Genomic DNA, 72,089 nt, shown 5'->3' with positions numbered 1-72,089 from the left:
TGTTCATAAGACCTTTAAACGCATAGATATATTTTATTTCCCTATAAATTACAATCTGTCTCCAAGAGACATTCAGTAATTAGATTGTTGGTAGTAAAAATGGATGCTTAAAAGGATACCCAGTAGTAAACCTTTTAGTTATGATATGGCATAGATATGCAAAAGTGTTCATTTTAGATTTTCTTGCTAGTAATAGCCAGAAAATCTAAAATGAACGCAATTACGCAATTAGGAGAAGTTAAAAACATGTGACTGATAGTTATTTTATTTCTAAAATTTATTTTTCATTTACACAAATTACAAAAGAGGCAAATACTTTTTATTCACTATGAGTATTCTATCATTTTTACACATTTATTATGCTAAAGTCTACTTATTATAGATATGTGCTTTTTTATATGTATATTGATTGTTTTTTATTAGTTTCTAACTAAACCAGCAATTAATAATGATAAATATAACTGTGAAACATTGTTCAGATAATCATAAATAAATTGAGCATCAAGAAATTTCATATTAAATTTTTTGACCGAATATGGCACATCTCTGTAATGTAAAATAGAACCGTGTATTGGGAAAAATCTGTAATATCTTTACTTTTTAATCATGTTTAAATAAAAATGCTACTAAATTTTTTTTTAAAGCTCATTTTGATTATTTGTCACTAAAAATTTATTAAATTAAATATTTAATTTTAAGCCAATATTCACTGTATTTATTATTTCTAGTTCTTATTTTCAGAATCCTTAATATTCTATATTTTGTTAGACTTGAGCTTTCAAAAAAAAATGTTATAAATGATGACATAAACTAGTTACTAATTATCTGATTGCAATTGGTGTATTATGGGTGTTTTTATTCATATGTGTGGGGGGAAATGTGTTTACGCGTACCAGACTAGGTCTTTTGTCTGCGTATGTAGGACTTAATACCGCCTGAGTATAATACCTCCGCTTTAAGCTTCCAAAAAAATGTAAAAATACAGAATAAATACAGAGTAAGGTCCTGTACTGTAGACATAGCCACTAATAATTATACTAATGCAATAATTTTTTTCATAATTAATGAAAGTACAAAAATTTTATTTTACTAAAATGTAAATATAACACGGTTTTAAACAATCGTTAGAAATCTCTAACAAAATATGTTCCCACGCATTACATAAATTAATAATTTCATTCGTTATCTAACAAGTTCGCTAAGACATTTGAAAGTTATGCCAGTGCATCGCGTGAGTTTTGATGCACGTATACACGCAATAAAACGTACAAACTGCATTTTTCTTATCTCTATTCTCAAATTTTCATGTATCAGGTTTACTCGATTCGGTGTCAAAATTGATAAGAGGCGATAATATTTACATTGCTTGGGAAAATCATTAGACGCCTCGTTGGCCGTGCCCAGCCAATCGGTCGCCACGTGCAATCTTATCTGAGAGATATCACTTTTTTGCGAAATTATATAGCATATTCACATACTTGATATCGTACTTGATTTTTCACATCGCAAAATAAATATAGAGATATCGGAGATAGGCACTTGGATTAGCAATATTCTATTAATGTCATTCTATTTATAAATATGGCCTTATTTAAAGATGTATTTTATATCGTTATTATTGTAATACGTCATATGATATTAATACATACATACATCAACACACACACATACACATATGAGGGACAAGAAGATATAATATAAAGTGCATTTCGTCAGGTAAAACCCAAAACCCAAACTATAATTTTTAACTTCCCGTAGGGCAAGTTATAGTAATCACAAAAAAATCGAAAATGAAAATTTTTATATATCTTTACGTTTCAAAGGTTTCTGAATATTTTGGCATACCTTAGAAAAAATGGATGTATGTGTGTGTGTATGCGTGTGTGTGCGTGTGTGTATGTGTGTGCGGATACAAATTTTCGTCGACGATTTCGGGAACACCGATCAACCGATTTGAATAATTCAAAAAACATTCGATTTGCATTGATAAGGAGACGTGTTGATTGGGTTTTGGCGAAGGCAGGTCTAATTCCGAAGATACGGGAAAAAATGTTTTAAATTTAAGATTTTATTGTTACATTTAGGTGGATTACACTTATCTGCATATTTTGTGTATGTGCATTTATTGGTGGCTAAAAATAAATGTGTATAAGCACGTACATATGTTTATATAAATATCAAAAATCTATTATTAAAATAGCTTTAAAATATTTTATTGACGTTATATAAATAAATGTACACGACCGTATGCATCAAAATGGGCATGTAGCCAACAATCAATTAAACATTTATTATACAAAATTCATAATTTGTAAAAAGTTTTATATTCGCAAGAAGACTTTTCCATGCGCCAAGTAGATATCTATCAATACCATTAATATTATATATAATTATTATAAATAAGATTTTGTATAAACTCTTCCATTTGACTCGCCCTATAGAATTTTTCATCATTTTTATTATTATGTTAATTTGTAACCACGCATTTAGCATATTTCTATTGAATGCCTTTATATCCATACAAAATACAGAATGATCCTGTAAATAAAAAAATGTTTTTCTATGTCATAGTTTCATACAAAAGGATAATTTGAGATATGTTTGATAAACGCATCCAATGTCATGATGATTCTAACATTGTTAAGCATTCAGGGAAGTCATTTCAAAATGTACCTGAGTCGTCTATTCATCCAAGTGTGTAAATATTCAGAGACCGAGACTCAGCGTTAATTTATTTAAGGTGTACCTTTTTCAAAAAGCGTGAATTGGCATTTTTTCTACTTGTTGAATATACATTAGCTTTCTAAATGTATTAGTTGGTTTAAGAATTTTGAGTTTTGTTGAAGGTAGTAATTTTGGGATGAACATAAACCTCTAAAATAATCAATATATTTTCTTTTACATTCAGCAATTGTTGAGAATTTGAGAATTTGATACATCACATACACATTTTTTATTATTATTATTTTTTTATATTCTGTTTGTTTCTAATATTCAATTAGTTTTGATTTGCAACTATAATTTACTAATATTCGAATTGGTCAATTTACATCAAATAGTAATAAATCTTCAACGTCTTTCCTTAAACATTCTTAGTTTACGTTCATCTTCAAGCATTTTATCGGTACTTAAAACCATATTCAAATGATTTACGAAAAATAATAGCGTGTAAAATTAATAGATGCAATAATTGTTTTTTTTTTTGAGAATTTGATACATATCACTGAAACCATTTAATAAATAATTTTTCCACTATTTATTACTTACTAAAACTTATGCTCTACTTACATTTTATTGTTACCTCTAAACACTCTAAAATGTAGAGTCTATGTCACTTTACATTTTAGTGTTACCAACAGCAAACCTCTTAAGACTTTGGGCTGGAAATAGAAATTATTTATTAATATATTATATAGAATATTTATTTTTTAGCTCAATCTTCCTATTATTTATTTTGACGTCACACCTTCATGATATGAGAATTTTTAAGATTTTTTTTTTTTGTAAAAGTAATATATCTTGTGTTCAGCCATGACAACCATTTTCTCCCAAATAATGTAAATAAAGTTTAACATATTGATAATACATAAAATAATAAAAAAAAAGTTTATTATAATGTAATTTAAACAAATTTAATATCTTCTAAAAACTAAGGTCTAAATTTTTTAAATTAAATTAGTAACGTGTTTTATTTTTTTATAACTTCTCTTGATGTACGGGATTGAAGAGAAAAATTCTACAGAAATTAGGAGAAAAATATATCTGAAATTATAAATTATTAAATATAACTTCAGTATTATTATATTCGTTTATACTGATGAAATAGTATATAACTTTAATATATTAGTAGAAACTTTAATATTTGCTGGGAAACATCCATATCTCATGATCAACCATCACCAGAACAGCAAGAGATAAAGTTGCTCAATTTGGTTAAGGCGATTTTCCAAAAACTAAAAACGAAAATTTTGCATTAACAGATAAAATATTCCATTTGTTTTTCAATTTCATGAGTAACTAAAGAGAAAAATTAAACAAAAATCAGAGAAAAACACAAATAGTAATCCAGGTGGCAGTATTATATGTATTTCTCATGACAAACTCCTGAAGAATTTCATTTGTTGTTAGCAATATAAATTTCTTTTCTAAATTGCTGAATTTTCATTGAAATTTACTTCTTGAAATTAATGAAGACTAATTATGATACTGGCGTACTGCCAACACTTCTATCATCTACAATGCCTATTGTCAACCACCTTTATCAACTTGAAAATTAATCATTTTAAATTGTATTGTATCCATTAGAGTGTTTTACCACATGTTAAAATTTATCTAAATTATTTATTTACATTGTTTGTTATATTTAAACTCAAGTTTTAAATTTATTATAATAATTACTGGTGAAAATTTTTATGAAAAGCAGATGAGTATTTCAAAAGTGCACTTTTAAAAAAATCAATTCGATTTAATTTTTTTCTATTCATTGTCGGTTTCTACTATTTTTTAAATTTTAGTTTCCTTTTATGTTTCTCATTTTTTATTTTCTCTGCAACTGTTTTGATGATAAATCAGCCTATTGAAAATTAGTATCTATTTATGTCTTGTAGAACTCTAGCCCTTCACATTTGACATGTGCTGCTTGTAGAACATAGTTTATTTTTAGCTATGATGCTATACCAAGGTTTAAGTAATTTTAAATGTTAATTTGATAGAATGCAACTTGTTAGGATAGGCTTGAGTGCTTTCATATATGTATTCATCGTGAATATTATGAAAAAAATAGAAAAAAATATTCCATCTGTTTGAAAATTATGAGCTTTTAAGCACAACCTAAAGCTGTAACCATTTTTCGAATATTGTGCTCAATTTGTATTATTTGTTCATTTAAGGTTTGGATCAGTAAACGTAAACAACAATTTCTATGACCATAATGAAAACATAATTGCCCCGAGTTTTCTGGTCATTTGTTAAACTTTGAACTTAAAATTTTCAAAATTGATTGACTTTGAAAAACCCTTCTTTGAAATAAAGTGTGTTAGCAAGTTCCATAAAAAGTTTGCGCATTTCATCAGGATTGTAAAAGGAAAGAATTCGAGTAAAAAATAAGCTTAATATTATCAATTAGATTCTAATATCTAATTTTTGTTCAAATTAATTCAATTTATATCATTTATCAAATACCATATTTAATTATATAATGACAGCCATGACTTTTTCATCAGGCGACCAGTTGCTATTAATGGTAATTGGAAAATATACAAGTTATTCGAAGTAAATATAGTAATTTACAGTAAAACCATAATAATACTAGATGTTAATAATGTAAAATAGCAAAATATCCTATACATAAATATTTGTTCATACTTGCTTTATGGTTGTTGATTTAATACTGAATATTGCATGAATTTTGCGTACAGTAATAATAATTTTGAATAATTTTTATTAGATAGTTGGAAATGTTGCAGTAGGTATATAAATCAAATATTAATTTATGTATTTATGAATCCTGCACACAAATTACAAAATCAAATTATAAAAGTTACTTTAAGTAGCTCAGACATTCATGTACATGGTTTGCTCTATTTATATTTTAATTAAATAAAGAAGACAAAGTTCTGGTTCAATTTGATACTAATATTACGTCTTTCTAGGATAGATACCTTTAAATTTAATATTTTGTATTTTATTATATCATAAATATTAAAATTATAAGTTAATTGTGATTATTATATTTATAGAATAATGTATTACGCAATGCAGTTATACTTCTATAAATCAACTATAATAACAGATATTATTTTATTGTCGTATTAAATGAAATAAATGAATCAGCACAAAATAATAAAAAATATTTTAATATATATTTTTTTATTCCATCATATAATTTACAACTGTCTTTAAAGGACATGTAAGTAGCCAGTGTTACTTCTACATCGAAAGCAATTTTAATAAAATAATAATATACTCAGTGTATGTAAGAAAATTAGTGTCAATGGACCAATTCCTCCAATATATGCAATATTATTCCATAAAATAATTTTTCTTATCTAGATATTTGTTCTAAATCGATCCCTTACTAAGCGACACTCATTTCGCTCGATTTTTTACGCAGTCTGCTTAGGAAATATGTATTTAATGATCCTAAAACTGGTTTGAACATTGAAAAATTTTTCAAAGCTGTTTGGTTTCCTACGGTTTTTATGTTAATCAAGTCGTTCAAGTTAAAGAGACAAGATACCATATGCCCTTAGTGTGTTTCTGACCTGAAAAGTAGGGTCTGTTTGGTTTTTAAAAAAGGCTCAGTTCCACGTAAGGGCGCAAGAGATGGATAGAAATAAACACGATTAGAAATTCAGTATTATTTGCATAATACATTTATAAAATTTCTACGAAAGCCAAGGCGTCAACTGATGAATTAAAATGAAAATTAAATTTAGACATTGGCAAAATTAGTCGTCTGCGCACTTATTTTATAATATTGATTTAAATAGAGAGACATGCTTTAAAACTTGATTTGGTCACGTTATCAATGAAAAATGCATTATTTGAATTAAAAATATTATGTAGAGAGGTAATAAAATATTAATCAATAACTGATGATAATTTGTAAACTTAAACTAATATCTATGTAAACTTACAAATATACTAGAAAGACATCGCACTTTATTTTTGAATTTGAAATTTCTATGTATGTGATGAATAGAATAGCTTTTTCCTACATATGTATTTTAACATACTTTAGGCGGAAAGAGTAGTTCTACCCGATATTCGGACTGTTACTTAAAAGCGGGCATCGGTATAAAAAATATTTCCATAACCGTTTATAATACTTGTAATGATGAAAAACTTCATTAAATTCAGTGAAGACTTAATATGTATAATATTATAAGTCAAGTATTACTATACATGTAGTACAAATATAGATCGAGTTTATGGAATATTATTATAGTTTTCATTAAATAATTGTTAATGTAATTAATGATATTTGTTTCGCTTATAGAAAGAAAATAATTAATTTTAGTAAATTAATTTGATTTGATTTGATTCTTGCCCAATTTAGATTCTTGTTTTGGATTTTTTGCTTTAAAAAACAGTGATAGAGTTTTTTTATTCATTTTTTTATTATATATTTGCAGAAAATATTATAAATAATATTTTTGTGCTATTCTAAAAAGATTCTTATTTATTACATCGTATGTAGCACTTTTTCAGCATGTTTTTAGAATCTGCTTTTATTAATTTTATAACTAAAATTATTCAATTTTTTTTTTTATTATTATTATTATACATTTTGTTTGTTTCTAATGTTCAATTAGTTTTGATATTTGACTATAATTTACTAATATTCTTATGGGTCAATTTACATCAAATAGTAATAAATCTTCAAGTTCTTTCCATAAACATTCTCAGATTTACGTTCATCTTCAAACATTTTATCGGTACTTAAAACCAATATTCAAATGATTTTTACGAAAAATAACCTGAAGCGGTTGTAAAATTTATAGAATAGCAATAAATTGTTTTCTTTGATGAAATTTATTTCCTGTTTCTAAAGGAGTTGTGAGATTAAATTTTAGCCCATATAAAGTTAATTTAAACAGAATGCTACTGGATTTTCATTCTTCGTTATTTGAGTCGAAACTGGTTTGAGAAACGACCAGGCATGTTGCACAAACACTAATTCATGGAAATATAATATGGTTGGAGTAGTGTTCAAGAACTTTAACAGCTGGAATAATATATATATATATATATATATATATATATATATATATACCAATACCAATGATAAGAAATTGCACGTGCATTCGCTCTTGAGGATAACACCTTCAACCTGCTGGAGCATCGAATTATCTTAGCAAAGTTTGGAATATTTTTTGAACACATATTTAATGATAATTTTGCATAGTGTGTTTTTACAGATTTTATTCGGATACAGCCTGAAATTTTTATATAAAATTGTTGACTTAAATTTACGCGTTTATTACACTTCATTCATTTTTTACATTAGTGATGGAAACTTATATTTTTAGTTATTTTTCGAGTACTTATTCATCTGGCTTTTAGCTCTATTTTGCAAAATTATGAAATTTGGTATATCTTATCAGTCATCATCTATTTTCTGAAGAATTTATTTAAAAATATTTAGCATATTAACTAAACCAGTGAAAAGCTGAATTATTACAATTAATCCCCCAAAAATAGATCAATGATTTATACTAATTTAATCAGACTTAATACAATTTTGTATGATCATGAATCACTAGATACAGAAAAGCTTGTATATTCTTATAAGTCTTCATATAAATGATTATGATTATAAATGATTAAGCTTGGGTTTTGTACACATTCAATTATACGAATATAAGACTTATATTCGTAAACTTAACTAATTTTTGAATAATTTATCTGCAAATATATTGGGTGTAAACTAGAGCTTTAACTTACATCATAGATAAATTGATTTATTGCCAGTGGTCTCCAAAGGCAGATCAACTTTGTACTAAATTAAATTAATGATGTAAAATTTAACTTCGAATTATAATGTATCAATGGATGCTGAAAAGTTAATATATTATATCAGTTTTCATGTTTATCTATGTTCTGATTAATTTATTTGAACATTTGTTGTACGGAAACTAGAATTTCAAATAACACTATTGATAAATATATTTGTTACCAGTGGTCCTCAAATTTAACCCTTTGCACTCGGAAATTGCGAGATTTATTTTATACTTTATATGTTTACATGTATTTATATTTATTTATGCGGCATTCGAGTGGAAAGGGTTAATGGCCACAAAAGAGTCTAAAGATATATATAATTTAACTTTGAATTATCAAACACTGAATTCACTATGTTCTGATTAATTTATTTTAAAAAGTGTTGTATGAAAACTACACAATTTGATCGTGTTAATTTAAATTTTAATTGATTTGAGGCCATCTTTTTTGAGTTTAGAAACTTTAGAAAATTCTATGTGTTGTGAAGAAAAATTCTGATCGTATAAACTTTTTATAGAGTTGCAATATGACAATAATAAAGATTTTTTTTATATTTTTTTCATAAATTCTTAGATAAATAAATGCGTGTGCATATGTACAAATATGCATGCATTTATATATATTCCAAGATCACGTTGTTGCATTGAAACTAAAATGCATTGAACGCTGAAGTTGCTTCTCCATGGAACAGCTGTTCCCAACAATTTTTTTTAAATTGTGCAGTTTTGCAAACAGATGATCCCATGATAACCTACACTTCTCAGAAATAAAGTTGATTCAACGAACATATACGAGTAACTCGTAAATCTTCCAACAGATAACTCTTCAAGTTCGTTCTTAGTAAATCTGGTGATCAAATTCACGTATTTCAAAATGTTACATCATAATAAAGGAAATAATACACTTGAGTAAAATATATTTATAAATATAATGTATATACACATATATATATATCATGTGTGTGTAAATAAAATAAAAATCAAAAATTGATTTAATTTAATAATTTAGTACAAAATCACTAATTTTCTTATTTAAAATGGCATTAAACTAATTATGCACATATTTGTTAGAGCTATATTTAGATAATTACTGAATTAAATATTATGAATAATTCACCATCGATTTCAATCTATGTATTGGAAAAAATATAATTAAATTCAAGTGTGTGAATTAAAATTCAATATACACCAAGTAATTAAATGAAATTGTTTGTTTTAAATATTGTGCTTTATAATTAAAACATTCGTGGAATTCATATAAATATAATGATTTATTTCTTTATACAACATAGATAATGTATCTGTTTTATTAATGTCAGGAAACCTTATCAACTTATAGCAAAGTAATACCAACTGACCATCAATGGAATGCATTTAAAAGGAAACACTTAATTTATTTATATAATATATACATATATATATATATATGTATATAATTATTTAAGATATTTTTTTTAAATCATATTACTAAAAAATTACTTATTAATTCCCCATTCAAATTAGGACATGTAAATGTATCATGCCATGTCCTAATTTGCTTAGTGCCTATTCAACTGTAAATAATTTATATTTAGTTCATATTATATTTGTTGCTTAATTATGATATTTCAATGTCCTTATACATAGTACTCATATAAAAATAAGAAAATATCGAAATTCAGAGAAGTAGGAAAAAAATATTCTAAAGAATTATATTATAATATAAGAAGCTACAATCAAACAAAGCTAAATTACATATAAATTATGTAAATTGTGAATATTGTGATGCAAAATATATATATTACGCTCCCTTTAAAATATTAGAATATAGATTTAAATGTCTGATAAAAAAGGTTCAATTCTCTATCTAAAAATAAGTTTATATTTTTTAAATTTGAAATAGAAGTAATACTGGCTATTTCTACTATTGTCATTTACTTGTCATATGCAATTTAACTATATTATCTTTAAATTTATTAGATGTCGACTAAAGACAGTTGTAAATTATATGGCAAAATAAAAAAAAATATTTTAATTCGCCGATTTTTTCACTTTTTTTATTCAACAATATATTTCCAACTGTCCTACATAGACATTTGGTAAATCTTTTGGTATTAATTCCCCGATTTTATAATAATGATTTTACTTGACTGATTTGTTCATTAAGCCAATATTTGTTTTTATATTAATTTATTAACATATTTATTTCGATGTTTTGCTTGGAAGTTAATATTCATTAGCAATGCTCGTTGTCGTCTTTAGTCGAACAAAGAACAAGCAAAAGCCTTGTTTGGATAACTAATTGGAGTAGATTAGTTCACACATTAACCATATGTATAAAATGTACACACTGTTTATATATATATATATATATATATAATGTGTTTCTTCTTGACATATCCCACAACAGAAAGCCTTACTTTGTTTAGAAATTCCTGGGCATTTAAAAGAACGCGATCAGAAAAAATTAATGGACGTTTTTGTTATCTGTTTGTCATATTTTGACGAAAGGAAGGGGAATTTTTTGGGAAACCACGATGGTTCCTTTGTTTGTATAACAGTCATTTCCAAACATCCAGAAATAAAAAGATTCAAAATTTCACCATGTGCACTGTGCAACGCCTGTCGAACTCCTGATAAGTAATGATTTACTGTTAATTTATATGTTCATTTGTTAATTTATATGTTCATAAAAATAATTTTGCAAAACAAATTGTTCACCACTGGGTCAAAACAGTATATGAACCTCCAATTATTCCTAATAATTTTGTTCATATGGTAGAGAACCATGGTAGAATGGGGTCAACCCAGATCTATTCCGCCAGGAAAGCTACTAGTTTTATATCGATATTTTTATAGATAATAATAAAATGCAGGTTTTATCCGATGACATCAATTAAAGTTCCCTGCTTTCATGCTGGGGTTCACAAGTTCTTCGAACAATGTAGGGTTCTTTCCAGACCCTCCAGTTACAGAAGCTTAAAAACATCTATTTTAAGGTGTAATGAAATGTAGGGAAAATATGAACAACAACTTTCCCAAATAACTTATACGGTTGTCAAATAATTGCCGGGTATTAATTTCAAAGTTTATTGACATATTCTTTGGAAGTTAACTGCGTGTAACTCATTGTGGGGTAAACTAATGGATGAAACTGCTGAAGGGCAACGATATGGTAGAATAGTAGATACCTCATCTCATATTCTACCTTGTGTGATTGAGAAAAATATAACGGATGTTTTTTTTTAAAAAAAACTCAAAACTTTACCTTAATAGCATAGCAATCACAGCAGCAGTCATTTAAATATTGAATATAGTATGGTTAATGATTGTAAAAGTTGTTCTGTGGTTATCTTGGCTATCACTGCTATAAGATTAAACATGATCGTGAGATATCAAAATACGGAATGTCGCTATTCGATAATAAATCATTCGAAAAAAAATGACACAGCCGGTTCTTAATGATTTTTACGTACTGTTTGCATTGTGTTCAGTTTATTCGTCGACTAAAGATCAGGGAAAAGACCACCGAAATCGAATAAGGCAGAAATATTATTTTGTATGATAAAATATTTTATTTTGTGATTACGGAAATTTAAATAAGGATACTATTTTTTAAGATTTTTATATTCATGAACAAAATTTCCTAAACCTGAAGTGATAAGAAATATTGGACAAAACCAAATTTGAAAGGTCAATAGTGATAACATGGGTAAGCTTAGGCTTTTTTCATCTATTATTTTTTCTATTTATAACTTTCTTATGACCCTTAATTATTATTAATGAAAAATAACTACAAAATCTAAGAGGAAAGCTAATAAGTTTTTGGATTTTTGAAGTCACACATAAAAATACATATTTAGGTGTTTAAAAGCACTTTTTGGAATAATCAAATATAAAGATATGCACTTAACAAAACCATAGTTATGCATAAGGCATTTCAAATATCAAGATATCAAAATAAATTGATTGTTCTTGTTCTATTGTTAGTTTTCCCAATAATATATTATTATCATACTACTGGTTTTTATGTTCTCGTAACATTAGAATTGAAAATGTTACGTCTAACATCCGAATTTGATACTGTTTGCATAAAATTATACCTCACAAAGCAGAAATTATCCTGATGTATACACTAGTTATTATCTTACAAACGATTATATCATTTTGGTGTCCGTTACCTAGCTCTATTTTTTACCACAATCGACCTTCGATCCTTACTTACGATTAGCATTACAATATCGCTCGAAAATTTGTTCAGACTTCTGATTCTCATTCAACTGTGGAATAATTGTTTTAAAAGGTTTTTCACAATAACTGTTTCCTTCTATTTCCATACTTTGTTTGAACTTTGCTCGAGCATAAAATTTTAAATCGCACAAATGGTTATTGTTCTTCACTCACCGGCAGCTTTTGTTGAGTTAGAAGACCGTTAGCCCGTATTTTAGATATATTATAAAAAAATGCGCGGTATTTCACACAATAGAACCAAGGGTAACTTTGAGTGTCGCTAACTCGCCCCTTGCTTGAAATAAAACACCGAATATTTTAATAAACCCTAGTCTGTGACTTTGCCAAAAAAAAAACGCATTTATAAGAAAGGACAAATATTATTTAGGTTCCGTAAAATTTATAAGCAAATCAAAGTTTCGAATGCAAAGATCACTGGATTTTTATAGCAACGATCTCTTAGACATACTGAAAAGCTCTTTCTCTTAAATTTAAATAGCAATCAAAATAGCAATAACAGAGTGATCTTATAAGCTTTTGAATATTAAAGTTGACATGAAACATTATAAAAAATTATTATTCAAAATCTTGGCCCATTTGTATATTACTGGCCTTTCCATTGTTACATATAAAAAATTATAAAAATCATTTTGCAAAATTTTGACCCATGTTTATTCACATTTATATAGTTTTTATTTTAAATTGTGCATATTTGCATAAAGATGTGAATTTGTTTTGTATAAATTAATTTTATTTTAGAAAGAAGCTCATAAATTGGAAGATTTCGTATTGCATTTTTATTCTTATATTCGACTATAATTTTATTAATTAAAAAAATATGTATTTATTGTGCATTTTGTCTTAATATTAGATTCACATTCATATCTAGATATAGGGGGGCATTAAAATTTATTCAAGTACAATTGCCCTTAAAATTGATTAATTTATGAATTTTTATATTATTAATATTAATTACTTTTTATATAATCTATTTAAAACGGATTGAGATAACTTATTCTTCTTATTATTTCTGTGCGTGATAAATAATGATTAATTATTGTTAAATTGAATAATGGCTTATTAATTAATCGATAAATTAAACGAATTAATAATTAATTGAAAAACTGTTAATGTCTCAATTGTGATAAATGTTTTTATCAGTTATATGCATGCTTCAGTTAATTTATTCAACATTTAACTTAATTTATTTGAAAACTCTGTATGCGAGGTAACTTATACAACATTGCATGTATATTTAAAATATCAACTATGAATAAAACTTACAGAAGACCTATAGACCTCTTTTAATTGTAATTTCTTTCTATCTTTTTAGTTTTTTAAAATGCTTTGATAAAATTAATTTAAGAAGTTATGGTATGAACAGTTAAGATATACATAACATTAGTTATTCAGAATTAATTATAAATTTCGTCTACTTAATTATGGAAAGATTTAGATTTTAATTCATCTTGCTTTGTCTATTATTAGTCGAATAATTAAATTCTGAACTGCCAAAGCCTAGAATTAGATTAGATTAATGATGCAGAACCCTAATAGTATTTTCAATTTTATGCAGGTTCTGTGCATTGAAATATTTCGGGACTCAATAATATTATAAGAGTAATTAAACGCCTAATTATTTCAATAATAACACTTATAACTTAATTTTAAAGACTCTTAAAATCTTAGGATTTTCTTTGTTTTTAAGTAATTCTTTGAAGTGTTTTTTAAAATGTGCAAATATATTATGCATTTTTATTTATTTTATAACTACAAATAATTTTTGTAGTTATAAAATAACTTTTTGTATTTTTTCCCTATATTCACTTGTTAGGGCTCACATCCTGAAAATTCTTTTCCGGATTTTATTGTTTCATAATTCCCGCGCTCCACTTCGTAGCCAACCCTTACTTCAGTCCTGACTACAACCCTGTCATCACGATAACGGATTAATATTAAATTTCGAGAATTGATTACTTATTTGGAAAATAAATCTTCTAACAAATTAATTATCTGCCTCTATATGTTAGATCTTCAAATATTTTTTTATGAAAGTCATCAAATATAATTTACTATAATTTTTTAACTTCCCGTAAGGTAAGGGTAAGTTATAGTAATCGCAAAAAAATCGAAAATGAAATTTTTTATATATTTTTACTATTCAAAGGTTTTTGAACATTTTGGCACACCTTGGAAAAAATGGATGTATGTGTGTTGTGTGTCGGATACAAATTTTCTTCGACGATTTCGGGAACACCGATCAACCGATTTGAATAATTCAAGAAACATTCGATTCGTATTGATACGTGGACGTGCTGATTAGTTTTTGGCGGAGGCAGGTCTAGCCGTTTCGAAGATACGGGGCAAAAAGTGCCAAAAACGGTAGCTTAGTTTTTAAGAGAACGGAACGTCCGATTTTAATAATTCAAGAAACATTTTACTTGTATTGACAAGATGAAAAACTGATTAAATTTTTGGGAAAACAAATTCAGCAGTTATGGACTCTCAATAAAAATAAGTTAAAAATGTCATTTGGCGGTCAAAAATGTTTATTGGACATATGCACATCAAATTATCAGATATTTTATAAAGATTTTAATAATGTGTACACGTTTTGTGTAATTTTTTTGGGTTCCGTACCAAGATTTTTGATTACGGTACGGGAAGTTCCAGCAATTTGCCTTAAGGCACGATGCCATGCACCGTATAAGATATAAAAAATTACAATTTTGAATGAACCTTTTCAAATTTTGACAAATCTTCAAATTTCTTTTGATAAATTATGCTCTAACAGCACTGAACACAAAAAACCCTTTTTATATAATATTGAAATTTTAGAATACATTATTATTAATGTTGCTTTATATATCGTTATTCCGAATTAGAATAGAATAATTAAGATAACTCAATTTGAATGTTTTATTTTGAGGCTAATGTTCTGATAAACGAATTTCAATAATTTAGCTTTCAATATTTAATTATCTCAATGTAGGCGTAAGGATTGCATCTAATACAATTAAACATTATTATTAAAATTACTACAGTCCATTTTTTAAATCACAGCGTCACATTCATGAATGCTCTGTCCCAACACTTACTTCCCAAATTTTCCATGTCCATTTTTTACGTTCCATTATGTCTCAATGTAGGCGTAAGGATTGCATCTAATATAATTAAACATTATTAATAAAATTACTACAGTCCATTTTTTAAATCACAGCGTCACTTTCATGAATGTTCTGTCCCAACTCTTACTTCTCAAATTTGAATTTCCCGCGCCCTCATCTCCGTAAGGAGTCGTTAAACTGCACCGTCCCCGCTCTCGGCTGCGCCCCTGTCGTCTATCTCACACCACGTGCGCGGGCCCTCTCGCACCCGTTACGATGTTTGGCCGCCATTATGGCATTATAACCTCACAAACCAAACATTGTACAGGCGGCGTCATTCGATGACAGCTGCCCGTGGATTGCTAGTTTTGAAACGCGTTTTTGTGAATAATCTATGTGAGGCTGTACCAAATAATGATCTAATCAAATGTGAGTAATTAGATAATTGTATAATATTTAATTGTTTGTGTGTTTCTGTGTAAAAATCGGCTATGTCGATCGGCTTGTAATTGTTGCTCGTTTTGACGTGTGCAGAGGATTAGGCATCGACATCCTTTGTCTCGATGGTTTACAGAACGTTTTGCTAAAATTGATATTGCTTTTAATTCATGATTATATTAGTTTTTATTAAATGTTTCATTACGATGGCGTTTGTTAGTTTATGGTTTGTACATGTGCTTTATTGTTCGTTCACCTCTCTTGGATTGAGTTATTAACTTACTCATGAGTTAATGACGTTAGATTAACATCAATTCGCGGCAGATTCTTTTTAAATATTCTACTGATTTAAATATATTTATATGTTCTATGGATTTATGGATTTTATTGCTTTTTCGTTTATCAAATATGTTTTTAAATAAACTCTTGTTACTGAGAACGTTTATCTTTAACACATATGACTAAGGATGTGTAAGTTACAACCTGTATGTTATTCATACAGATATATTTATATATAAAGAAATATATTTATTTTTACAAAGACAAGAGATTTATATATACATACATGTATACATGCATACATTATATAATTTTTTTTAAAAAATCGATTATGCATTATATGCAAAAAATTTTTTTTTTTCTCTTTTTGTATTGAATGTTCTGTGTACATATGTATATGAATGTAATGAGACAAGATTTAGAATTTTCCCGACGTCGTTAAAAATGTTATCATGGATGGATATTTTTAAATATATGATTTGCAAATATGATCAGTTGATTGCATTTCAAACCTTATCGCGATTTCATTATATCGGATTTCTTTAAACAAATGTGATATTGTTCTTTAAATAATCTGTACAATTCATACACAGTCTGTCTGTTTGTTTTTCAAATAAGCTGTTGAAATATTTGTATATTTTCTATTTGTGGTTTCAATCATAATATTATTTAAAGTTGAGACTTAATTACATATTTTGATAATTTGAGCATTCCCAGTTAGTTGTGATATTATTAGTAACATTTTAATTAAAAACCATTTGTAAGTAACTAATCGAGTATTTGGATTCAAGGCGATTATGTTTTATATTCCATACTGACTCAGCTGTTTCTACTTATATTTTACTACCATTATCAATATTTTAATTGATTTCTTTCTATTTTCAGGACTGTGCATTTTTACAAAAGACTGGCTAGTGTTTAAGCAAGAAAGAATTTGTTTTTTAAGTATTGATTTTTATTTTTTTTAAAATAAGTATTATATAAAAGTATTGTGAATTTAAATTTTGAGATATTGTATAAACACTAGTATATTCAATATTCTATACAAAGTGTGCGAGGAGGCTGAAGATTTTTTTTACGAGTTATGCTAAATTGAAGACATACAAATGAGGTAAGATTTCTAATTCATAGTTATATATATATATATATATATATATATATATATATACATGCACTATTGATAAAATAATTTGATATATGATCAAATGAACATATGGTCAAATGTTTCTTTAAATTATTTACTCGAACAGCATATGTAATTCGAATTATTATTGAATAATAATATGATTGATTATTTTTAATGATTATTTTGAAGTGGCATTAAATAATTATCTGGATTGGATAAATAATAATGCAACAAATAAGATTGTTTATGAAAGATATCGGTTAAGTATTTTTGTCTTCGATTTTGTGGAATTGGATGCATAGTTTTTTTTCTGCTGGATTATCTTTATCGAGTCCTTGATTTATTTCATTTATCTTTAAAACAAAAAACCCTTAAAATCTTCAAGTGGTTATAACAGTAAATTACATTCTAATTTTTTTTGTTCATTCTTGTCTTGATTCAATAGTGATTTCTTTTCTTTCCAAATAAATACTTCTGGAAAACAATATGTATGATGAGAAATTTATAGTTTCACTCAGACCTTCAAATCTTTTAGAAGCTACTACAATTTGGAGTAATAATTTACTTTTTATATATTGGATACAATCGTTTTTCATAGTCAATTGGTTATTTGAGCAATTACAATTTGTTTTTTATTATTATTTTTTATTTATTTCTCTCCATTTGTAATTCATTTTTATTTTATTTCTTTTTGTGATTATTATTTTTTTTATTATTATTATTATTATGTGTAATTTAGACATAACTCATAGGATCTGTAAACAACTTTGACTCATATATAATATGTAATGAATAAAAAAAATGTATTGGCTACAATAATTTTAAATTAGGGTTCTAAATAATTACTTCATCCAAATTTTATACATTGAAATCTTACTTGTCTTCTGTAGTTACCTGTTATCACCTGCAGTGATAATTCTTATTTTAATAGTTGATGACTAATGCCTAACTTATACTCGCGTACTACATTTTACTATCTCTGTTCATAAGTATCTTTTTCAATTGATATTTTTTTTATTTATTTATATATAGAAGAATATTACATAGTTCGTTCAGTTTAAATAATGAATGTTTGTGTAATTAGCACATTTCCATTCCGGCATGGAGCAAATAAAATATCTGCTTTCTTATGCTTTTACTTTCATCTCAAGCCGTAATACTGATGTTTGCGATACGTAATTTTATAAACTACTTATGATTCAATAATGTTTATTATGTATTTTTTTGTTTAAGTTGTAATATTCGAATTCGTATTTTTAATACTCCAATATATATCACTAATCGTCATAATACTTATTTTAAAAATTTGTTTAGGACATTTAATTTTTTTTAAATTAAATCTTAAGAGTAAATTTTCGTTTAACAGTGCTTACTATGCAAAGTCAGAAAATACAAATTGATTATTTAAAATCAGTTTTTTCCATAAAATTTTGAGTGTATCTAGCTTTTGAGGCAATTGAATATTGTAACCAACTATTTTGTATTTCCCGTAGGGTAAGTTATAGTAATAACAAAAAAAATTGCATAAAAATGAATGTTTTTATATATCTTCACGTTTCAAAGGTTTCTGAAGATTTTGACATACCTTAGAAAATATGGATGTGTGTGTGTGCGGATACAAATTTTCGTCGACGATTTCGGGAACACCGATCAACCGATTTGAATAATTCAAAAAACATTCGATTCGTTTTGATAAGGAGACGTGCTGATTAGTTTTTGGCAAAGGCAGGTCCAGCGGTTATGGACTCTCAATAAAAATGATTAAAAAAAAATGTCATTTGGCGGTCAAAAATGTTTATTGGACATATGTACATCAAATTATCAGATATTTTAATAATGTGTACACATTTTGTGTAATTTTTTTGGGTTTCGTACCAAGATTTTTAATTACGGTACGGGAAGTTTCAGCAATTTGCCTTAATTCACGATGCCATGCACCCCAGGAGTTAATCTATTATAAAATTTCTTAATATTTCTATAATATTGTAATTTGTTAATATATCTATTATACATTTTCCAATGCCCCACTGGTTCTTATTAGCATATCTACTGTCATAAGTCTTTTCCCATACTGTAAACTAGTATAGTTATTGAGATGTAGTTATCGTCACGAATATTATATATAGCGCGTTGTGCTCAATGTATGTAATGCAAAGAGAGATGTTGCATAATAGGCGATAAAGCTAACTTTCAGAGTCGGTGAAAGCACTCTTACTTTTTTCGTTTTATTTCGTTCCTCGCAACAATCATACGCGAAGACAAATACAGAAATGATCATTAAGTTACATAATTATTTACGTAGAGGAAGTCTTGTTTTATATACACACATTTAACTCGACTAATTACTCATTTTAAGAAAATCTTATTCCTATTCTTATTTCATTCTTAGAAAATCTTAGCTTCTTGAAGTAAGCTGCTAAATCATAATTGATATAAATAATATATTTCCTCTAAAATATATCTATAATAATTGGTAGTTCTTATAAAAAATTCTACTTTTTTATTAAATTGGGCAAGGTGTGTTTTAAAAACAAATTTGTTATTATACAAAACGAATTGTTGCACCAATAGACCTTATAATAACTTTACCTTGTATTACAAAGTCTATGGTTGCTCTACATAATTTAGAGTAAAATTTATAAAAATTACATACTTATATTTATTTATAAATGCTTATATCTAATATGACTTATCATATTAGTTATTGATTTTTTTTTATTTATTCATACCATATTATATAACAATCAGAATTATTTACAGGCCCTATGAGTTATATGGCTAAATAGCGGAAAATAAAAATAATGATTATAATATTCACAGACAAAAATAAAAAAATAAAAAACAATAGAAATGAATTACAAATAAATAAAAATAAATAAATAGATAAAAAGAAATTCTAGTAATTGTTTCAATAGGCAATTGACTATGGAAAACAATTAGTTATTGAACAATTGAATCCAATTTTAATTCTGTAAAGATTAAATTTATGTTGTTGATGTTTAAATTTTAATATATTTTGATTTTTACATACGATTCTTGAAAATTTGCTGTAAATATGTTCAATAGATGATACCAAACGTGAAAAGGCATTGGAGTTTTTTTCCAATGATACAAGTGTTACTAGAAAATTTGAAACAAGTAATTATATTTTATACTTCAAATGCTACGTGATTTTTTTTTCTTTGAATCCGATACTGAAAATTGTGTATTTTACCCTCTGCATAACTTTCAGGTCAATTTCAAATTTTTGGATATTTTCCCAAAAATTATGGCTTTCATGCCAACTGATAACTATGTTTATGGCCTTTACTAGGCCTTCCAATCTGAAATAATATCTTCATACACAGAATTGTGAAACATTATTGGCGATGTGACTCGATAGTTGCATAATTTATTAAAACCGAAAAAAATGGTTTAAACAGAACTTTTTGTTTTCCGTTTGCAAATATAAACTCTTTTTTCTATCAAATTCCTAATTCTATCCAACTTCTATCTTTATTCCATTTTTCTTCTTCATACTTCTTTTTTAATCTCAGCACATTCTGATATTTTTTCTTCTTACTCCTAATACAAATCAGCTTTTCGAATTCTGTAATTTCTATTTTTTTTAATTTTTATTCAATTTCTACTTAACAAATACAATTTTCATTTAATTTCAAATTACACACATTTTTTTATAAATTCTAAGTCAATGAGAGGATTCGATCCAAAGATCCCTGTCGTGTGAATCGAACACGCTACCAAGTGAGCTATGCTCGCCACTATAAGGTTTCAGATACTTTTGTTCCCCTAATTTTTTGGATGTAGCACAAAAATTTGGTCTATCGAGGGTTAAATAGTAAACTATTTAATTATTTTTATATTTTAAAATTTAAATACCTTTTGTTTTGGTTTGTAAAAAGTTATGATTTTATCATTTGTTACATTTCATGTTAACATTCTAGATTAAATATAATAATTTGTGAATGTCTTGTTAAGAATATTTTAAGATTCTTTGAAATGTAATAATAAAAACTGAAATTCGTGGATTTAATCAATGCAAAAGAAAAAATGCTGATCTTGGCTTGCTTATGAATGTGTTAAAATTATACTTATATTTAGTATGTATATGTAATCTTCAGTGAATAAGTTTAATTCTTATTTTTAAATTACCTTTACCATCTTGACGGGGACTGCATTAAAATCTTGAGTAGACATTTAATTTCATCATATCATCTCTTGAGTAAGCTTTTTAATTAATAAATCTCTTCAAAAAAACGTTTAAAATTAAATTAATTAGAAATTAAATTAAAAATTTCAAAAGAGTTAAGTCAAAGTGTAAGTCTTGATTTGAAATTTTAATTTATTCAAATTGTAATCATTTTAAACAAATTGAGAAAAAACTGGTCATACCGTAATTGACGTATTGCGTTTGATATTTTATGATGAGTTCTTTATTCATCTTTCGAAAGTAAAAGCTGTAAGACTACTTCATGATTTTAGTTGATGACGCCTCTCACTTACCCTGGATTGAGGAATCTTTGTACCAATTTGTTACATTTAATAATAACAATAATTGGCTCAAAAATAATTTAGTTTTGAACTTATGTACTTTTTTACCATATTGACGTTTTAGGCAAATTCTGTCATTAACTATCATAATTGCTTAGTTTTATTTAAAAAATAAGCGTCTTATCTATGTAGTTCATAACCGATTATCTTGGTTTTAAAAGGATTTCGTCTTCTGAGCTTGTTTATTGTTATTATATTAATTTAATATCCTCTTAGCCGCTATCTTGTCCCCGTTTATTTTAAGTAAACATTATTCTTTGTTTTATAAACACCGTCTTTCTCGCCGGAAGTTTTTTGGTCTAGATGTCACATCTTTAAGCTTTCGTAATCACTCCGAATAATCCAAACAATAAATATTTGTAAATACATCTTCAGGTTTTGTTTGTCATTTCGCTAATTGCTAATGATTAGCGGTTTGTTGATACCTTAATTTAGACTTTGACTGATAACAGCTGATTGTTAAATTCTATTCTTATCGTTGTTTAATCTTCCACGAATTTAAACCGCGTTCTGGTTTATTTAATTAATACGTTAATTACACAGAATCTATGCTATAGATTAATTTTATAATCGGTTAAACAAATAAGATGGTTAATGTGTTGATCTTTTTTTTTATTTAATCATATTTTATTTGTATTACCATAGTGGAATGGATCGTAGCTTGATCTTAGTTTTAACTAGCAAATATATAAACATATTCAATAAATATGAGATTTATTCCAAAGCCAAATTTCTATCATTCATTACTATTTCAATTTTCTGCAAAAATATTGACTTATAGTATTTTACTGTTAATTCTTCTTATATTATATACATATATGATGTTAATTATTTTTTATTCCTACACTTACTGGATGTATATTTTATATAACAGCATCTTGAACTTTTATTTTTGTATTAATTATATAAAAAACATCATACAAACATCATAAAAAACATACATATATGGTCGACTTTTTTTAAACTTCTATCTTCTTGTTCAAAATACAAGTACAGAATATTATGAAATTTAAAATTACTTTTAGTATTGTTTTCTGTACTGGCTGAATTTACACGTCATTTAAATTTAAAATTCTCATAATCTATACACTAACAAAATGAAAAAAGTGGAAGTTTTCAATCTTTTATCATGTTCATAGTGTCTATTATCATTATTATATTATCTCCAGAACTTTTGTTTTATTCTTAAGAAATGTTACTATGTAATTGCAAATGGAATTTTCTTTGTAGTTCAGTTGACATCAGATTTAGTTATCATCTATTTTAGAATTTCTTATTCAAGTCAAATCTTTAATCGTTTAATCTTTTTAATCTCTTTACAGCATAATCTTTTGCGAAATATACCTTCAATGTTCAAACCCATAATAAACTGCTGTTCTCATTAAAATCTTATATTTAAATCATTAAAAGCTTATATTTAAATCTATAATCTCAACTTATTTATACGACAATTATTGGATGGCATAGATAACACAGGCCAACAAAGAAAATGGTGCAAACGATTTTAATGCTGTTTTTAAGTATATTTGGGGCGGTGATTTAAAAAATGACATTGTTTTTTTCTATGAGCTTTAGTTTTTAACATATGATGTATATGATATATAAGGAATGAAAGTACAAAATAGTAATACAATTCAGAATGTTATTTTAATGAGATATGCCTACTTGTACATACAAACTTGCAAGACTCATTCGTGTTAGTTGGGACATTAGTTGACATTGTGAAAAGTTCTTTTCCGTGACGATCTAAAATGGACCTGGTTTCTTCGGCAACTTTTTTCCAAGTTCCAAACTAGAGCTGATACAAAAAAAAAGTTTTGCAGCTCTAACATTTGATGCACCAAACAAAAAAAAAATTTGAAGGCATGTGTAATTGTAGATGGGCTTGTTAAAGCTATCTTAATTTTAAAAGCGTTTTGTATCTGTTTTTTTTTTAATTGCAATATTGGTCACTACAACTTTTTCAATCTGTTAACTAAGTCATAGATCAAGTAAGTATTCCAAATTTTTGCTGCTTTACCAAGTACTTCTAAGTTTATTCATATTTGGGTCAATTTTCACTTTGGTTCTATTTTTCTAAGTTCTATAAACAAAATTCTTTGTTTCTGTGATATAACAGCAAATAAAAATAAAAGTTGTGCATTGTATAACTACATCGACCTCGTTATGTGACAAGCGAGCTCCTCCGTTGGTGAAATTAATTATTAATTTATGTATTCCACTTTCGTTGCATCACAGACAAGTTATATACGCATTCTTAACCCACTTGGATAAATTTATTGGATGTATTATGTGATTCGATATGATCTAACTTATCACTTTGTATTAAATTTGCAATATTATCTATATTACCTATTTGCAACCAACCGACTAAGACCATAATTGGCTTTTACTTTACTATGTTTGCTATATCTATTACCTGCTGACATTGATTGATGCCTTCGTTTAGTTAAATTATATTAAATGAGAACCAATTATATATTTTACATGAATAAATTACCCAGAGAAAATTATTTATTAGCAAAATTGTCTGCTTGTGGCGCAGTAGGGTGCAACGTGATCTTCACTTTTAATTAATCAATATTTCTTATTTAACGTCTATGAGTTCGATACTTGATTTTTTCAAAATTATTATTTCTGGGATTTCATGACGAAATATTATCTCTGCCCAGAAGCCAATTAATATACCAGGTTGCTTTGAATCATCATTTATAGAAAGATTTATGAATATTAAATCTTTTAATGCAGAGAAAAGATGTAATTCATTAATTTGCATCTCCCAGAGTTCATTTGCGATAAGATCATCAACCTTTCCAGTTAGAGGACAGATTCAGCTTAAAATAAGGATTAAAATATGCAAATAACGAAGACTTTGATCTTTGAAATGTCATGAGTAAGTGTGATAAATTTTCAGTGTTTGTTCACTTATGGCTCACCTCGGCCTAACTTATGCTCGTAAAATTTTCTGTGAAGTATAGATTTATTTTAACATTTAACTACTTCTGAAGCATATAGTAGGTACTTCCAACTGCTCCATAATGATATTTAACTTATGGTGCCTCTGAACTTTAATTAAATTTTGGTATAAAATATGGTTATTGTAGATATATAGATGTGGAGTTGTGTTGACAAGCAGAAGCTGCATAGATAAATCATCAATTTTATAATTTATGTAGATTTTTATACCAGGCATATTATTACATATAAGCCATATTTGTAGCTATATCATTGCATTAGTCCATTGGAAAACTATTTATGCGAATTGAGATTTTATTATTTAAATGTGATAAATGATATCAGAGCAGTGGCTTCCTTGTTGTTACGAGCTAGTAAGTAATTATTAAATTTTATTTTACCCAATTTTCCAAATCCGTTAATGATCAATAATAATAATGAGTAATTGCCATTGTCTCCTTGTATATCATAATTTGTATAGCTAAAGTGTCATGTACAGCTCATTTTATTTCAATATTGGTTATTATAACTCTAAATATAGCAGGAGGATGCATTCAAGTCTGAAGCAAGCCACTTGATTGTTTTGCGAAAATAATTATTGTCTGGTGTAAATATAGAATATTATAATTATTAACCCAATCAGTTTTTGTCTTAAAATATTTGTTGTGCCTTCATGTCAAAGGCTATTTTTTCCCAAAATAGTCATTTTTAAATTCTATGGTTAAATTTATATTTTTAGTCATAATTTGAAGCATTTGGAGCATGCGTTTTAAAATTATTTTTGATACTATAATATGTAAATACCGCCAAGAATATTTTTTTTTTTTTTTTTTTTTTAATTTTTAACTATGTTTTATTTAGCAATCAGAAATACTATATTCAGAATATTTTATGAAATTTAATAATTTTTATTTGCGATCGTAAAATACTTTTTTCTGTTCAGGTCACTGCGATATTTATTGGAACCGATTCAACAAACAAATCGAATACCATGCGGATTACTAAAATATGCATTCTAAAATTAAATATGCGATTCATTGTTTGTGTCTGCTTGCGTTCAGGGAAATATAGAAAATTTGTGGAAATTCTCATGAAAATTTAAAAAATATGCAGATTTTGACTATGGGAATATTTTCTTTATTGATTTGCCTTACATTATATTGCATTAAAAATTATGTGAATGATGTAAGATCATTCACCATAAAATAACATGAGGTTGATTTAAGTCTGGAAAATACAATGGAACTCACAATCAGTCGGTGTAGATTTTATTGTCTAATCGGGCTAATTAATAATAAGATCGCAATAGTCGACTTTATATTGAATTGATTATAAAGTGTGAAATCGTCTTCACAAGTTGTACATGCGTTTTTTATAATTAATGAATGAGCATAAATTAATCAATCATAAGAAATCTTTAGCGAATGAAAAATGTCGAGAATGAGTTCATAATATATAAAAGGCAATTTATAAACGATAAGCACAGATGACTTGTCAGCTGAACTAATACAAGATGTATTTATATGTATTATGTATTTATTATAATAGATAAATGACGACTTAAAATTATCATCAATTGAAAGCTTTATGGTTTTGGATGATGAATAAAACATTCTTAATTTTTTTTTGTACAAAATGCATTTCTAATTTTATTTTTTACAATATTGATTATCAATAGTCCAAATAATATAGGTGCTATTTTACTAATATCTCTTTTTTTAATTAACATTCAAATAAAAGTTTGAGACAATTACCATAGACCCCACACTATCTTCATTTCACCAGCATTTTTGCAATACCCAAAACCAATAAATGGCTTTTACCTGTTATACATATAGGATTGAAGTACATTTATTAAAATTTATTTCATTAGTTTAGGTTCGGAAATTTTACTTTTTAATCCATACAAAACAGAATTCCAAATAACTGAATAAGTACACTTTGTAATAAATCTTTTATAGAAAAACTCATTTTATAGAAATTTCAAATTGTTCAATGACTTTAAATTTGTGCTTCCTTTTAATTCTAGCTCTAATTTTTATGCAGAATTATTTCATTATCGTTCATTGTTTTATGTTTTGAACATTTTCAGAGATTGTCCGATGATTTTTATTTTATTCATTGTGAATTTGTGAACATGGATGGTGACATGTAAAATTCTTTTTCTATTGATTAAATGATGTTACATAAATAAACCATTATAATACCTCCATGGGCAAGCGGTTAAGAGCGACGGGACTTGTTTCAGAGGTCCCGGGTTCGATACCCACTTCGAGCAGCCTGTTGTCAGGCAGCAGTGACAACGATTTTCACTTAAAAATATAGATAGCAATATGTTTCGAAGTGAAAATAGCCCTTGTCCGGCATTGCTGCACCAATAAAATGTCAGCCCTATTAGATTAATTCTAATAACAAAAATCATCAAATATGGATGAATTAACCATTGGGTTACCATCTACAAAAAATATATACGAAGTAAGGAGAAGTTTCAGCTCAACAGCTCATAGGACGTAAGGTTCTGATTGCTGTTCAAAAATAATATAAAAATAATAACAATAATAATACCTCCATATGAAATTTTTCTTCAAATAATTGATATTTTGAGTCTCCAAACTAAGACTAACAATTTTTATTTTTTTGTTTACCGAATCGATCAGTATTAATTATATACACTAATCTTTCGAAAGGTGTACACCGTAAATATTATTGATAAAACGCAATAACTATAAAATCATGAAGAGCTCGTAAACACATGACCTATTTTTGTAATGTGCGCTTGCAACATTCATGCGAATGCTATGATGATGTCAATAGTATATCTATCATTTCTCATTAGAAGAACCGAGCTGGCTGGATCATTTAATTTAAAACACATTTACCGTTCATCCTGAACTCATCAAATCAAACATCAAAAGGTTAAGTCTTATAAATATTTTTTTACTTAAAATTAAATTGGTTTCAGTTGAATGTGCTAACGTTTACACACGTGAATAAATAGTGGTAAGCTCTTAAAGTTTCGAAATGGTAATCCTGAGGCAGATGGGTGATGAACGTGTTTCAATTAATTTTGGGGTTTTATATGATACTTCACTTGAAAATGGCCACATGAAAGTCATTTTTTGTCTCGAAATACAGCTATTAGTAAATATACTAAAAATCGCAAATATTTATTTTTTTTTAAGCCAGATTACATATACATTTTGTTAGCCAATAATTGATCTGCTTGAATAAAGTTTTGATTGACAAAAAAAATAATTATAATAATAATTGATCTGTTATTTTTGAAGAGAATTTGTGAGATTTTTTGGTGGAGTGGTTAGAGCCTAGGTTTGCAATAGGCGAATCGCGGGTTCAATCCCCCGTCTCGAACAACACTGATCTCGAGCAAAAGCGATATCAATTTTAACTTGGGAATATAGATCTTTAATATTTCGAGTGAAAATATATCTTTGCGGGCATTGCTGCACCAAATTCAATACTGGTCACCCCTATTAGATAAATTCTAATAATAATCAAATGTGGATGGATCAACATGACATATAGTTTCTGATTGCTATTAAAATAATTTATTTTTTTATTTTTGAACAGCAATCAGAACCTTACAACCTATGAGCTGTTAGGCTGAAACTTCTCCTTACTTCGTATTTTTTAGATGGTAACCCAATGGTTAATCCATCCATATTTGATGATTTTTTGTTATTAGTATTAATAGGGCTGACATTTTATTGGTGCAGCAATGCCGGGCAGGGGCTATTTTCACTTGAAAACATATTGCTATCTATATTTTCAAGTGAAAATCGTTGTCACTGGTGCCTGACAACAGGCTGCTCGAAGTGGTTATCGAACCCGGGACCTCTGAAACAAGTCCCGTCGCCTTTAACCGCGTACCTACGGGCGAGCCCGCTATTAAAATATGATAAAAAAAACTGGCATGGATTTAAGCTTCAATGATTTTGATTTTTAACATCGGTCGAATTACCCCAAATTTAAATTTCATTGAATGAAACTTCCACAACGTATTTTTAAATTATGAGTTAGTTAAAAACTATGCATCTGATTTTAATCTTTTTGATGTTTTTCTTTGTTTGCTTTTTTAATGCGCTATTGAGCTAAATATTAACTTTTCTGTAACGTTTGTCGAGGCTTCTTCGCCCACAATCGACATCTTTACAATCATTATTACCAGTTGTGTTGTATGGGCGTTTTAATTTCCAAACGACCTTAATTCGCCAATGGAAGTTTTATGCTTTGTTTTATACCGAGAAATAATATTTAAATGAATTTGAACTGCTGCAGTAATATTTTTTTATAATAAATCCAATGTAACTTAATTTTACGAGGATGTTAATTTAGATTTATCTGTGTAAACAGTTAAGATTTTAGGCTACGTTTCGAACTAAACCGAATCAAAACAAATCAGAGCAACAGTTCACGCGCTTAAGCGTGATGTCAAAAGTTTACAAGTTGAAACGGGATTTTTTCTTGCATGAACGTCTGAGAATTATGCTTTATTTATAGAGTTACTTGGCATATGGCCCCATATGGCAGCAGATGTTAGTATTCCTTTTTTTTCGTTCAGAAAACGTTTGCTTTACACAAAGTAATATCCATATTTACCTACTGTTTAAATCATTCTAATATAATCTTATAAAATAACAATAAGTAGGATATGTCATAGATAGCTATGTATACTTAAGAAATAAAATTGAAATGGAATAAAATTTATATTTTATCGTTTATGGATAACATTGAACAAATTTTATTCTCTGATAAAAATCTACCTTGAAATATTTGCGAAAGAAGTTACGATTTACCTTCATAATAATATGAAACGAATACAATAGTTGAAAGAGCATTATTTTAGTATTACTTTATGCAAATGTTTGTGTACTTGAAAATAATTTATGCCTCCACATGAAAATATGAATAAAACTATTTGTGGGGCTTTTTAAAACTAAAACAATATTTTGGACAACAGTTGTAATATTTTTATGAAATCATTAAATTTTATATATATATATATATATATATATATATATATATATATATTTTAACAGCAATCAGAACCTTACGTCCTATGAGCTGTTGGGCTGAAACTTCTCCTTACTTCGTATTTTTAGTTGGTAACCCAATGGTTAATCCATCCATATTTGATGATTTTTGTTAATAGAATTAATCTAATAGGACTGACTTTTTATTGGTGCAGCAATGCCGGACAAGGGCTATTTTCACTTGGAAACATATTGCTATCTATATTTCCACGTGAAAATCGTTGTCACTGCTGCCTGACAACAGGCTGCTCGAAATGGGTATCGAACCCGGGACCTCTGAAACAAGTCCCGTCGCTCTTAACCGCTTACCTACGGGCGAGCCCCATCAAATCATTAAATTTTAATGAAAAAATGAAGCTTGGATTCTAGTTCAATTTGGTTTATGTTTTTGGATCCTTCTTAAGGATCTATGTGAAATGCTATTATTGCCTATATTTTACTGTCAAACTTGTGTAACCTGTTAAAAATAAAATTAAAATTTTGACAAAAAACGAGTGGAACGCAGGTATATTTACGAGGAGAGTGCAAATGAATGAGACAAGCGGCCCAAAACTCTAGCTTTAGATATTTATAAGAAACTATTATGAATTATTATCATGCATAAATATTAAAGTTTTCATTTTCGTTGAGTGTATCGTGAAGGGTTAATGAACAGTTAGAAATAAGCTAATAAAGCATTTAATTCACGAGTCCTTAAACCAGCGAAGACTTCAAGCGAAGTAAACACATGGCAAGAGCTAAAAATAACCGAACATCATTCAAACTCTTCACGCGTTCATCAAAATCTTTCACAGTCAAACGCGTGTGACTCAGTGGATATTTTGATTAATCCCAACGCGAGTCGAATTAAAATTTATTGCAATAATTGATTAATAATTAACTAATTATTAAAATTCTTGGAACAAAAGATATTTGTCTTTGAATGGAGTTGCCGTGCTATTGTTAAGAATTGAGCCTAGGAGTGGTTTGCAATCCTACACAAAGTTTACGTTTGGCTTGTGTAAATGTTACTACTAGTCATCACAAATTGCTGATTGCATGTTCTTCAATCACTTTCAAGATAAACATGCGTCACTTTTATAAGCAAACTATATTTGAAATACTGGGCCATATTTAGGAAAAAATACTGGGTATAACATTTTTCGTAGACTTGTTAAGGTAAATTTATTTTTTGTGATTTTATTTATAATTCTTATAATTTTATGATCTCATTTATTATTCTCAAATATTTTATTTCTTTAAAAACATATTTGTAATAAATATTTAATAAATTAGTATTTGCTCAATGGGTTATTGCAAAATGTATGCTAAAATGATCTCTTTTCCGTTGCACTCATCTTAGTACTTTTTTGATGATGAGCTGTTAAACTAAAATAATTGAAAATTTTAAATATGTATATGGTTCTAGATAAAACAGTTCATTCATCCCTTATCGGATCATAATCAGGAAGAAAAAAAACGATTTGCACCAGGTCGATGCCTTGTACTCGTCATCCATTCATTTACATTACAAATCAAGGGTAATTCAATTAAAATTGTTAATATATGTACGAACATTTGCACAAATTAAGAATGTTTGATCTTTTTACAGTTACTTTTTTGCACCGTAAATATCGACACATTGGTCAAAAACAAAGCAGAAATACTGCATTTTTAGGAATTTTCTCATGATACGACTCAATTTGCCTAAAAGACATTACAGTAAAATATCAAAATTTAATTCTTAAAGAACATATTATTATAGAGATCTTTTACAAAGTAGTTTTCTTTTCATTGCGTAAAAAGCTGACGTTATTTATACTTAAATTCACATTACCTTGACGTGAAATACAGTCTTAATCACTCAGTGAAAATAGTGTGTGAATTTCATGCCTTTTGAATTAGCACATAAAAATACGTTTATCTCGATCTATAAATCTTTTTGATACAATCTCCAATTGCGTAAACTTGTTTTATTCAAATACTTAATCAGGCTTAATTCAAATTAAGTTAAAACAAAATTTGCATTTAGAATAGTTTGCTGACAATTTATAGCTGTATTTTTGCAATACAGTCTTCCAAAACAATTTATTTTTAAATACTGTATACTACTTAAGCGTTATATGATTAAAATCTATGTATAAACAGTTTTATGGGAACGGTATCGAGTTCTGAAGGTTTGAACAGTTTTACGTGAAATACAAATAAATTCTAAAATGGTTTATTTTTCCAATAATTAGGAAATTGTGCGTAATTTTAGGAAAGCTATTTTTCAATACAAGTTGATGGTTTTTTTATATTTTTTAAATAATATAGTTTAACCTTAAATCGTTTATTGTTAGTTCAAGCGTTTGTACGCTCTTCAGTCAACGAGTTTGATTACAAATGTATATATTACTCATTTCGTAAAATTATATTCTCTATCGTTTAATTTCAAATAAATGTTAATTTATTCTCATGGCGATACAAAAGAAATATTTGGGAATATATAATTCTATTGTTTGTTGGTTGAATCAGTTTGTTCATATCCTCTCACTAATTATCCGAATCGTCCACGCCTTATTTTTTATAATTTCTGTTTTTTTTATATATCTCTTGGTTCCATAAGAAAGCTTTAACATTCTGATTGGTTCATCATAGAGGATGTTACCACACACAATGTCGAGTTGGTTTCATTATATTGTTAAATCAGAAAAAACACAACACAATAAAAATTCAGTTTTGGATGTAGAAAGCACATAGAAGTTTGTTAATAACATATCTAGCTTTTACGTAAATTACTGCGATTGTATTTCATAATTTTGTTTTTTTACTTTTTTGTAATGTGATTTTAATTAAATATTCTATTATATAAAACTAACTAAGCATGTGTGAGTCGTCTTCTATTTATTGTACGGTTTACAATGATTCTTTTTATGGTGGTATTGCGCTACTGTGGTTACATTAACATTATCGCGTAGATTTGCCAAATTTATTTCACAACTAATTATTATTTTATATAATTATAGTCAGGTTTATTGTAATTGCTACTATTCAATTAAAATTTTGGTAGCTTATCAATTTAAAAAATGAATTTTATATATCCTAATTTTTATTTATAATTTATTAGATTTTAATATTACGAATATTATACTGGTAGTAATTCAGCCCGAATTTAAATTGGAACTTTATATAAAATAATGTTATATGTGGTGCAATTTTAGTACAAAAATTAGTAAGATGGCAATAGTGAACTGATAGAGCATCAGTTTGTCGAGTGAAAAATTTTATATTTTGGATTTGGTAATTGTAATTGTCATTACTTATTATATTTAGTAATAGCAAATTCCAACAATAAATGCTAAAAAAACTTTTGTAGAAATATAAATAGATAATATTTTGTTTGACCTTTTGGTCAAGTGACCGTTGAACTAGTTTCATATTTAATTCTTTTCTCACGATTAAACCGTATGATGTGATGATCCCGTATTCTTTTAACGATTTCTTTTATTATTTCGATATCTGATGTACAGAGGGGATTTAGTATCATATAGGGTCAGGTTAGAATAGATCAGAACTGAAAATGCATAGTCACCCTTTTCTAAATATTTGGTTTCTAGTTTCTACAGGTATAGATTGATTTTTGAGCTTGGTACATGCGGTGTTGTAAGATTGCATCTTTTCATAGAAATATTTTTATTATATCTAATTCTTCAGCTGAAAGTTATTATTTCATTTTGTTACTTTACATGTCACATAAAAGTCTTATTATTAGCTTCACTGTTGCATAAAATAAGTAATAATTTATTTTCGAATATTTGTACAATATAATATGAATTATACTATTTTTAAGGCATATTTTGCAATAATAATTGCTCTATTTATGTGCACAATTTGTATCAATTGCAAAATTTGTATCTGCAAATTGTTTTATATAAATTAAGAGCAATTTGAACATAATTTTTCTATGAGCTTGTTGTGACGAATTTTTAATTACATGACTTTATAGATGACAACCCAAAGGTTGGCCTTAAGAGCCTACCTTTTTTGATGAATTTATTATTAGAATAATTCTAATACTGATGACTTTTTATTGGATGCAGCAATGCATTAATGATTGTTTTCACTTGGAAATATATTGCTACCTATATATGTGTAAATTTGCTCAAACATATATATGTTTTTTGGGTTTTGGCGTTTTTTTTTTTTATTTTTATATGTATTTTCTATTTTAATTACTTAATTCTTATTAGTCTATAACACAGTTTAGAAAAATTTCAAACTCTACATTTAGATTTTAATATCCATCGATCATTTCATGTTTTTATTGCATATTTTTTGACTGAAGACGAGAAGACTATGTTGTCATAGTTCTAGATAACATTGCATTCTTCTTTCAATAAATTTTGATATTTTATATTTTATAAATTATCAAAATTGAAAAGGCTTATTACTGGGTAATCTTTCAGATCTAATGTTTAATATTTCATATATCATCAAAATTACTGAATGTCTTCCTCTTTGTAAAGACAGATTGTAATTCAATAAAGAAATAAAAAAAAAAATTATAAATTCGAATGATGTTTTTAGTGAAGTTCCTCACTAGCGTAAAAATTAGTTTTTTTTCTATTATTTATTAAAATCTACAGTTTTTTATAATAAACCCCTAGGTGACAATCCCGTGAAAATCTCTTGCAGTTTTTTCAACCAATTTCTTTTGCTGTGCCACCAGCGTGGCATCAGATTTTATCCCTATTCGCTATTGTGTAGCGGTAAATTAGTAACTTAATGTGTCCGTTTATAAAACGTAATAATAGAACTTGTATAACGACTTTTAGATCTTTATTTATACAATTTTATGTCTTCTAACATATGTGTGAAATTCAAGCGGTGGACCTCCCTGTATGACATGTGAACTGCCGTTGGTAATTGTTAGACGTCACTACCCATTGACAATCTGAAGTTTATTTATTGTAACGAGCAATTTAGATTCAGATCTGCTCTTTAGTTGCTTACATGTGTTCGGTAAATATTTAGATTTAATATATAAATAAAACTATTGCGTGTGAAATATTTATATTATATGATCGTAAATAGAATTTCGATTTGGTTTATATACATTGATACGTATATCATGCACGTATCTTGTGCCACACTGAGATGTTAATGCCACGGAATAAAAATACATCTTGTATTTTTTTAAATTTTATTTTTATTTTCAACATGCTGTGTGAACATTACATTGAAATTTTTTCTGGTGTTTTGATTCTGTTATATCTCAAATGTAAGAGACAAATTTGTATCTTTCGACAAAGTTGTCAAAGTAATTTAATAAATAAATGGTTTATGATTGATATTCTTATGACTTGAAAAAAATAGTTCTGAGCGGTTTTTTAGGTAAAATCACTAATAATAAGTCGCGAAAAATCTCCAAAATTCTTTTAGTGAGAACAAATATAATTTATCCAGTTTTTTTTGATCATTCACTTCTAATTATTCATCTTTGTCAAGACATTTCCAACTATTAACTATTTTGGTTACACTTATATTACGCACCTTATAACTAATTTATATTTTTTAAATGAAGCGTTTGTATTTGTGTATACTTAAAATAGTCCAAAATATCTATGGAACAAATTTATTGCTTCTTTTGAGTTATTATATGTGAATAGTAAATTTTTTTTATTCTCTTTATTGAATTACAATCTGTCTTTACAAAAAGGAAGACATTCAGTAATTTTGATGATATATGAAATATTAAACATTAGATCTAAAAGGTTACCCAGTAGTAAGCCTTTTCTATTTTGATATATTGAATTTAAATTTTGTGATTATATGGGGTAAACTTAAAAATAACATGATCTATGAGGTAAATGAGATAAATTGTGAATTATAACAACAAATAAAAAAGACATAACTAATAAACTAAACACAATAAAAATGAATAAAAATATAAATAAACAACTAAATAAGTAGTACTGCTAATTAGAATGAATATAGTGAATAGTAAATAATATACATTTTAGATAATTTTATCGATATTTTGAGGTACATGCGTTTATAATCTATACGAGGTGTGTTCAAAAAGTACCCGGAATTACTAATAATTAAATTTCGCGGGTCTGGAGTGTCTGATTGTCAAAATTTTTTTTTTATTGTGTTGGTATACATGCCCCTAAAGTATGATGAAATTTTCAGCTATATTCACTGTTTACTTTGTCTGTGGTAGTCGCTAAGGTTCGACGTGTTTTTCTGAGCTCGGCGATTTTTACAATGGAAGAATTGAAAAGTCAAAGAATTTGTATTAAATTTTGCGTAAAAAATGAAATAAAGTGTTGCAAAGTGCAAAAATTCACCAGATATGGCTCCGTGTGACTTTTTCCTATTCCCAAAGTTGAAGAGACCCATGAAAGGACGGCGGTTTTCCTCGATTGAAGAAAATCGCTGAGAGTGCTCAAGGACATATCAAAAAGTGAATATCAAGGGTGCTTCGAAAATTGGAAAAAACGCTGGCATAAGTGTATTATATCTGGGGGGGACTACTTTGAAGGGGACCACATTAATGTAGACGAATAAATAAATATTTTTTTGAAAAAACGAAAATTCCGGGTACTTTTTGAACAGACCTCTTATGTATAAAACAGTAAACCAATCATGATTCAATATCAATGAATTTACTTTTTTTTTAATTTTTTCTGCTTATATAATTATTAACTATTGATAAATAATTATTGTTGTACCGTTTATAAAATTATACGAGACTAAAAATATTTTAACAAAATACAATTTTATTATGTTTATTATCATTATATATTGTGAATATATATAATTATCTTAGCAATAAATTGCTTATGAAGAAAGTCTGCAGTGTAAATGATCATTCCATTTATAAGTATTTGTATTCCAAAACCTGTTACATTTTATTACCTTGCTTGTAAATAAATAATTCAAACAAACAAATATTTGTAAAGCACATTCACAAAATTAAAATTCTAAATCCAAAAAGTACGTCAGCAATTTAAAATCGTGGCTGAACGAATATACCAGTATCTTTCTGTTTCAAATTAATAAAAATTCAGGCATTTTAAATCTAATTATGTTCATCTCTCTTATTTTTTTTACCTGGTCGGAATTTAAAAATTGATGTGTTGGTGAGTCATTGATCAAGAGTGTGGCGTATTGTGCGTATCGTACAAAAATTAGTTGTCGGCTACCAAGGTCGTCTGTTCCTCGACTCGGCCAGGTTTTATTCAACTCTCTTCTCTTCATATCACTTCATCCTCTCACGTTGACGCACCGCCAGAGTAGGAAAACCTTTTTCAGCAGAGATAATTCATATATTTAAAAAAAAAAATAAAAATTCATGTTTTATATTAAGTTAAAAGTTTGGGTATACCAGTAAAATCGTTTAGAATATATTTAAGACAAAAAGCTAACAATAAATTATATCATTCTTCTACAACTCATTTATTTATTTTTATTAATTTAGTATGATGGCATCTGGATGGATCTTGGTTGTAATAAGTAGGACATTATCTCCTTGTTCCTTATTTCCTCCTCATTGCATAGTCAGATAGATTTTTTAAATATAGTCCAGCAGTGGCGTCGGAACCGTGTGGGCTGTGTGGGCTTGAGCCCACCCATGAATTCTGATGGGGGGGGCTCAGCCCACCCATGAATTTCAAAAATTTATATGGGCTAATATCTCTTAAAAAAAAACGAGCCCACTGGCTGTCTATCAAAAAAAAAAAAAAAAAACGAGCCCACCCATCAAAAATTTGGTTCCGACGCCACTGTAGTCCAGTCATTATAGTAAGTTCACCTCGGAGTTTGAGATACCCAGCTGAGAGTCTGTAAATGTCTATTGACTGTCTTTGTATATTGACATTCTAAAGTTGTCTCAAAACCTACGTATGGTAGGGTGTCAATACCTATACATAAGATTTTGAGACAACCTTTAGGATGTCAATATACAAGTATTTAAAGCTTACAGCTGGGTATCTCTGAGAAACTGTAAATGTATATTGACTGTCTGTGTATATTGACATTCTAAAGTTGTCTCAAAACCTACATATGGTGGGGTGTCAATACCTATACATAAGATTTTTGGACAACTTTAGGGTGTCAATATACAAGTATTTTAAAGCTTACAGCTGAGTATCTCTGAGAATCTGTAAATGTATATTGACTGTCTGTGTATATTGACATTCTAAAGTTGTCTCAAAACCTACGTATGGTAGGGTGTCAATACCTATACATAAGATTTTGAGACAACCTTTAGGATGTCAATATACAAGTATTTAAAGCTTACAGCTGGGTATCTCTGAGAATCTGTAAATGTATATTGACTGTCTGTGCATATTGCATTCTAAAGTTGTCTCAAAACCTACATATGGTAGGGTGTCAATACCTATACGAAGATTTTGAGACAACTTTAGGGTGTCAATATACAAGTATTTAAAGCTTACAGCTGGGTATCTCGAATTCCAAGATTTTTTTCCACCTAATTTAAGTTTAAATGACTGGACTAATAATAATAAGTAAATTATACAGTACAGATAGTATAAGCAATAATCGTTAGTTGGTATTTATCAGAATATCCTTATAAATAATATCTTTAATTTGTAACAATTCTTAGTATTAATCCTAAAACTGAACTTCAAATACAATTAAACAATATATTCTCTACTGCAATAACCAGCCAAACATTAAAAAAAGTGGGTTTTTCTGATTTCTGCGTAATAATTGCGCTCTGTATAGAATTTAAAATTCTTATTTAGAAACTTGTTTGGAATATCATTTATTTTTAAAATTCTAATTTTTTCAGTGCCAACTGTTAATTTATTCTTAATAGATTAAGATGGTTATTATAATTAATCAAAAATGAATTTACAATTTACAAAATGCAATTTGTTACAAATAGTTCTATATTGATATATAATTATACTATATTCTATATAGTATATGCTATTATATCATAGCATAGTATCGAACATTATAATATATCCTTAAAATACTCCATTGTCTGATAAGAGAAAGTAAGTCACATTGTGGTCAATTCACTTTTTTTTTTTGTTAACATGTGGTTAAAACGACGATCAATTGCTCTTTGCTTCCTTGCATTTATTGCATTACTGTTGCAGAATAAATAAAAATAATTCCATATAATTTATTTAATAATCCGTGTTCTTAAAGCACATATTTAAACTTTGCATAGGGTAGGCTTTATAAATCGAAATTGGTGAAGTTTTACTTATTTTACTATTTTTATTACTATATTTCAATATCTTGTATGCAGTTTCTGAGTATGCTTATAAATCAATCAGAACAAAATGTTGCACCATGGTGTATCTTGACGTATCAAAATGATTAATATTCAGAAATTCTTATTTTTTTTTAAACTGGTAATCAATGATTACCAGTGCAATGATTGATTGTATTGATTCCATTTTAGTTTTCTTTATTCGTTTTATACGATAGTCATATATAACAACATTTTATTGTCCCAATTAAGGAATTGTTTTTATTGCAAATGAGTGTTGTATGGAATCATCTAATATTGACATTTTTTTGACAAAATTTTTATTTCACAGATTGACATTTGATTCATGGTATAATGAACTCACATGTTAATAGCTGGGCGTGGTTTGAACCTAAAAAATAAAAAAAACTCACTCTTGCACATGAAACTTGGAAAAAGTTGTTATTCTTTCCACCTACAGGCATGAAATATTTCGTTTTTTTCGGGTCGCGCACTTTTGGCTTCGACCGACACCTCACGTTTTAAAACTCACACACACGTGCTCTGCCACAAAAGGAATACATACATTCCATTTTAAAATAACTTTACTAGGCTTTGCCATCATAAAAGTAAAAAAAAAACATCGGACTCGAGTTTGGACTTGTATACTTGGAGGTTTCATATATGAATTATTATGAATTGGTTCGTTTAAATGTATATTTATTCAGAAATTAGTGACAGAAAAGTTCTATTATTGAATAAATTATACCATTTACTAATAATATACGTTTTTGTTACATTTTAATGTTAAAAACAAAATTTATGTCCTTATCATCAAGACAATCACACCATGCATTTTCGCATGGTTTGTTTGCTTTCTCAATTGATTGACAAATTTGATTCCGTCACCGTTGATGATAAAGAACGCAAATATAATTGCTTTTGTTTCGTTAGATTATTTTTTTAAATTATCTGTAAATGAGTAGATATTGATAAATGATGTCTGTGTAAATTTAGTCATAACAAAATACAAACCACTCATATGACTAATTACCAGTAGATAAGCAATGAGATAAGCTATATATTTACCTGAAATATGAACCATACGTTTGGTAGAATTTTCCATTTATTATTGAACTTGATAAAGTATACTGATATAATAATTTTTGCTTTATTGCTTACTCCTCCTCGTTAATTAATTTAATGCGACTCATTTTTCTGATTTATTTACTTTCAAACTTAACATTTTTAAACTAAATTTAAAAGTAATCATGAAAGTGCAGGATTTTTCTATATTTATATATAAAAAATTATTAAATATGTGGGTAATCAAAGAGGCTAGATATTTAGGAATAACAAAATCACTTGTCATATTTTTATATCATTAATTTTTATAATCAATAAATTTTTTATATTTTTATACAAGTGGAGTTTATACTTTCATATTCATAACTACTCCCACAAATATTTGCTAGCACTATAGCTATAGATTTTTTTTAATATGTACATGATTAAATTTACACTTACAATCGCTTAATTTCCTAAAATTGATGTCAATGACTGATAGTATTCATTGTTACGATTTTTAATCGTTTTTGCTGGTCAGATTTATATTAAAATATAAATTATAACACGACATTGAAATACAAAAGGTGGCATCAAAAATAATAAAATTATTTTACATTAGGTAAATTATGGTACCTTACGAAACAAAAAAAAATGTTATTGGACATATTTAAGTTCAATTGCAACCTTGCTCTAAATACGATCGTAACAATTTTTATTGCAAAAACACATCTTTTGCAAATTGAATAGAAAATAAGTACATAAGTGCATTTTTTATGCAACTGCATATTCGCATTTTTCACAACCGTGCATTCTGAAAATTAAGCCTAATGGTAGTATAAGATAGTAGCAATTCTTGAAACATGTTTTTGTCAGGTATTTTTCCTGATTTTGCGTTTTATGATGGACCCCTATAAACTATTGATATTAGATTTATCAATTTTTAATTGTACAGAAAATTAGTATTAAAATTTATTATGTAAAAACTCATGTTAAGATAGATAATTTTAAGGCATTGGCTAATCACTGGTATTAGTTACATGTTTTTGTATATTTTACCAAAACTATTTATTTATTTATACCAAACCTCTGAAAGGCTGGCCAATCTTTAGAACGTATTTCGGCCTGAACGCGAATACCTTTACATCATAGTACTTACCAATTCGAAATTACCTATAATTGGTATTTATAGGTAATGTTTTTTTTTTTATTATTTTAGGTTATTTTATAAATATTGCATTTTATAAGATCTATATTTTATAAAATTTGTTTAAAGCAAGTAAAAAGATATTAATATGGTATGTTATATGATCTATACAGTAGAGGATCACAACACACCACGTTAATATCTTTTTACTTACTTTAAAACGAAAACTAGAAAGATCTAACGCTAATACGTTTGCATGACGACTTAGACGAGCTTTGTATCTGGTGCAGTAAAGACTAATTTCTTCTTCTATAGTTCGAATTCTGAGATCTTAAGTTGTCAAATATCTCCCTTCCGCCTTTTTGTATTATAAACCAAGAGCAATAATATCAAAAAATTGGGAACGTATTTTGAAGCGTTCACGATTTCTTTGAAAAATTTATTTTGGAACCTTCGTAGAATAGTTATGTTCGATTTACTGGCCGCACCCCATAGTTGTAGGCCGTAGGACCATATTGGTTTAATAATTGTCTTGTATATTAGGAGTTTATTTTCTATTGTGACTTGTGATTTCCAGCCCATTAACCAATTAAGTTGCCAATTAGAATATGTTCTTACCAGGTTAATCTTCTACATTAGATATATTATGTAAATGATGGTTAGCAAATCATCCAGATTCAATTTTCAGAGTAGATTATTAAAAAATTTCAAGATTTTTTCATACGTATATTTTTCCTTATCGAGGTGTTGAATTTATTTATACATATTTATAAACATTTTATTACCTTGATATACCTATTTTGCGATAATTTAAATAACTATAATACAAGTATAGCATAGAGTTCATTTATTATTACGCCAGAGAAACTCGCAATGTGTCGTAGACCGCAGTCATAGTACGCAGCCGGGTTCAAGGCTTCGCACGGGCGGCGCTTGACTCTTTCCGTCCAACGGAAACACTTGTGATTTGAAACAATGCCCTCTTCAACAATGCCTATATGAAATTTGTTCACTTCTGTTCCGTTCGGTGCGTGCAAGCATCTATATATATGCATATTTAATGATGTTATCAACAGATACTATGATCTGAGAGCTGAGTTGGAAATTTAATAGAGTTTTTAACTACAAAATTTGTTATAAGTGTAACAGGTGTAAGTATCGAGTATATTTGAGTGCGCTTGAACACTTAAGTCCGTATTGTAGTTCAAGAAGTATTGCACAGCAAGTTGAAACTCTTCGCTGAGCTTTGGTAAATGCCAATCACGAAAAGATAAGAGTGCTCCTAGGCATGTCTTTGAAAAGGTTATCATGTCAGTTTAGTTATAGTTTCTACTACTTTGCGAAATCGATCAATCTGCGCTTATTCCATCATAGAACATCAACAAATTTTTAGATTGTCTGAATCGAGACCAATCGAGACCAGTGATGTCCGGGTATGTAGGGTTTCATTCGTCATATTTCATAATTTTGTTTATTAAGCTTTGGCACAAGTCGTTAATTTTTTAATTGACATAAAAAATTCAAAGTGAAAAATTTAATGATATGGTGAAATATTGAAATTATGAACATAATCCCAAAATTTCAGAAAATCATGGCCCAAGATCCCCAAAAAAAACATTGCGACAACTTTGTATGTTTTCGATATTGGACAGTTGATTTATTAGTGATTTTTAACTTCCCGTAGGGTAAGTTATTGTAATGGGCCGAAAATCGAAATTGAAATTTTTTACATTTCTCGACGTTTTGAAGGTTTCTGAACATTTTGGCATACCTCAGAAAAAATGGATGTGTGTGTGTGTATGTATGTATGGATACAAATTTCCAGTCACGTTTTCGGGTGCAAGGATCAGCCGATTTGAATGATTTAAAAAACATTTGATTCCTATTGATAGGGTGATGAGCTGATTAGTTTTTGGCAGAGGCAGATCCAGCAGTTACGGAGATAAAGAGCAAAGAGTGCAGAAAATAAAAATCGAGTTTTTGGGAGAACGGAGCATCCGATTTGAATGATCTAAAAAAAACATTCAATTAGTAATGATTGGGAGAAGTGTTTATTAGTTTTTAGCAAAGGCAGCCGTTTCGAAGATACGGAGCTAAATGTGTGAAAAATGGCAGTTTTTGAGAGAACTAAGCGTCCGATTTAAATGATTCAAAGAACTTTCTGCTCGTCTTAACAAAATAATTGATTTTGGAAAAAAAAATTGTTCCACCTTTTTTTTTCAAAAAAAATTTTTTTGTATATCGAAAATAATTCGGATTTTATTTTTAATTCTGATTATAGTTCTAATATACTTTAAACAAATAATTTCAGCTTTGCAATTCAGTTTATATAGTTCTTATAAATGTTACAATATTAATAATAATCTATTTGAAAACATTCAGTATTCCTCTTACATTTCGTTACGGTACGGGAAGTTCCAGCAATTTGCCTTAAGGCACGATGCCATACACCCCAATAGTAGTAATTTGTTTTTATTGCTGATAATTATAATTTTTGCATTCTATGTATGTTTTGGTTTTAATTCTAACAAATGAAATGTTTTTCATTGAGTTCCTCAATTTAATTTTCTTTAGAATCATAGATTGAATTGCAATCTGGTGTTCTGAAAACTTCGATTGATATTTTATTTATTCTTCTTTTTTATTACATTGAATGCCGTTTTTATCCCGCGTTTAGTAATTTGAAAAGTTTTACATAATCCAAAACTGTTTCTTTTAACGCATGTTATTATTAACCTTTCGGTAAGAAATTCAAAGCCGTGAATAATCGTTAAATTCTCAGGTTCATTTATGATTGAATTAGTTTCTTAAATCATAATTATGTTATAGCAGAATTGTATTTTTTCCTTTACAAACGTGGGAAGTACGCTTATACTTTGTCTTCATATATGGTATCTTGATATCATTATATCACCTTTCTTGAGTGCCGCTTCGTATATAAAATGATATTAAAAAAATATTTTTCTAAATTGAGTTTGAACGATGTTTTTATACCGGGAAATGTTGTTCGTATCTGTAATGGACAGCCAAAGTTGTTTGAACTGGAAGGTGGCGCGTCATACAACATAATACACAAAAGATTTTTTAATACTGGTATTTTTCCATCAATCGTGCCGTGCTCGTTTTGATGTAATCATGTTTTTTACGACAATTGGTTGTTGTTTAACTACCTCAATAACCACAAGTTGCTACTGTTTACGCTATTTTTTTATTATTAATCTTTTCCTAATCGAAGTACCGTGCACCAAACTAGTGAAATAATCGGCGTAACTAATTAACATAATATTGATGTAGATAATTTGTATATATTCGTATGTGAATCAAATTTATACGTGTGCCACACATGCTTCCATACTGACAATGAATATTTTTATCGCCGTAATAGTCATGTCAGTCATATGTGTCTGACGCTAAGAAGTTCTACATGAGTTATGTATGGCATATATTTCGAGAAAAAAGTTTTAATATAATAAAATAATTTATGAAGGGCCTTATCAGTTATATATGTGTGACATAAGAAAATATTCTTTTTCCATAATTTTGAAAAAAAATCTTTGACACAAAGTTTTCTTGACTTTTTAACTAAATTATCTAATGAAGTAAGTCACCACCATGGCCCAGGTTAAAATTCTTCTGATATTATCATTTTAGTGGCGATTAACGTGTTAATAGTTATTTTTTTAATATGATTCAGTTACAACATCAAAAAATTATTGAACTTATATATATTATAAATTAAATTTGCTCATATCATTCAAATCATAATCTATAACATAACTACTCTTTTAACCCTTTCACTATTTATGACGTCGCTGGACGACATCCACATGATATGCGGTGCGTACGGATGTCGTCCTTGGACATGACACTTTGCTTCAAGATTTACTATGAGTTAAAATTAAAAATTCTAGTATTTTTCTAGTTAAACTTAAAAATTTCAATTATTTTAGACAGATTTAATAATGCACGGTCTTTTTTCATGCAGTTGCATATATTTTATTAAATTATAGCTCGATGCTTTGTGGAAGTTTGGCAGAACATCCATGTCAAAGACTGTTGCATTTTCACGAAGCTCACTTGGTGTTCCAATAAATTGAGAATTTTTGTACTAAGATTTCTGTATACGTCAAGAATCCTATTTTTTCTAGAATTTTGCCAAGCTGGGCAATTATTGTAGAATATTAATAAAATTAAATAGAAAATTATCAACTAATCAGAACCATAGATCATAGATCACACTCAATACATATTCTGCATTTTATATCAAAAGCATTTGTAGAGTGCAAGTTATTTTTTTTTTAAATAATAGTGTAGCCGAGATTTGTTGCTTGTTATTATATACAGTACATGTTTATTATTCATATTAGCATGCATTGTGGCAGACAGCGCGGCACTTATAGATAACATATCAACCATACTACATCAAACATATTTTTCTAAACAAATATTTTTGTATTTAGATTTCATTTATTAGTTCACAGTTAAATGACCCAATAGTCAAGAACGGAACAATTAGTGGCTGCATTAAAATATCATTCTCACTGAATGATTAACTGGTTTTTATATGTAATACAAATATTACTATATAGTATATTGATATTTGTAGATATAAAGTAATACGTCTCTAAAACTGTTCTATTGCGATATTGAATATCTTTATCAGTTGTCTTAATTTTACCTAAGCCGTGTTAACGAATGTACCGCATGTACAGCAGGATTTCCTATGTATTACAATGCTGAAATCGGGAACAAATGTTTGGTTTTCTTTACAGAGATGAAAAGCGGCCGCTCTTACGAAGTAGAACGAGTATGTTTTATATTACAGCAAGACCGCTGATAAGAGATGTACACAAGCCTTAACTTATATTTGTTATCAGAAAACATACATTTCTGCTTTTGTTTATATATGTGCCGACATAATAATTTCGGAATATTTAAGAAGTTAATCAATAAGCAGGGAACTTTTAAAGTTGTAATGTTTTAAAATAAGACATAATCAAATCTTTTATTATTTACTATCACAAAAAAAGGAATTCACGAGTTCTACTTATACTTGAATAGAATTCTATTGGCATTTTACTATAATTAAATTAATTGCTATTTTTGTGTCATTATGATTGGCAGTCATTCTGGTGACCACACAAATAAAATCAATTCTATACTGCCAAATAAAACAAACAATATAAATACCATTGACTATAATAAATAGAGATTTATGCAATACATATTGTTAGTAATTGATGACTAATAGTTTAGATTTATCTTCAAGATGTATTTACATGTTTTGCTTTTCTAATATAAAGAAATACATGTAGAACAAAAATTTCTATTTAAATTAGTTTCCTTTTTTGTTGATTTGATCTTTTTGACATTCCAATTATATCGTGCGTTTCTTATATGTCATAATAAGAATGTTGTAATATCATAATTTATGATAAAATTCCGTAATTACACATTTCATTGTTGGATTTCTTACACAAACACGAATATTTTCGTGTTAGAACAAATGAAGTCGAGTCTCGTAGAGTTCATCCTTTGAGGTAATCGACTTTTTGTTTCCCGTAGACGCAGAGGTCATTATACCTGATTCATAATTCTATTCAGAGATATGTAACCTTTAGGAATCACAGAATGGTTAAGAATCAAAGAATAGAAATATTAATAACGATAGTAATTTTAGATTTTGCCCGAGTAATGAGCATCACCATAGCGATGAGTAAAGATTTATGTTCATTTAGATTTATATAAAAAATAATTTTTATATTGAAATATTCATTATTAACCTTTGGATATACATATGTGATCAATGTCCTTTATTTTTAGGGATGCCGCTCAAATGAAGACCGGCTCGCGGTCCGGATCGTTAGAATCGCTGGGCGAGCAACTAGATTCGGCACAGTCTGCCGAATCTCTTGAAACATCCGACAACCATTTAAATCACCTAAATCATCACCATCTTTCCAACCTTGGAATGCTCTTAGGGAATATACCGAATGTTGTAAGTGGAAACAATGGTAACAGTGCTGGAAATAGTGGATCAAGTTCGTCTTCCTGCGCTAATTCCACGGATGAAGACGCACACAGCCAAACGTCCATTTCACCCGTGTTAGATAATCTATTAAATGTCAACAGTCAAGCCGATCAACTTTTCGCAACGAGTCAAACACAGCAAAATGATGCTAAAGGTATTTATTGTAAAGAACTTATTGTGCAATTATTTAAAGGTGATTATTGAAATTTATGGTATTTATAATGTTTGCAGGATACAGATGTACTGGATGCAAAAGTCGTGAATCCGATGCAGTAGCTAGATGTTTAGATTGTGCCAATTTTTTATGTCCAAACTGCGTGATGGCTCATCAATTTATGCACTGTTTTGAAGGCCACCGCGTACTCAACGTTGCAAATCTAAAGGATCAGGACAATTCTATTACCGGTATGTGTTTTGTATGCCATATTAGAATATGGCAATATCCTCCGTCGGTCGGAAATTTTTTCACCTTCGAACGGTCGGAAAGGTCTGGCTGGACCACCGTTCATTTTACATGCATTTATATGGGATAAATGAGTTTTTGGTGTCTTATATATTAACGATTATAGTAATAAATATTTATAGTTTTGATTTTTTCTTTTTCTTACCGTCTTTTGCATGTGTTGAGCTTGCTTATAATAAAAATATTACATATTATATTATATAAAAAAATCAAGAAATATAAAAAAATCGTTGCTCTTTTTGTTAATTTTTCTGCCTTTGAAATGAATGTAAAATTCAAATGAAAACGAAATGAGGTGCGTCGTCTTTGAAATGAGCTTTGAAAAGTGAAAATAAAATTTCACTACAGGTTTGCCAAAAAAAAATTTCGTACGCAGTACGGGTAGAAAAATTGTTGATAATGTGTGCATTACTCATCCGATTTTCAGTGTTTGCGATTACCAATAAGTTTGGTAGGTTTTCAAGCAACTCTCGTCATGAAAATACTAACATTCATGTTACAACACATAGCAAAGAATATATACGACCATAGATAAACAAGTATACAACGCAGTTTGAATAGAAAATACCATGAAAAAAGACAAAATACTGGTTCACATATATCAAAAACGTATATTTCATACAAAATGTATGGGTGGTCTAGGCAGACCTTTCCGACCGTTCGGAGTATAAAAAAGTTAATATCCTTATAATTATCCTTCTGTACATTTTTTGGTCCTGAATTTTTCATTGATCGACAGCTAATGAAATTTTAGGAAAAGTCAAGAAATTTCAAGTCGATAGGATTACTAGCAGTATTTTTTTTTAAATTGAAGTCGAAAAAAGTCTGGCCAGACCACGCCGACCGACGGAGGGTTAAATGTAACGTATTAATTATATTATTTTCATTCCAGGTCCATTATCAGAAAGCTTGAGCGCATTAGGATCTCGTTTATTAGGCGCAGCAACGAATGGGTCCACAGTTACATGTCCACGACACAAGCAGCAATTTACATTGTTCTGTCAGCCTTGTTTGGTGCCAACTTGTGTGGAATGCGCAAATATCGGCGAACATCTTTCGCACGAGATGACACCGCTCCAAGAAGCAGGTCCCAGACAACTTGCCGAACTATTGCGCAGCGCGCAGCAGGCTCGAGACCGAGCTCAAGATATGCGCACACAGGCTGCACGTGCGGAACACGCTCAGTTGTCGTGTCGGACACAGCAGCGAAAAGCAACCGACGAGATCAATGATACTTTCCAATTCTACAGGTTAGTAAACTGAAAATAGTTTAAATTAAGGGGGTCTTCCTATGTGACAGCTTGTTTTTTAGGGATATTTTAGGATTTTTTTTCTACGACCAGTAAATATTTAGAGCTTCAAGTTTTTTATCATTTATTACCACATATTTGGACAGTATAAATATAAAATTTCAGCTAAAAATATTCAGTCAAACTAGAGTTACAGCGCTCTGAACACCCCCGCCTCGAAAAAAAGAGCTCCCACTTCCTTCACGATTCCGTCTGATCGGCTTATCTGAAAAAAAAATAAACGGCGTTTTAATTTGTAGGCTTAAAAGCACGGAATTGACCTATAATCAAATGAATATAAAAAAATGGATTTTTGATAGACATTTGAAATAAAAGTTGCAAATTAGGCGTTTTTCATGTTTGATTGGTAATAGTATATTCCATGCTTTTAAATATATTGTGCCCTGTAAATTTCAAGTAATTCGGTCTAGCCGTTTCTGAGATACAATGGAGGAAAGTTTGAAAAACACAGTTTTGATAAAAACGCGTTTAAAGCTTCAAGTCCGTTAAAAACTATTAAAATATCAACTTACTCTTAATCGGCGATGCCTGGTCCATAGATAATTCCTTCCTCTTCTTCGTGAAACTCTTTTGAAGCAGATTGTTCAGCTCTTGAGTCAATCAGAACGTAAGATTCGCTTTTCATCCCGTTTCTCTACATACGCTTGGGCTTCACGACCAACAGGCATCCCATAATCGACATAACTTTTAAAATACCTTGAAAACCTTCATTAAAGATAATAACTGCTAAGTAGCTAGCAATTTCAACAATTCTGGGACCAGAATGAAGATGTTTAGGAGCGAAAGTCCAAATCAAAGAATTCAAAGATTCGTTATTGTTTTGTGTCTCTGCTCCTAAACAACGAATTAATAATTCGTCTTTCGATAAATCTTCGAAAACCGGTTTGATAGCTTCTTGGACTTGCGGAATTAGAGGTGGTTTATCGTGATGAAATTGGTCCAGTTCATTATTAGCTTCAGCCTTACGCCATTTACACCTACTGTCTTCGCCTTCTCGACAAAATTGATGCTGAGGGTTTTGATCAGAAGAACATTTGTGATAGTACGTCGCCCAAACTTCCTTTCTCATATCTTCAAGCGAATCTGGATGGCGTCGAATTGCTAATCCATAGAATTTTGTAATTTCTGGATAACTTTATCAGTAAGTTTACCTGCTCCTTTTCCTCCTATTCCTTTATTGGTTTAAGTCTATAGAAACGTGTCTAAACTTGTATAAACGGATATATGAATAAAAGGGAGGCCGGGTATAAAGCCGACGGTACACAATAGGCCTGGGCTCTAACTGCCAACTCAGCGCTCCGAACCGCTCTTTCTTTTACCTGCTGTATCTTTAAAACGACGTCGAATTTTCTAAAATCGCTTTACTACCGTATTCTAGACATGTTAAGGGAGCAATTTACGAAAAAAAATCGATTTTTACAACCCATCACATAGGAAGACCCCTTTAAGTGAATGTGTAATTGGTAATATTGTTCATTGAATTCTGTATTTCTTTCTACAGATCTATGCTGGAGGAGCGCAAGCAAGAGTTGCTGCGCGAACTTGAATCAGTCTCAGCTTCTAGGCAGACAGCGTTAGCGTCGCTTGCTCGCACAGGAACTGAAGCAGCAGATCGTATCCAACAAGTTTGCGATTTCGTAGATAAGCTCACCAGGCGCGCCACTGTTTCAGAAGTTCTTGTATTCCGTAAGCTGCTCGATCAGAAATTAAACTCATTATGTACAGCTGGAGAACTAGCTGTGAATTCTGCACTTGCCCATCAGCAGGAAATCGAATTCGTATCAAACTATCAAGCCATTCAGGTAATATTATTTCTCATATATATATATATATATATATATATATATATATATACAGTGGCGTCGGAAGCAAATTTTTGATGGGTGGGCTCGCGGGCCTGTGTCGTCTTGTTTTTTTTTTTTTTTAGACATTTGAGACAGTATCATATTTAGGGATTGAGATTGATGGGTGGGCTCAGCCCGCCCATCAAAATTCATGGGTGGGCTCAAGCCCACCCAGCCCACACGGTTCCGACGCCACTGTATATATATATATATATATATATATATATATATATATGAAATGTTAAATTTCCGATTTAATTAATTTCGTTTAAACAATAACTTATACTCTTTTCCTTTTAGGTCGGCGTGAGAAATACGTTTGGTTATATACGTTCCAACTCAGAACCGTCATCGAACCAATCACAGAAAAAGGCACCAATAGCTCGACCAGTTCCTTCTAATTTAAGTACAAATAATACTTCTCCATCAGACACATCTAGTGGAACTACTTCATTGAATGGCAGTTCTGGAAGCTTAAATGGCATTTCCCATCTCAATGCTCTCAACTCTCTTAATTCAATTAATTCTTTGCATTCCTCCAATACTCTTACTTCTAGCACTGGTAATAGTATAATTGAGAGAAGTTTTGCAACAACTATAGCACCCCCAACATCGGTGTCAAATAATCCATTCGAGTGCAATAATATAATCTCAAAACGATTTAATTCAGCTAATAGTTTGGGACCATTCTCAACAACATTATCTGAGGTGAATCCCTACGAAAAATGGTCAAATGGCGGCTGTGACAGTATATTCTCTGATCAATATACAATTGGTATGTATTGATAGAATATGTTTGTAATGTCTAATTACGTTTTATTTTTGTACAAGTTTTATTTCTATTTGGTTAGTTAAAGAAAATAATTTAAATTTTCTATTTTTTTTTTTAGGACCACCAGTTCCATCAACCAATAATATAATGAACGGAATAGAATCAAACAGCGTCTTAGAACTTACATCAAAACTAATGTCAGCTTCAGTATTTCCACCAAAATCTCAAATCAAAAGGCAAAAAATGATTTACCATTGCAAATTTGGAGAATTTGGTGTAATGGAAGGTAAAATAATCTTAAAAATACATTATGTTCAAGTTTATTACTGTTTAATAATTTTTTCATGCATCACTATTTGGCATAAATATAATATTCATAAAATGCCTATGGACTGATATGAATTATAATAATTGGGAGATATATAATATTTTGATGTGTGCAATTTTTGGGCACATATAATTATTCTTATTATTACAATGAAGACTCATGATCTTTACTTTCATAGAATTTGAAGTCGGGAATGAATTTTCATTATGAAGTTAATTTTCAATGTTATTATTGCTTATATAAATTTTTTTCTCATACAAAGTATTTCAAATCCGAATTATTTACTTTCAGGCCAATTTACTGAACCCAGTGGTGTAGCTGTAAATGCACAAAATGACATTATTGTAGCAGATACAAATAACCATAGAATTCAGATATTTGATAGAGAAGGTAGATTCAAATTCCAATTTGGTGAATGCGGTAAACGCGACGGCCAACTTTTATACCCGAATCGAGTAGCTGCTGTCAGAACATCTGGAGATGTAGTAGTCACTGAAAGATCGCCCACGCACCAAATACAGATTTATAACCAGTATGGTCAATTTGTCCGAAAGTTTGGCGCTAATATTCTACAACATCCCAGGGGTGTTACTGTTGACAATAAGGGAAGGATAATAGTTGTTGAGTGCAAGGTAAATTATCAAGAACTTCTATATTTCAACATCTATTTTCTGATATATAAAAAGTAAGCACCTGGAATTCCCGAATGGTGTTGTCGTCAACGATAAGCAAGAAATTTTCATATCCGACAATCGTGCGCATTGCGTAAAAGTGTTTAACTATGAGGGGGTGTACTTGAGACAAATAGGTGGCGAAGGCATCACCAATTACCCCATTGGCGTAGGAATAAATGCTGCTGGAGAGATTCTGATTGCGGACAATCACAACAACTTCAACTTGACTGTATTCACTCAGGATGGTCAATTGGTTTCGGCGCTTGAGAGCAAAGTCAAGCACGCCCAATGTTTCGATGTTGCGCTAATGGACGATGGCAGCGTCGTCCTGGCTAGCAAGGACTACCGACTCTATATCTATAGGTACGACATTTCAACCTTTGAAATTATATTATAAAAATGTATAGTACTTTTTTACTTCAATTGAACAAAACAAATCATAAGCTTTTTCTATTAAATTTTATTATTAAATAGATAATATTTCAGAAGTAGTTTTATAACAATCTATTTATTTTAAATTTTAAGGTAACAAACACTGGGGTCTACTTGTCCATTAGTTCTAAACAAAACCTTACAATTATTGTTGTTACCTTAAGCTAAATCTTTAACTTGTGCAGATCTAATATATTGTTTTGATATAATATTTAATTTTAATATACATATTATCATTTTAACTGTAATAAAACACATATATGTTTTTTTGTAGGTATGTCCAGGTGCCTGTTCTGGGCTTGTAACTCACCAACCTACAAGAATTCAGTGGCATCAGATTTGTAACTTGGTTCATCGCTTTACGAAACTTCAAAACTATCAATGCAATGTACTGAAATATGTTTCATAGAGAAGTCAGGTATTTAAAAAATCTTCTCATACATCTGTTTCAACAAAACCATTAATTTTCGGGTGATAACATCGGAGTTATGTGTTCTAAGTGAGATTATTGTTATTGCATTTCCTTGCCAATTTAATTTTTTTTTAGAAAATTATAAAAGCTAGGTTTTTCATCCGATTTGTTATGATAGTTTAGAAAAATCTCATACACATAAATTAGAAATAATTTCTGGACCAAGATCAATGATTCCTTTAAATGCGCATGGTAAGATATTTTTTTAAATTTTTATACCAGGAATTTGCAAATCACAAATACTGGATTTGTTTAAAATTGGATCTGATATTAAAAGTTAGTTTGTTTTAACATATTAGTATCGTAGTCCTGAATTTCAATTATGCAACTTCAACACATATAGTAGAATTTTGCATTATTCAAATTCATTAATTTCATAAACTCTGACTTGTATTGTTTTTCTTCTAAGAAAGAATTCATATTATTTTTAATTGAAAATTCAAAGGATTTTGGTTTTGATAATTTGACTTGGTCATAATTAAGAAATATTTGGAATTTGTTGATTTAATTAACATGCTAACCTTTTGCTATTTCAATTTCTTGACATGTTAAAAAAAACTTTGGCAAACCCATATTTTTTAAAAAATTGACCGTATTGTTTGTATGAATATTAGTTATGTTTAAAAATTTTAATGGGTTTTAATTTTTTTTAATTGATTTTACAACTTTGTTGTTTACCCTTTGAATTTTTTGACTGAAGCTTGATTTAAACAATACAAGTGATCGTTTTTGTTTTTTCTCACAGTTCATTTGTAAGTAGCTTAAATAATGGTTTGATTTTCAATCCAGATAGAAAACTTATTGTTGTATATATTATATATGATATATGTTGTGTTTTTTCATTTTTATATATATTTGTAAATTTTGAAACCAGTATTATATACGAGCAGGTCTTTTTGGCCTTGGTTGAATAGCGTAGAATTTTGTTAGTTTTTGGTCATATGATATTTTGTGGAATTAGAAAACGGAAGAATAATGGAATGAGTGACTTTCAAACTGAATCTGATAACCTACTTTTGAGTAAAACAATTAATTTTAATTGTACTTATTGCATAAAATTGCTGGTCATATAATGTTAATTTGTTATGAAATGGCAAAAAAAATTATTCTAAATATTTCTTTGTTTAAACAAAAAAGTATTGATTCAGATTCTACATAAATTTAAATACAGTGATCGAAAAAGAAATCAAGAAATACTACTTAATAAACTTACGCATATTATTGGAGAATTTCGATTATTGTAAATTAAATTTTTTATATGGTAAATTGAAATTCATAAATAATTCAACAAAAAATAGCCATCACAAAATTCTCAGTCACCTGCATATAGACTTTGATCCATATTTGTTATAATATACATATTGTTTATGAAATTCACTATACCATTTGAAGATATCATAAGTACATGTGTGAGGTGAATATGGTCAATTTTGTTATATTTCTTATTCTGTTGAAATAATTTATTTTTTATATAAATTTATTATAAACTTAGGATTAATACAAAATGAAAAGATTAGATGCGACTTGTTAATGAATATGTTCTTGGGGGCTATATTTTAATCCCGCAAATTGAAGTTGCATTTTTCTTTTCACTTTCAGACAACTTATATATTTGGTGCGACTATTCGCACTTATGTCTGTCCGTTCTTAAATGTGAATAATATTTTTTTTTGTTATGATGGTTTATTTAAAAAACTTGTTTCACAAATTTTGCGCTATAATTATTTGCTTTAAGTACTTTTCATTTTTTTTATTATTACTATCGTACTTGATCATTATTAATAATATTACTATTATTGCATATTATTAATCTATTATTATTATTATTATTATATATGAACTCGAATGTTGAAGAGTTATTGTTGTGTTTTCTTTATTTGTATTTACTAGATATAGAATATATGATCGATGTTTCAGTTTAAATAGTTTTTTTTTTTATTTCATCTTATATCATTTGTGTTTTGTAGTATGGTTGTCGCTCTACTTTCAATAACATACATTCAAATCACAAAATTCAGAAACAATACTGAAAATATATTTATAATATTTATAATTTTCTTTTTCATTGATTTTCTTACATCAAATGTAATTCTTCTCATTTAAAAGCACTTTAGATAATGAGGTACTACATTTTATATGCTTACATTCAATTTATTTAATATAACTACGATAATTTTAATTATTGTTTATTTTTTAAAATATGAAATTGACAGCAGATTCCTATGTACCACAACGTTAATTTATTATTTACATATATTTGTTGATAATTTGTGTATGTAAAATTGATTTTAATTTCAATACCCCATAGTAAGAAGGCCCACAGTTATTGATTCCATTTTATCTACAAACAACTATTATAAAAGGAAAATCTACAAACATTATATATTCCTTTGATAATAACGACGTTAGTTGCTAAGCTATGACATTCATATTAAACACAAATTTGCCATTCATTTAGGATAAAATAGCATTTAATTAATAAAAACTGTTTTGAATTTATCATATGTTATGTGTTAATTTTGTCTAGTTTTTATGTTGTTTTATACTCTTTTACATTGCTTAGTATAAAACAGCTACTACATAGTATTACTTTAATTAAATTATTTTTTACCAATTTTACGATATAGTTGGTTTATTTTTATTATTATATACTCTGTTGTACATTTTATTCATTATACATTATTATTATTATTAAATCTGTTTGCAATATTAATTTGTATTTTTACTTTATGTACCTACATTTTTTATTATTCACGTTTATTATATTTTACATGCTAGTTTTTTTGCCTCTATATTCTTTATTGAATTTATCTTTTGTTTTAATAATAGTTGCATTTTTAAGACAATGCCTTGGATTTGGTGGAATAAAATATTTTATGCTTTGAGTTCACAATAATAGTTGATCACCTATAATAAATTAATGCTCGAATCAATCATTTTGTTGCAGTTCAAACAGCTGTAAAACATTTCATTTGCTCTTAAGTTTATGTGAAATATTAATTATACAATAGATTGCTTAAAGAAATCTTTAGGCAATAGTTAAAACTTAATTTATAAATTCAAAGCATGATATTTAACTTGGTTGTTTTGTTTTGAATTCATAAATGTTAATGTTAATTAGTGTAATAAGCATTACTTAACTGGATATTATTAATGATGTTAGCATTAAGATTTACATCGATCATGTTTACTCAAACAATGCAAGTTAAATAAGCATTTAGCAATGTATACAGATGGTTAATAAAAATTATAAATTTATTCAATAAATAAGACGCACAATGAATGAAATAACTTAAATAAAATTGATCAAAATTTAAAAAAAACAATTTATCAAATATTCAGTAAAGGAAATAATTTAGAAAACAAATTTTTAGTAGGTAAATTATTTTATTGAATTAAGGTACAATAGATTTATAGAAAACTATAGTTTTTATTACTCAAGTAGGCGATTTGCTATAAAAGACTTGACTGCAACACTTAACAATTAAATAACTGTCCAATTAATAATTTTTTTCATGACGTTTATTGTTTCTTTACATCAAATAGTTAATAATTATTATTAAATGTTCTGATAGATTAACGATCATCTTCTGAATAGTTCTCTTTTTAACAAAGTACCAGTTGTGAGTAAACATATCGATGAGTTTGTTTAGGACATAAGTATTAAATATTAATCGTTGTCTATCTTGAAAGTTAATCTCCAGTAAATATTTTTTCTACAGTTTTTGATCGCTTTTGAAAATTTTATAATCAGGTTTTCTAATATTCAAATTTTTTCAGAAATGAGAAAAAAAAAATTATATGTAAGAAATCGAGGAGATGAGACCTTTGCGATCGAATATAGAAAAATGATAATTATTATTTATACTAATTATTAGCAAACACTATTTAAAATATTATATTCTTATTTTGAACTTATTTAATGCAGCCTTATGTTAACGCACAACATCGCACCTTTTTTTTTTAAATTTTGAAAATTTTCTTTATTTGACTTGACTAAATACATTGATTTTTACATAAAGATTTAAATTGGTGTATACAATTTGAGTCAAATAAAGCAAATTTTCAAATTAAAAAAAAAATTGTTGATACATTTTGATGCAAAAGAGCCCCATTTTGATATATTCAAAAAATACTTTTTACTTCGAACGGAAAATAGAACACTTTATCAGAAAAGGCACCATTTCTATTTCATGTGTTTTTTTTTTTTTTTAATTTTTTATGATTTAATTATTATGAAAAATGTATTTTCATATATCATAATGTTATTTTTGTCGAATTTGGTCTTTATGGGTGAAGTCCATTTGATAAAACAATAATTATTACATCAATATTAACTACTATACTGTTGTATGACAAAATGTAAGGTTTTGATACTAGTCCAGTCATTTTACGTGTGAACATAAAATAAATATTTCTAACTTTGTTTATATATTTTTTTATTCGATCACCAACGTCGTGTGTCCTCACGAAAAGAATGAGTGAATTTTACAGACTGACTTTTTCAAATTGAAAATATAGTAACTCACGGGAACCAAAAATAATGTTTACGGTAAGTTTGTTTAATGGAAAAATATCAAAATTAAATTAAATTTTAAATAAAAAAAATTGTAATGTGTCAAAAAAAGTAATATTGTGTTATCTGTTATCCGTGCAATTCAGGATTTTTATATAAGCAAAAATGAAATTGAATACTACTATTCACTGATATATATTTTTTACTCGCTTTTGAATTAATATGTAAGCCTTGACTTATTAGAATTAGTGATTAAAATGATTGACAAAGTTTTTCCACATATAACCGAATAATAACAAATGAATAAAGTAAATTATATAAAGGCGATCGATTTTGAAAAAATACTTGCTGATCAAGAACTGTTTTTTTATGTCGGTTATATAGAGGAATTACTTTAACATCACAAAAAATTGTTTGTAAAATTCGTAAACTGTTGAATTTTCGTATGTTGAAACTGTTGCTGTGTTATGTTGTGAAGTTAATATTATAATTATGAATAGTTAAGTAGCTTGTCTGTAGCTTTATTATAAAAATAATGAAATCTTCAATGCGGGAGCGAGAAGATAAAATTTGGTTATAATGATCCTTTCTATAGCTAGGATTTTTAAAAAAATATTTTATTATATTATATTATATTATATAATTAAAAATTAATTGTTAATACATTTTGAACAGTGAGAACTTAACGAGTTCTACGAGCTTTTGATGATGGCAACCCAAACGGTTATTCTGTCTCTACGAATTAATTTATTACAATTTTTATAATACTCATGAATTTTTCATTATCCAGCTGTTTACTCTCCCCACTAAGCCACTAATTATTTATATTAACTCAAAAATTATACATTTTTTGTTTTTATTCAAAATTGTTGGTTTTTGCCGGTGTAATTATTTTGGTCTGTTGTAACCAAATTTTATTTATCCTGCAGGGGCTATTTTCTGGAACACTTTATAAAGGTATATTTCTACCTAATTGATAAATAAAAAACTTGGAAATGAATCGAACCAAAAATTTTTTGTACCAGAAATTGGCACTTGATGCATTTTTATTAGTACTTTCGGATTTTGTGCTTCCGCACTAGTCAAACTTTAATGAATAGAAAATTCAGTGGAATGTGGAAATAAACATCTAATATAAATGTTTTTTAATGATTTATAAAATGTTATTTTTGCTTTTTTTGCAACTGATATAGAATAAAATAATATTATTTTATTCAAATAGAACAAGCAGTTGCCATTTGAAATTCGTGGGTGCGTTACATAAATTTGTGTTCCGGTTAGATAATTAACTATTCATTTAACATTGGATGTAAAAGCTAAGTAGTATATAGTAAAAGTAAAAAATGTACTTGCTTTTACAATATGCCAATACCAACCAAATTTTTCAGTATTATTCTACTTTTTATGATAATGTTATTTTCCACATTACAGCATTCAAGTTAACAGATTTATACGAATACAATCCATGATTATGAAGTTTGACTTGAAAGTATTTTGTATACATATATAACTAGTATAACTTGCAGGTCTGAAAAATTTTCCCATTTCTGATCTTAAAAATCTACCACATGTCAATTCTTCAACATTTTCCGATAGACTTCATAAAATAAGCCTAATAGTAGTAATTGACTTTTGATAATATTTGTTATAAATGTTTTTTAAAATTGTTAGTAGTATGATGCTGATTAAGCACAAATATAAATTGTGGTTGAATACATAGGTTTTATATGAAATCAAAATTATCAATCAACTGATGATAACATTGTCATGTTTGAAAAACCAAAATCGCCAAAATACTTCGCATTTTTTCTGTTATTTAAATTAATTAAAAACAAGAGTACATTAATTTTGAATCTTATTTCTTTGACTACACAAAGTTAAAAAATGTGTAATATTAACTACCTTCTTTGATCTTTATTTTTGATGAAGATTTATGTCTTATGGTTGATGAAAATTTGTTTTTTTTTGCAAATTTTAGCCGATAAGATAAAATCTGTTTTGAATTGCTGATTTTGAGTTCATATTCAACCTCGAAATAATTTTAAATATATATATATATATATATATATATATATATTACAGTAAATGTATGTACTTATTAAATCGTTGAATGACTGTTTTGTACTCATAATTTTAGAAGTGCGTTGGTTAAAATTGTGCAAGCTAGATATAATTTTGTATGTCTTCTACAATATTGTGACAATTATAAAATCAACATATATTCCAGAAATAAATATTGTAATAAATATGCGCTCATTTACTATATAACTTTAATTATACTATCATTTAAATAATTATGATTATCAAGATCGAAAATATGTTTATTACATTAAGTAAATTATTTTTGGTTACACTAATTTTGGTACACTATATAATTGCTTTGACCGATTTAATTTTATAAACTTTCTCTTAACTAAACATTAAGTGATTAATATTAGTCCTTGTTAACTTATCATTTTTTTGTAAATGCTCCTGCGCTATTTTTCTGCAGTGTTTATTTTTATTATTTATTTTTTAACCATGGACTCTATTATCCACGGTTTTTTTAAACATAGGTAGTGCAGGTATTATGAACAATAAATATATTTATATCGATGTTATTTTAAATATGTACTCATTAATTCGTTCTGGCTCGCCCGTAGGTAAGCGGTTAAGAACGATGGGACTTGTTTCAGAGGTCCCGGGTTCGATACCCACTTCGAGCAGCCTGTTGTCAGGCAGCAGTGACAACGATTTTCACTTGAAAATATAGATAGCAATATGTTTCCAAGTGAAAATAGCCCTCACCCGGCATTGCTGCGCCAATAAAATGCCAGCCCTATTAGATTAATTCTAATAACAAAAATCATCAAATATGGATGGATTAACCATCGGGTTACCATCTAAAAAAATACGAAGTAAGGAGAAGTTTCAGCCCAATAGTTCATAGGACGTAAGGTTCTGATTGCTGTTCAAAAAATTAAAAAAAAAAATAATAATAATAATTCGTTCTCAGAAGATTTGTTGACTCAGGTCGTTTCTATATTTACTAATCGTGACTTTGTATGATATTCATAAATATGTGCAGCATATAACTGTAAATGTACTCATCTTTTTGCTATGCTTTTCAAATTTCGGCTCCAATGCTTTTATTGGCTTGTGTTAAATTTCTTATAATTTAATATCCTACAAAAGCTATCTATCATCTGCATTCTTTTTCGTTTTAGTACCTTTTCTCTGTTACCTTCAAAAATTTTGCGCAGCAGTATTTCTTATCGCAATATATGGATCCAATCCAGTTTTGTTTTCTCTCTAAGGTCGATCCATTCAATTATTTTTCAGCATCACATCGAAACATTCCAGGCTATGTTTTTTTAACTTCCTTAGAGTTCATGTCTCTGATCCGCTCACATTGCAGATCAATCTTCTGCAAATCAATATTCATTGTTTTAGGTAGTCTTGTTGTTCATTTGCTGGAGACGGTCTTTTTCCATCTATCAACATATCCAGGTATATATATATATATATATATATATATATATATTTTTTTTCTATTTAGGATCGTGTTATCCAAGAACTGGACGAAATCTTTGGAGACAGTGACAGACCTGCAACATTCCAAGACACTTTAGAAATGAATTATTTGGAAAGATGTTTGATGGAGACTTTGATCATTGCCAGACAGATTCAGAAAGACTTAAAATTAGTTAAAAGAGTACAGTATTATAGGCTCACAAAAAGTGTAAAATGATACGTACAATGATTTTTACTTGAAAGTTTATGTAAGAAAAAAATCTCTCCTGACATAGACCTTTAAATAAAAATTCTGCTATTGTTAGATAGTGTTCTAAAATTTATTCCTTTAAATTAGTCGTAAAAAGTTGTGTTTTTTAAGTACCCACATGCTTAAGTTCAAAATACGGTGTAACCGTCACTTAAGGTTTCTTCTAGACTAATAAATTAATTTTGGTTTTGAAATTTATACCATCAGTTGAGTTGTGAAAAATAATGTTTTCAGAGTACCCACAAGCCATGGTTCAAAACAGGTTTATTAGATATGACAATAAATTCTGGCATGAATGATGGCGCGCATACAGTGTCGAAACGTGCACAATAAATAGCTATTTATTTATTCCCATTTATTTAGACTAGTTAGTTGTTTGTTAATATATATTAATTTTTGTATATTTTAGATTCTGCAGAATCCATGGTGATTTCGTGGTTCCTGCCGGATGCACAGTGATAGTCGGAACATACAAAATGCACAGAATGCCGGAACACTTCCCGAATCCGGACGTATTCGATCCGGACAACTTTATTCCGGAGCGAACTGTCAATAGGCACTATTACGCCTATTACCAAGGAGTTGTGTAGGCGAGTACATATAACAGCACTTGTAACTTTTAAACTGTTTGTGCAAAATAAATGAAATATTCGAAAAACTTGTCCAAAATTAAATTACCTTCAACATTGTCTAACACCACAATATACTACAACAACTCGGTATACTCTAAAACTTGGTCTAACCGTATATTTTCTTTTCCTCCACGTCGCAAATACGCAATGTTAAAACTGAAGATAATCTTGATGACGATCCTTCGTAATTTCCGCGTCCACAGCGATTTAACCGAAAAGGACTTCAGGCTTCAGGCCGACATCATCCTGAAACGAGCCGAAGGATTCAAGTTGCGCCTGACACCCCGGAAACCCGGAAGTTCTGTCAGGACATTGAAAGCGTAACCGGAACAAAAAGACAAGAATAGACATCGGAAGTGTGTATTGGACGATGAAATCGATGCAAGCATATAAATATATATACAATATGAAAAATTTGAGAAAATGTTATGCACGACGTTTCGAAAGTGCCATTATCAGACACAAACTTGTGTAAAAACAACTTTTTGTAATAAAACACTTGAAGAAGTGAATTATGCACTTTATGCAAAAAAAATCAAATAATGTAAACATAGATAAACAAGTATGAATGTAAATATGTATGAATGCTTGTATCAATTCATTACTTTTATTTATTCAATCATAATTTTTTTGTTATTATTGCTAATTTATTTAAATAATTTTTTTATCATATACATTTTTGAATGTTAGTAATCCATGACGTGAGGTATATTAGAAATATTTTGTATATTTTATTTAATTAGTAAATATTATTTTTATATAATTTGTGTAATTATGATGAAATAAATTTATGTGTTTATTGAAATTTACAAATGTTGTTTTCTTGATTAACGTTATGTAATTGATACAAACAATTCAGATAATAAAAATAGAAAGAAAACTATGCTAAACTAAACTACTGATAAAAGGTTGATACTAAAAACTGTGTTACCAGTCTATACAAATATATATTCTGTGCTCTATGTTTAATTTTGTGTTGTAAATATTTTCGTAATATATCAACAGTCTGTGCTGTCTAGTACTTGATTGAACAAGTGACTTTATCGTAATAACAATTATTCATATCATAAATTTAAATAGAATTTAAGTTGAAGTGTGTTTTTTGTGAAAATATGATTTAGGTAAATACTAAATAATATTTGATATTTTAATTTTAAGGGACAGTGGTTCATGTTTATGTAATTATAAATATTTTGGCAAATTGTTGGGCACAATTCTAAACAAATATTTGTTAAATACATTTACCAACAATACAATACCAACGCATTGTGATATTGATTCAGGTCCAAAACAATTTTTAATGCATAAATTTGTTACTTTAAACGTCAAAATTGAATTATATTGTTTAAGGTTAAACGTCAAACGTCAAAATTGACAGTTGTGTTCAGGTTAAAAATGTCTGTTGTGACATGTTTATTTTTAAATGCTTATTTTAAAATTGTTAATTAGTGAATATTTTATTTGAAAGCAAAACCACAAAAACTTAGTGAAGAAATCCGTTGATAGATACTTTTAAAATAATCAAATAGAACAGGTCAGATTTAGTTCATTTTTTCTGACCTTTTCAAAACTGCTCAAAATCAGAAATATTTCAAAAGAGGAAAATACTTTTTATCATTGTTCAAACAAAAGGTGTGTTTTTTTATAAAAGGAAATACGTTTTTGAATGTTTTCTTTAAAAACAAATATTCGTGTATTAATTGTCGTCTTAATAATATTTATTAAAAGTGCAGTTGTTATTACTAATTCAATATTTACATCATAAATGAGCCAAAACACATAAATGCTCTTTATAAGTAATGTTTTTTTTTTAATCATAAGTGCCATTTTCAATTAAATTAATTGATTAATTAAATTGATAAAATAAAATTTATTTGTTTGTCTAATGTTAATTAAGAAATTTGCACAAAATTAGATTACCAACAATTTTTTAAGTATTTGAATACTTTAAAATATCATTCAAAAGCAGAATAATGATCTTAAGCTAATTAGCGAGCTAACATGATGTTTTATAATATTTATGACTCATCAACCATATTGAATCCATGGACTACTATTCACGAATTTTATCAAACAAATTTTAGTCACTTTGAAAAACTTTTGCATATTTTCATTAATTTTTAGTAATTAGCAATATGCGAGTTTGGGACATTTTTTTACATTTTGTAAATATTTTGGAAATTTTATTCTGGACACTTTTATATGTTTATTTTAATATTAACTAGATAAAATTTGCTAGAATTTAATGTATATTGTTATATGCACTCAATATTGAAATTTTGAATAATTTGTAGTTGAAACGCTGATTTGAGTTAATAATTGACTACAGGTGGATTTTGGATTTTTTTTATATTTTGTCAAATATTTTGGAAATTTCATTTCGATTACCTTTATTTGTTTATTTTAGTATGAACTAGATAAAATTTACCATCAAATAGTATCAATTGTTTTATGTACTTGCATATCAAAATTTTAAATAATTTTCAGTTGAACCGCAAAATTAAACGTAATATGTAGATTTGGGACTTTTTTTTACTTTTCTTCAAATAACTTTTAATTTTCTTTTCGGGAAGGTTAATTTGTTTACATTAGTAAAAACTATATCAAATTCACTAGAATTTAGTACAAACTAGTACATATAGTTGGATACTAAAATTTCGCATAATTTTTAACTGGAACGCGAATTTGTGTCTGTGTACATTTGAACTGTGTACATCAAACAACTTGAAAATTTTGTTCTAGACATTTTAATTTATTTATATTAGTAAAAAATAGATAAAATTTAGATTTATAAATCATAAACCATAATAAAAGCAAAGACTGCTATTCACGCTTTTGTTATAACTACAGTGATCATATCAAATTATTCGATTATATTAAATGATTTCTTTGAAGTTGAATTGTTTTAAGAGCTTTTTTCAATCTTTGGAAATGATACTTGTACCAAGTTATACGATTAACATAAATGATGTAACTATTTGGCTGTACTTACCCACAAATTATTCGAATGTTTTTATTTTTTCACTAAGTTTTTGTGGTCTTATTTTCAAATAAAATATTCAAAGCTTACTTATTGTTACTAGTCTGGTATTAAGTAACAAATAATCTTATTTTAAATGTATATCTTTAGAATAAACATTTATTCTTTTCACAGGTACTTATGCACTTATAGGAACAGGAACCATAAAATTTGGGTCTCCCCTATACTAAAAGAAATTTATGATCAAAGACTTATTGGACAAAATTTTTGGATGATTTTTTATTAGGCCAAGGACGAAATTATCCTGTTTGTTGAGCTTTCAGGGCGTGTACCACTGGAAAACAACAGAAAATTTGGTTGCAACATCGGAATTTTTAGCAAAAAAATAGATTTGTTTTCGCTATTTTGGAAATATTGTTTACTGATTCCAAAAGATTTTCGGACGCTGATTTCAGAAATGCTATCTATTTTTGGATAAACCCACACACACCCCGCGAAACATCGAAATCTTTGGTTGCAAAATCGATTTCTTTTTTTAAAAAATCGGCTTTTCTTCGCGATTTTCAAAATGTTTTGATTGGTTTTGATTGATTTTGGGACGCTGATTTCGAAAATATTATCCGTTTTTGGATAAATCCACATACCGCTGCGAAAAATCGAAATCATTGGTAGCAAAACCAAAATTTTACTAATGAAATTAAATTTTGTTTTCGCTATTTTCAAAATGTTTTGACCGATTCTGATAGTTTTCGAGGCACTGATTCCGAATATGAAATCAGTTTTTGGAAAAAAAAATTCATCTGCCCTTGGTACCAAATTGAAGTTTGAAAAATTGCCAACTTTGAAGCTGATTTTAACTATGAAGACGATTATAAATTTGTATTTTTTTTGGTTTGGTATATAGATTGTACTTTAGTCTACACAAAGCATTAATTAAAATTATTAATTTCATTCATTAAGTGCTTTAAAATTGCATTTGAAAGTCACAATTTTGGCCAATTTTGGCTGCTCCTGATAGACTGTCTTTTTATCGAAAAAATAATAAGATTTTTAAATTACACCAAAGTAGGTTTGGTTTACTGCTAACCAGGCGTAAATATGAATTTATTAAAAATTATCCTCCTACTTTTTCTTATCTTTTATATATATATATATATATATATATATACACGCGTATATATATGCGTATATATATATATATATATATGCGTATATATATATATATACATATATATATATATATTATATTGATTTTTGTAATACTGACACTCAATAAATTTATTTCTATCTATATGTCTTATTTATTTACACAGTTTGAAAAATTATTGGCTCCAAATATTTTTTTCAGTCAAATGGGATTCGAACTGGCGAACTTGGAATTGATATTCTGGCCTAAAACGTATCTTTACGACCTCGGCCATTCGCACATTTAGCATACAACATTTTTAGGAAACTTATATCTTTCAGTTTGAAAATAACACTTTATATTTTTAAAAAAAGACTGCGGTTTTGTGTAATCAATTGGCCGAGATCGTTAAGTGACCACTACGATTGCTCAGCGTTTCTCGGTTCGATTCCAGAAGAGGCACAAAAAATCTAATGTATAGTTTTTCATAATTATCAAATATTAGTTCAAAATATTAAATTCAGGTGACGCATTTCGACCTTGACACTTAGAATATTTCTGAAAAATTCAAGGTTCGCACTTGACTGTAAGAGAGATACATAAAGAAAAAAAAAAAAAAAGTAGAGGAAGAACTGGGGAAAGAGAGGGGTAGAGGCAGATGATGAATAAGAGAGATGTGTATGATACATATTCTTTATTAAAATTCAATATTAATACAATATAGGAATAAAAATAACTTTTATCATCAATAACTTAAATAGCCGAGCGGTTTAAGTGACCGCATACTCGGTGAAATCGCTCTGGAGGCAGGCACAAGGTGAGACGGATCGAGTCCAGCTGAAGGCGACGACGAGCAACTCTGAAGCAGAAAAAATGGAGCAGTGCTGGTGGATGGCTGTTGGCGAGCGCAAAGGGTCCTGAAACGAACACACGAAGTGATGGTCAACCAGAGGTCCATGATGCGAGAGGTTACATGCAGAGGGACACATTGCGGAAGAAGATGCATGCCGGACCCAAAAATCTACCCAAAAACCACGACATGCGAAAAAAACACCAAAAAAAGAAAAAAAATGTGAAAAAAAGCAAAATAAAAGGGGAAAAAGGGGAAAGAGGAGGAGGAGGAGGAAGGGGAGGGGTGGAGAGCCTAAAAAAAAAACCCCTTAAGTCCCAGATCAATTTTTCTCTTTTCTGTTCAGCATTGAAACTTTTTTATGTTTTTTAGTGTTCCCTCACACCAATTCCCAAAACCAACACTCGAATGAAATGAAGTCCACGTTGAAGTTTTCACAACGAGGAAAAATTACTGGGACTTAGTTAAAATTTTTAACTTTGTCCCAATAAAATTTTCTCGTTGTGAAATATTCAATGTGAGCCTCATTCATTCGAATGTTGGCTTTGGGATAATACAGCATGCATAAATAACTCATCTGTCTTAATTGAAAAGGTTTCAGAAAATTTGGACTTAGAAAAAAAAAATTATCTGAAAGAACTTAGAAAATAAAAATTATTCGAAAGAATTATAATCAGAAAATTTGGACTTAGAAAAAAAAAAAATTATTCGAGAGAATTATTTAATTAATCGATGAAATGAAATTATATTAATCGAATTAAAATCGTTTATACGACTTGATAAAACATGTGAAACCTTTACAATTAATCGAGACAAAAAAACAAATATAGCTGACTTGAATAATATACAAATTATTGGAAAAAGCCAAAAAAGAAATTCAATAAAACTTGTAAAATGAAATAATAAAAAATGTTCAAAAACTTGAACATTAAAAACTTCAAAACTGTTATAAAGCTCATTGTTATCCTTTAGAAATCGAGTTAAATAATTTTTACAATTTGAATCGAATAATAAACTTGTTAACAAAATTATATTTTGTCTAATCATTCAAGTCAACTCTTTGAAACTTCGATTACATGTCTTGATCAAAATTGTTTTTAGCAACAAAAGAATAAAAATCTATCATTCAGCTATGCAGCGATATGATTGAATAAATTTAAAAGAAAATTACAGTAAAAGACTTTTAAAAGCTGCATTTAATTAAGAATTTGGTAAGTCGTATTGAGTATTTGAAATAATTTGATCAAAACCAACAATCGTGTTATCCAATAAATAAGAATGTACATGCAGTCAACATTGCTACAGGGAAAACACATGATTCTTGATACTGGAAATGTAATTTAAAAAATTGTTTCCAAAGAATAATGAACAAGAGGTGTCATAAAAAAAGAGATTTTTGTAACAAAGTAAAGTTAGGAGTTACCTAAAGAAGGATGCTAGGGCCTCTTCAACAAATAAGTAGTCGATGCAAACAAAAACTGAATTGGTTAACTAATAATTTGGTGATAAAAATTCAATATATAAGAATTATGAATTCTACACAAAATCAGCTCATAGTGTTGTTATAGAACAAAAGAATTTCTGATAGACTATTCATGGAATTGTAATAATATAAATTACTTTCAATGACTTTGATACATAAGAGAAATATAAACTTTTTTCTTTTATATATATTTAAAACAAGTATAAAATGCACTTGTATAAATTTAAAAAAAAAAACTGAATCAACATGTTTTCCCCATAACAAATTAAATATGAACATAGTCTTTTACACATATGTCTGCCAAATTAACTTAAAATCTTTTATTAGCTTATTGTATATTAGTTGTAGTTGAATAAACAAAGAATATATTGTATTCTATGAATTAAAAATTAATAAAGTATATCTTATCAAAGATAGTGATATGGACTCAAATATAATAGTATAAACAATATTTTCAGCAGATATATGTATATAACTATGATAAATAATGCGCGAGCCAGAAAGCACAAGTTCTCAAAGCACCCCCGAATTAATTTCATTTAATATGAAAAACAAGCATTAAATACGTAAGTTTATAAGAAATATTATTATTACAAGCATAAAAGTAGTATATAATAAAAAAATCAGTCATTAATTGTAAACCTCTTTCAGAAAATAAATTATGAGTGATATCTTTTTATTTATTTCTATTTAAATTATAGTTTCACTAAAGATTACAAAAAATATTGTGATAAAGTAAACATTTTCAAAAATATTTGACTGCTTTAAATTCAAAAATAAGAAAAACTTAATGTATATATACTGCATATGTACTTTATTTCAAATATTCAATATTTAATTCTTATGTGTTTATATATATATATATATATATATATATATATATATATATTTGTAAATTTTTTTGCAGCCCAACCGTCGAATTAAAAAAAGATTAAATAACAAAATTATTTATTCCATTATACGTTTCGACACTTGATGTGTGTCATCATTCAGTAATCAAACCAGGAAAAAACAGGAAACATTAATTATGATGTAAACATTGATATTAACACTAAATTTGTGTAAAATAATAAAATACTATTAATTAACAAATGAGAAATAGGAGGAGCACATATTGCCCTCCTATATTTAATGTTATGGTAGCATAGCGTTGTGTGTACTATTCCCAAAATTTACAAATATGTATCAACGTCGACAAAACTTTCATCATATAAGGCCGAAACGTATGTTTTCATAATAAAAACATTTTCCTTTAATAAAACTGTTATTAATTACTGGATGGATGCCCAAGAACAATTTTATCATATTATTTCACCATCTGAAGAAAACCCTCACCCTTTATATATATATACATAAGAATTAAATATTTAATATTTAAAATAAAGTACTATATATCAGATGTAGTATGATAAATGCCTGTATATATCAGAAATATATTCTTTGACTCGCTTTGTATAAAACATGCTTTGCACTTACATTGTTCGATATCCTCTATAGCAGCTCCCAGAACACTAACTCATTACTTGAACCACCTCTAGAGCATCCACCAGAAATCTCAAGTACTCGACACAAAATCACTACTTTAGAGCCACTACATAACTTTAGTCTTTTACAAGTCTACTCGACATGTTGCAATTGTCCCAGTAAAGTCTTTACACAATACACAACACACGACTCTTATTAGAGACTTTCGTGAATTTAGAATTCGATATAAAGAGATATGTGTTGGAAGTACTCAAATATAAGCTATAAAAGCACATATATAAATTATACTGTTGATAATTGCATGTATATAATTAAAGGATACATTGGCGCTGTAAATGAATTAATAACCTACAAAAGCACATATATAAATTATACTATTGATAATTGCACGTATTTAATTAAAGGATACATTGGCGCTGTAAATAGTTTAACTATAAAATTGATTCAAAATGGAGACCCTGAAAGAGATACTTATCAAAGGCACCTCCACACATATCCATTTTTTCGGCTTTTAATTAACGTTTCACGATAAATTTATTATATCAAATTGATCTACTAAATTAATTACACGTTTTGATGTACAAATTAACAAAATCCAATCAAGGATTTAATTAAAAACTCCTAATTAACGCGACAGCATGTTAATTCACGAAATTCTATTTGACAACTGACGCAATTGAAGTTAACAACATGTGTCAAAATCGTCAATATATAATTTAGAGCGCGAAATTCAAACTTTGTAAATTCACAAACTTTGATAAGACTACATACTACATATTATTAATGAATATTATTTGAAAGATCATGTAGTGCATATTCATAATGAGGCATGAACAATTTTCGTATTTTCATTGATCAGTCATTCAACTTAAATCATGAACGTTAATAATAATATGTTTAATAGTGTCAAAGCGTAGTTTTTGCCGGTGAGATTCCGGCTATCCCACACAGATCACAAAGCGACTCGATTTCTTTTTATAAATACCAATAACAATAATTTTATTTTAATTAATTCAATAAAGTGCACAAAAGCAAGAATGATTCAAATTGGTTGAGCGGTCGGCCAAAAACGCCGTCGAAAAATTGTATCAACACATGCATGCATATGCATACATACGCACGCATCAATTTTTTCTAAATTATGCCAAAATGCTCAGAAACATACTTAATACAGTAAAGCATACAAATATAATAAGTAAATAAAACTTCTTTTAAATATAAATATTTAATCAAAGTATTAAAGAATTACATAAAATTATATCTCAATTGGTAGTTTTAAAGCTTTTTTTAAATAAAG

General features: G+C 28.1%; 3 protein-coding genes across 3 annotated transcripts in view; 2 read left to right on the top strand and 1 right to left on the bottom strand.

Annotated features, from left to right (window-relative positions):
* Positions 1-16,132: 16,132 nt before the first annotated feature.
* On the top strand, positions 16,133-54,124 carry LOC113373000 (brain tumor protein-like). The gene is given in 11 exon segments (XM_026613339.1): positions 16,133-16,249; positions 17,423-17,648; positions 47,455-47,855; positions 47,894-48,067; positions 49,018-49,375; positions 50,937-51,237; positions 51,580-52,054; positions 52,170-52,337; positions 52,671-53,061; positions 53,063-53,416; positions 53,760-54,124. Coding segments are annotated over 10 exon segments (2,658 nt in total). The 5' UTR covers positions 16,133-16,249; positions 17,423-17,643; the 3' UTR covers positions 53,791-54,124.
* Positions 54,125-58,500: 4,376 nt separating this feature from the next.
* Positions 58,501-63,192, top strand: LOC113373691 (cytochrome P450 4g15-like). The gene is made up of 5 exons (XM_026613971.1): positions 58,501-58,509; positions 61,906-61,962; positions 62,012-62,172; positions 62,655-62,813; positions 62,985-63,192. Exons 1-5 carry the CDS (start codon positions 58,501-58,503, stop codon positions 63,190-63,192), a joined length of 594 nt encoding a protein of 197 aa, XP_026469756.1.
* Positions 63,193-69,085: 5,893 nt separating this feature from the next.
* Positions 69,086-72,089, bottom strand: part of LOC113373690 (metallophosphoesterase 1-like) — a 4,934-nt gene continuing 1,930 nt past the window's right edge. The window contains exon 5 of the mRNA XM_026613970.1: positions 69,086-69,151. Coding sequence (XP_026469755.1) covers positions 69,086-69,151 — 66 coding nt within the window. The remainder of the gene's footprint in view (positions 69,152-72,089) is intronic.

Source organism: Ctenocephalides felis, unplaced genomic scaffold (genome assembly GCF_003426905.1).
Source record: "Ctenocephalides felis isolate EL2017-DRISC unplaced genomic scaffold, ASM342690v1 CF-g0.4_SCAFFOLD_01604, whole genome shotgun sequence".
NCBI lineage: Eukaryota > Metazoa > Arthropoda > Insecta > Siphonaptera > Pulicidae > Ctenocephalides > Ctenocephalides felis.
Note: the sequence above shows the minus strand (reverse complement) of the source record. Positions and strands in the feature narration are given on the sequence as shown.

Excerpts from the sequence above, each read along its gene's own strand:
- LOC113373691 (XM_026613971.1), top strand. Across the intron at positions 61,963-62,011 it reads CCATCTATCAACATATCCAG|GATCGTGTTATCCAAGAACT; the intron begins GTATATATATAT and ends TTTTCTATTTAG. Across the intron at positions 62,173-62,654 it reads AAATTAGTTAAAAGAGTACA|AATCCATGGTGATTTCGTGG; the intron begins GTATTATAGGCT and ends TAGATTCTGCAG.